The following is a 72,089-nucleotide window of genomic DNA, read 5'->3' on the forward strand; positions in this document are numbered from 1 at the left end:
TATACATTCTGCCGCCGGCATCATTAACTGTAATTTACAAGGCGGCAACTTTTGCGGCCTCCTACCCTAATGCTACACTTCTCTGTATGGGGGACCTAAATATGGTAATGGATGTAGTGCTTGATAGATTTCGAGCTTCCCAGATTTCCGGTTCCAGGTCGTCGATTAGTTTGTCTCTCAAAATATTGATGGCGGAGCTGGGCTGGATAGACTTATTTCGGTTTGCACACCCCTCCACAAAGATGTACTCATGCTCTTCGTTAGGCCATAGTTCCCTATCCCGCATTGATTATGTCTTTGGCAATTCCTTATTAATGTCCCTATCGCCACAGGTTGTATATAAGCACAGGGGTGTATCGGATCACTCCCCTGTCTTGACGTGCCTACTCCACCTAGACATAGGGGTTGGAAAATGCACCCTTTTTGGTTAAAGGCTATTGGCCTGCAAGATCGGATCCCTGATCAACTGTCGGTGTTCCGACAGGATCATAGTCTGTTTGAACATATTGGTATTAAGTGGGACACCCTTAAGGCGTATCTGAGAGGGTGCCTTAAATCTACCATTTCATACTTAAAACGTAATGCCACAAAAATGGAGGAAGATCTGGCTGCGCAATGTACAGAGCTTGAAAGAGTGTACGTAGCAGATCCATCTGACCTTAATACGCAGAACTGGCTTAAAGTCGGTCGACAATTTTTGATGTATTTACAGGATAGAGCGAACAGGATTTTTTTTTTCATGAAACAGACCCACTTTGAACTAGGAAATCAGTCTAGTAAATTGTTGGCGCATATTGTAAAACAGAATACTCAATCCCCCTCTATTCTTAAAATACTTTCTGTAGATGGGACTGATCTGATAGATACCTTTGATATTGCTGACAGATTTGCACAGTATTACAGAGATTTATATTCCTCAAGGGTTAACTATACTCCTCCCGACCTGCACTCCTTCTTGAATAATATTGTATTTCCCACTCTGTCTGACTCGGATAGAACGCTCATGGATGCTGATATTACTTTGGAGGAGATTTCGAGAGCCATCCATGACCTTGCAAAGGGTAAATCACCGTGACCCGATGGTATTCCTATAGAAGTATATTGTACATATGCAGAACATGTTGTCCCTGATATGCATGCAATGTTCACACATTCGCTGGAGACGGCATCGTTACCTGAATCCCTGAATAATGCGACTATTGTTATATTATTAAAACCGGATAAGGATCCGTTAGACTGTGCGTCATATAGACCTATATCGCTTTTAAACAGTGACTATAAGGTTCTCACCAAGATATTGGCAACTAGGCTGAACTCAGTCATACATACTATTATTCATCCGGACCAGACGGGCTTTATGCCCGGGAAATCCACATCAGATAACATTAGGAGAGTACAGGTGGTGACACAAGTGGGTATAGCTCTGAACAAGGATTGGGCGGTGGCCTCACTGGACGCTGCCAAAGCGTTCGATTCAATTGAATGGCCATATTTGTTAGAGGTATTACGCCGATTTGGTTTTGGGCCTCAGTTTATAAAGTGGGTTTCCATATTGTATAAATCCCCTAGGGCCCAAATTTTGATTAATGATGTCCTATCCCTGTATTTTCGACTTGCTGGAGGCACACGGCAGGGCTGCCCGTTATCCCCATTACTGTTCAATATGTCCATAGAACCATTGGCCTTACTTATACGTCAGGACAGCGGGAGCTCAGGGAGTTAAATGCATGGCTGAAGTCTTGGTGTAGAGGAGAAGGATTTGGGTTCCTAGAGCACTGGGCTGACTTTTCATTGGGGTACAAACTGTATTCTGCAGATGATTTGCACCTAAATGGAAGGGGGTCCGCTGTGCTGGGGGAGAGAATTCTAGCTGGGGTGGTGGAGTGTTTAAACTAGGGCTGAGGAGGGAGGTCAATGTAGAAAAAAAAGGGGTAGCCAGGTTAGAGAGGGGTCAGACTATATTGGTGGGGGGAGAAACAGAATGTGGGGAGAGGACTAGACAACAAGATAAGGAGATCCTTCCGTTACAAAACATCAGTGTAAATAAAAAGGCCCGATTAATGTCAAATCACATTTCTGATAATAAAAGTGAAAAACTGACGGGCAAGTTAAAGTGTATGTTCACAAATGCCAGAAGTCTAGCAAGCAAAATGGGGGAGCTGGAGGCATTGGTACTGGAAGAAAATATAGATATAGTTGGTGTTGCTGAAACATGGCTGGACTCTTCACATGACTGGACTGTAAATCTACAGGGTTTTACACTTTTTCGGAAAGACAGGACAAATAGGAAAGGCGGTGGTGTATGTCTGTATGTGAGAAGTGATATGAAGGTGGTGGTGTATGTCTGTATGTGAGAAGTGATATGAAGGCGGTGGTGTATGTCTGTATGTGAGAAATGATATGAAGGCGAGTGTGAAAGAGACAATAGTGGGTGAAGATTGTGAGGAGGTTGAAACCTTGTGGGTGGAACTAGAAAGGGAGGTAAACACTGAAAAATTACTTTTGGTGTAATCTATAGACCCCCCAATATAACTGAGGAGATGAAAGTTCAGTTATATAAACAGATGGAGCGGGCTGCACAGGCGGGTACTGTAGTGATAATGGGAGATTTTATTTTCCGGGATATTAATTGGTGTCATGGTTCGGCTTCAACTGCAAAGGGGAGACATTTCCTCAACCTGTTGCAGGAAAATTTTATGGGCCAGTTTGTGGAAGACCCGACTGGAGGTGAAGCTCTGTTGGATCTGGTCATTTCTAATAATGCAGATCTTGTTGGGAACGTCAATGTTCGTGAAAACCTCGGTAACAGTGATCATAATATAGTTACATTTTACCTATACTGTAAAAAACAAACGCAGGCTGGGAGGGCAAAAACATTTAATTTTAAGAAGGCCAATTTCCCCAGGATGAGGGCGGCAATTCAGGATATGGACTGGGAAGAACTAATGTTAAATAATGGGACAAATGATAAATGGGAGATTTTCAAATCTACTTTGAGTTATTATAGTGCAAAATGTATTCCTACAGGTAACAAGTATAAACTACTAAAATTAAACCCCACATGGCTTACACCTTCTGTAAAAGGGGCAATACACGACAAAAAAAGGGCATTTAAAAAATACAAATCTGAGGGTACATCTGCAGCCTTTGTAAAATATAAAGAGCTTAATAAAATCTGTAAAAATGTAATAAAATTTGCAAAAATACAAAATGAAAGGCAGGTGGCCAAGGATAGTAAAACAAATCCCAAAAAATTCTTCAAGTATATAAATGCTAAAAAACCAAGGTCTGAACATGTAGGACCCCTAGATAATGGTAATGGGGAGTTGGTCACAGGGGATCAAGAGAAGGCAGAGTTACTAAATGGGTTCTTTAGCTCTGTATATACAACTGAAGAAAGAGCAGCTGATGTAGCCGCTGCCGGTGCTGTTAATATATCAGTTGATATAATGAATTGGATGAATGTAGATATGGTCCAAGCTAAATTAAATAAAATAAATGTGCACAAGGCCCCGGGACCAGATGGGTTACACCCTAGAGTTCTTAAGGAGCTTAGTTCAGTTATTTATGTCCCCCTTTTCATAATATTCAGAGAATCTCTAGTGACAATAGTGCCAAGGGACTGGCGCAGGGCAAATGTGGTGCCTATTTTCAAAAAGGGCTCTAGGTCTTCCCCGGGTAATTATAGACCAGTAAGCTTAACATCCATCGTGGGGAAAATGTTTGAGGGGCTATTGAGGGACTATATACAGGATTATGTGACAATAAATAGCATTATAAGTGACAGCCAGCACGGTTTTACTAAGGACAGAAGTTGTCAAACTAACCTGATCTGTTTTTATGAAGAGGTGAGCAGAAGTCTAGACAGAGGGGCCGCTGTGGATTTTGTGTTTTTGGACTTTGCAAAGGCATTTGACACTGTCCCCCATAGACGCCTAATGGGTAAATTAAGGACTATAGGTTTAGAAAATATAGTTTGTAATTGGATTGAGAATTGGCTCAAGGACCGTATCCAGAGAGTTGTGGTCAATGATTCCTACTCTGAATGGTCCCCGGTTATAAGTGGTGACCCCAGGGTTCAGTGCTGGGACCACTATTATTCAACTTATTTATTAATGAAATAGAGGATGGGATTAATAGCACGATTTCTATTTTTGCAGATGACACCAAGCTATGTAATATAGTTCAGACTATGGAAGATGTTCATGAATTACAGGCAGATTTAAACAAACTAAGTGTTTGGGCGTCCACTTGGCAAATGAAGTTTAATGTAGATAAATGTAAAGTTATGCATCTGAGTCACTTGTAGAGAAGGATCTGGGTGTAATAATCTGCAGCATCATATGTCCTAGGGGGAGCTACACTGGCGGATTCACTTGTTGAGAAGGATCTGGGTGTACTTGTAAATCATAAACTCAATAACAGCACAATGTCAATCAGCTGCTTCAAAGGCCAGCAGGATATTGTCGTGTATTAAAAGAGGCATGGACTCGCGGGACAGTGATGTAATATTGCCACTTTACAAAGCATTAGTGAGGCCTCATCTAGAATATGCAGTTCAGTTCTGGGCTCCAGTTCATAGAAAGGATGCCCTGGAGTTGGAAAAAATACAAAGAAGAGCAACGAAGCTAATTAGGGGCATGGAGAATTTAAGTTATGAGGAAAGATTGAAAGAATTAAACCTATTTAGCCTTGAAAAAAGACGACTAAAGGGGGGACATGATTAACTTATATAAATATATTAATGGCACATACAAAAAATATGGTGAAATCCTGTTCCTTGTAAAACCCCCTCAAAAAACAAGGGGGCGCTCCCTCCGTCTGGAGAAATAAAGGTTCAACCTGCAGAGACGACAAGTCTTCTTTACCGTGAGAACTGTGAATCTATGGAATAGCCGAGCGCAGGAGCCGTCACAGCAGGGACAGTAGATGCTGCAAAAAAGGGTTAGATAATTTCTTAGAACAAAAAAACTATTAGCTCCTATGTGTAGAGATTTTTCCTTCCCTTTTCCCATCCCTTGGTTGAACTTGATGGACATGTGTCTTTTTTCAGCCGTACTAAATATGTAACTATGTAACTATGTAACTATGTAACTATGTAAGGACGCCTCGTACCAAGGGGTTCAATTTGGGGGTAAACTAGGGTTCAACGTCATTGTCCAGGAGCTTACTTCCCCTACATAGAGTGGCGGCGCAGGTGTGGTTGGCTGCCAAGAAATTGCTTAATTTTGTGGATATTATAACTGAAACTCCCTTGTGGCACAGTCCGTCTTTGCCTCATGTCTCAGATGCCCTGGATCCTCAGTTTTGGACGCTGCGGGGGGTTGAGCTGGTTGGGGATTTGTATGTGGATGGAAATATGAAGTCTTTTGCGCAACTGCAGTCCAATTTTGATATACCTAGAGAGTCCTTTTTTAAATTCCTTCTGCTTCGCCACGCTTTGCAGACTCAATACCCGCCTGGAACTAGGAATATCTCAGATTTTCCTCTCATTGGAATCTTTAGGTCCCAGGGACCTAGGGGCCTGATCTCGGTGATCTACTCCTTCCTCATTCAGGCTAGATTAAAAGCGGCACCCCTGGTTGTTGAGACGAGATGGAGGGAGTTAATTCCTGAGATATCCTCCGAAATATGGATGGACATGTTAAACTCACATACACTGGTTTCTCCAGCCGCCAATAATAAGATGACACAACTATTCATTACTCATCAGAGCTATCTGACTCCTGTCCGACCACACAAGAAGGGTAGATGTCCGACTGCTGAGTGTCATAGGTGTAGAGTCTCCAGAGCAGACTTTTGGCATATGACCTGGGCATGCCCTTGGATTTCTTCTTTCTGGGCAGACGTGATAGCTTTGATATCTGACGTACTGCAGTTGCCGGTACCCTTTACGCCCTTGGTATGTTTATTTGGAATTGTATCTGAAGAGCATTGGACACATCACACTAGAATATTCTTGAGGGAGGTATTATTCCTAGCACGTAAAGCAATAGCTCTTAGATGTATGGGCCCGAGACCACCTTCCATTTCACAATGGAAGGCTCTGGTAAACTCCATGTTACCATATGCCAAAATCGTGTACAAAAATAGAGGGTGTGAAAATAAGTTCTCTAAGGTTTGGGGTCCCTGGTGTGACTCACCACATACACTATATGATTCACAATGGTTTATAGACATTAGAAATATAATGTTAACGCATGATACTGTTTAAATTGTATTGGATTTAATTGACTGTTTGTATGGTCAGCATTGTATGCTGCATGGTGATATGTAATCCAAGTCTTTTGATACATTGGTATCTAAACTGTGCATGGTTTGGATATTGTTCAATAAAACGAGTTTAAAAAAACAAAACACAAAAAAGCAAAAAGAGGTTATGGCTAACCCATACCCCCAATAGTACCCGAAAAAGCAATATAAATACAGCACGGTGCCATTTCTGAAGACATTATAAACCAAAAAGAAAAGAAAAAGAAAAAAGATCCAGAAATATATGCAGGCACTCTCAGGTATAAACAATTCATATAAAAATCACATTTATTTAAACCTCCGAATAATTCCAGATATATCAATATATACATACAAATATTATATAAAAAAATCTCCTGACCATAAGAGATGGATAACAAGTGATCTAATACACCAAGACATGTAGATAAATTCACTCATATGCTATATTTGTTCTCACTAAGCATAGGGACAAAAAAAGAAGAAAAAATAATCTGAACAGTCACTGGGTTGTGTTCACACTTGCGTTTTTTGACAAAATAAATTTTATCATTTTAAGGTGGCCACCATTCCTATTTGCAATAGGTAGCATTCTTTTTTGAGTAGTAAACTCCTATGCGTAGGAGATTTAAACCTAGGAAATAAATGATCCTATGGAACATAATCTGTTTTAACGGCAGATTTGTATGATATTAAGCTCTTCCCTCCTATTTCATGCAGCCTTATATTTTAAGGATGATAGATAGTACATTGGTATCTAAACTGTGCATGGTTTGTATATTGTTCAATAAAACGAGTTTAAAAAAAAAAAAGCTGCCTTCTCTTCGGCTTCAGTCCTACATAGACCGGATTCCACCAAACCATTTGTTCTGGAGGTCGATGCTTCATCTGTGGGAGTCGGAGCTATTCTTTCACAAAAGACTTGTAGAGGGAGACGCCTTATCTCGCTGTTTTGACCCCACAGACCAAAAGCCCAGACCACAGTTTATTATAGATCCGAAACGTACTGTGATCGCTGCTCCTGCTGAAGTGGTACACATTCCTCGAGGAAAGACCTACGTACCCCCTAAACAAAGGGTTCTGCGTTGGGGCCATGCCTCCAGGGTTTCGGGGCACCCTGGCATCAAAAAGACTCTCAATTTGATTGGCCATCAGTACTGGGGGCCTTCCATGTCCCAAGACACTAAAGACTTTGTTTCTGCCTGCTCCACTTGCTCTCAAAATAAAGTCTCCCATTCAAGACCTGCTGACCTTTTGCACCCCCTGCCCGTGCCTGACTCTCCCTGGTCGCACCTTGCCATGGACTTCATCACCGATCTGCCTAGTTCTGCGGGGTGTACCATGATCTGGGTTGTAGTGGATCGCTTTTCCAAGATGGCGCACTTCGTATCTCTCTCAGGCCTTCCGTCATCTTCCCGACTGGCAACGCTGTTTATCAAGCACATCTTTCGCCTTCATGGTTTTCCTAAGCACATTGTTTCTGACAGAGGAGTTCAGTTCACATCCAAGTTCTGGAGAGCCTTGTGCAAACTGCTGGAGGTCAAACTAGACTACTCTTTCGTGTACCATCCCCAATCCAATGGTCAAGTAGAGCGGATAAACCAAATACTTGAAGGTTTCCTCAGGAATTTCGTGTCTCCGCGACAAGACAACTGGGCAAGTCTGCTTCCATGGGCCAAATTTGCCTACAACAACCATACGGGGGAATCTACCCGCTCTTCTCCCTTCTGCTTGGTGTATGGCCAGCACCCAGGAATTCCCCTACCAGTCTCTGTGCCTTCTGAGGTTCGTACGGATTTGTCAGACGGCCAAGGACTCCATCCACAAAGCCGTAGCAAGGTTTAAAAAATAGGGGGATAAAAGACGCAGGATACCGCCGCAGCTCCTTCCTGGGGATAAAGTCTGGCTGTCCACCCGGTACATACGTCTGAAGACCCCTTGTTACGAGCTAGCTCCTCTGTTTCTGGGTCCCTATGAAATAACTAAACAAATTAATCCAATAACTTTCAGACTTCGCCTTCCTCAGTCTCTGAAAATCTCTAACTCCTTCCATATTTCTCTGCTGAAACCCACTATACTCAACCGTTTTTCTATGAAAAATCCTGTCCATCCTGCGCCAGCGGCTGATGCCGAATTTGAAATTCAAGAGATCCTCAATGTCAAACAATCACGGGTCAGATTGCGGTACCTAGTGGACTGGAAAGATTATGGTCCTGAGGAGAGATCATGGGAGCCCGTGGAGAATATCAACGCCCCAGCTCTCATCAAGGATTTTGAGCGAAGGTTTCCAAGCAAGCCTAAAAAGAGGGGGCGTAAAGGGGGGGTACTGTAACGGCTGGCGCGCCATTCCCCGCCGTCCTCACGGCCTCTGCTCCGGTTCCGGCGCCCTCCATCACCAGCTGCTCATCCCGAGCTCCACTTAACCGCTCCGGACGCTCTGCTGGCCCTGGACGGCGTCAGGTGAGTGCATCTTTTACCTCATTTCGCGGCCGTCATCCTCGATGTGCGGCTGCAGTCACTAGAGGGCGCACGCGCTGACTCGTCCTTTTTTAAAGGGCCACCGCGTGCCTTAATTCCTAAGACTTCCTATTTAAGGTTCCTCCTCCTTTGCATCCCTGCTTGTTCAACCAAGTTCCCCGTGAGTTCACTGTGCCCTGGTTCCCTGTTTCCATCCCTTCTGCCTTTTGTCTGGATTTCCCGTTACTGACCTCTGCTTGAACTTGACTATCCTTGTCTGCCGCCTGCCTTGACCTATTGCTGCCATATACCCGTTACGACGTCTGCTGCCTGTCCTGACTGCTGCCTATCCATCCGACTGCCTCTACCCGCTGTGCCAAGCATTGCCTGGGTTCCAAGCACCATCTCCCCGATGACACCGAGGATCCACTAACAAACCGGTGAGAACCGTTATAGGCAGTATCTGCAGAGGGCACTGTGGCATTATCTACAGTTGGGTCTGTAGCATTATCTACAGAGGGCACTGTGGATTTATCTACAGGTGGGTGTGTGGCATTATCTACAGTGGGCACTGTGGCATAATCTATGGGTGGGTGTGTGGCATTATCTACAGCGGGCACTGTGGCATTATCTGTTATGGAATCACTGGTTGCGCATTTCCCAAAAGGCTGCTGGAGACTGTCGGGAGTAAGCGTGCAAATAAGACCGCAACCCCAAATCCGTCACAACTCTGATGGACAGAGTCTAAGGCTACTCCGAGTTATTTGCCAGAGCCCACCGCAAGGCGGGATGGTTTATGCTGCAGAGAACCCAAGTTGTTCTAACAGAGTTCAGTGTTGGATAAGGGGGGCAGTGCAGGCAATACCTGAACAGGTAATCAGACAGCCCGAGGGTAACAGAAAGTCCCAAATAGAGCGAGTGGACATCAGGCACAGCAGAAGCCAGAACTAGCCAGATTATGTCTCCTACTCTCTGTACCTTTACTCAAAATTAGCATAGTAGGCGCGGAGCTGGGGATGTAGCGGGGCAACGGGAGGGCCAGAAAAAAATATTACAGCGCTGGAATCAAGAGGACGCCAGGAACAAGGGGAGGAATGTGGTTTAAAAATGACAAAACATGACTGTTTCTCATTAGGGCGAGCACCCATACAAATCAGTAAGGGGTAACTAAACGTTCCACAAACTTCTGACACGTCATAGTGACATGTCAGAAGATTTAATTGTAGGGGGTCCAAGCACTGAGACCCCCACCAATCCTAAAACGAAGCGGCAGAAGAGCTCCTGTGAGTGCTGAGCAGCTTCGTTTCTGTTCATCATTTTCCGGATAGCCGATGTATCGGAGTACGGGTTCATAGACTTTCTATTGAGTCCGCACTCAGATACACTGATTTCCGGAAAAAGCCGAGCACTTCTGCCGCTTAGTTTTAGCGATTGGTGGGTCTCAGTGCTTGGACCCCCTCCAATCAAAACTTCTGAAATGTCACTATGACATGTCAGAAGCTTGTCGGAAGTTTAGTTACCCTTTAAGAATTGACATAACATAACACAGATTGACAATCCCACCAACAAAATGGATGACATCCGTTTAAATATTGGAAACTTTATTAATATTTAACAATGGCATCCTTTACACCAAAAGACATTACAAGACCACATGACACCTGAAAATTCCATGACATCAGGAGATCACATGACACCTGAACATTCCATGACATCACTAGGTCACATGACACCTGAACATTCCATGACATCAGGAGATCACATGACACCTGGGAATTCCATTACATCACAAGATCACATCACACCTGAACATTCCATGACATCACAATTATGTACTTGGTGTATGAAGACCATAGACTATTGGACGGCTCATTTTTACATGAAGAGACTGAAGACCTGAGGAGAGCTTTCCACGTGACCAGCACCAAGAAAGGAAAAGAAGTCCTCCAGGTATGTAGGGAAGTTATACACCCGACATTTATCAGCTGACATATGTCCCTAAGGAGATTCCAGGATCTGAACTTTCTCTATGACCATATGACCGGCGTTTCATCTACCAGTCCCGGAGTATTGGTTGATATCTACGTCTGCTATGAGAAGGAGTAGATTTGCTCCATATTTTGTGCCAATTTCTGCCATAAGTGATGCTAAATATTTTGGTCTATGAGGGGCTCCGCTCCCGCTCTCCCGCTCCCGCTGTGAAACCCCGCTTACTTTTCTTGTCACTTATAAAAGTGGTGAAATCTGTGAAAAGCTGCAACTATGGCGCAAATATGGCGTGCACCATAATGTGACTTTTTATACGGCATAAAAGTGGCGTAGAACATTTGATAAGATTCCCTCACTGGATTAGTCATGTCTATTATTGTGTATATCTGTAATTCATATTTGATCTGGATGATATGTATTCTGGGTGATATGTATACTGGATGATATGTATACTGGGTGATATGTATACTGGGTGATATATATACTGGGTAAAATGTATACTGGGGGATATGTATACTGGGTGATATGTATTCTGGGTGATATGTATACTGGATGATATGTATACTGGGTGATATGTATACTGGGTGATATGTATACTGGGTGATATATATACTGGGTGATATGTATACTGGGGGATATGTATACTGGGTGATATGTATTCTGGGTGATATGTATACTGGATGATATGTATAATGGGTGATATGTATACTGGGTGATATGTATACTGGGTGATATGTTCACTGGGTTATATGTATACAGGATGATATATATACTGGGTGATATGTATACTGGGTGATATGTATACTGGGTTATATGTATACTGGATGATATATATATACTGGGTTATATGTATACTGGGTGATATGTATACTGGGTGATATGTTAACTGGGTGAAATGTATACTGGGTAATATATATACTGAGTGATATGTATACTGGGTGATATGTATACTGGGTGCTATGTATACTGTGTGCTATATATACTGGTTGATATGTACACTAGATGATATGTATACTGGGTGATATGTATACTGGATGATATGTATAGTGGGTGATATGTATTCTGGATGATATGTACATTGGGTGATATCTATACTGGATGATATGTATACTGGTTTACAAGTATACTGGGTTAAATGTATACTGAATGATATGTATACTCTATTATATGTACACTGGGGGATATTTAAACTGGGGGATATGTACACTGGGTGATATGTATACTGGATGATATGTATACTGGGGGATATATATACTGGGTGATATGTATACTGGATGATATGTATACTGGGTGATATGTATACTGGGTGATATGTATATTGGATGATATGTATACTGGGTGATATGTATACTGGATGATATGTATACTGGGTGATATGTATACTGGGTGATATGTATACTGGGTGATATGTTCACTGGATGATATGAATACTGGGTGATATGTACACTGGATGATATGTATACTGGATGATATGTATACTGGGTGATATGTATACTGGGTGATATGTATACTGGATTATATGTATGCTGGATGATATGTATACTGGGTGGTATGTATACTGGGTGATATGTATACTGGCTGATATGTGCACTGGATGATATGAATACTGGGTGATAGGTACACTGTATTATATGTTTACTGGAGGATATGTACACTGGGTAACATATATACTGGATGATATGTATACTGTTTGGTATGTATACTGGGTGATATGTACACTGGGTAACATATATACTGGATGATATGTTACTGGATGATATGTACACTGGGTGATATGTAAACTGGGTGATATGTATACTAGGTGATATGTACACTGGATGATATGTACACTGTATGATATGTATACTGGAGGATATGTACACTGGGTAATATGTATACTGCCTGATATGTATACTGGGTGAAAGGTATACTGGGTGATATGTATACTGGATGATATGTATACTGGGTGATATGTATACTGGTTTATATGTATACTGGGTGATATATACACTGGGTAACATATATACTGGATGATATGTTACTGGATGATATGTATACTGGATGATATATTACTGGATGATATGTACACTGGGTGATATGTACACTGGGTGATATGTATACTGCCTGATATGTATACTGGATGAAAGGTATACTGGGTGATATGTATACTGGATGATATGTATACTGGGTGATATATATACTGGTTTATATGTATACTGGGTGATATATACTCTGGGTAACATGTATACTGGATGATATGTTACTGGATGATATGTATACTGGATGATATGTATACTGGATGATATGTATACTGGGTGATATGTAAACTGGTTGATATATATACTGGGTGATATGTATACTGGATGATATGTATACTGGGTGATATGTATACTGGTTTATATGTATACTGGGTGATATATACACTGGGTAACATGTATACTGGATGATATGTTACTGGGTGATATGTATACTGCGTGATATGTATACTGGATGATATGTATACTGGGTGATATGTATACTGGGTGATATGTATACTGGTTTATATGTATACTGGGTGATATGTATACTGGGGATTTGTATACTGGATGATATGTATACTGGGTGATATGTATACTGGTTTATATGTATACTGGGTGATATATACACTGGGTAACATATATACTGGATGATATGTTACTGGATGATATGTATACTGGATGATATATTACTGGATGATATGTACACTGGGTGATATGTACACTGGGTGATATGTATACTGCCTGATATGTATACTGGATGAAAGGTATACTGGGTGATATGTATACTGGATGATATGTATACTGGGTGATATGTATACTGGTTTATATGTATACTGGGTAATATATACACTGGGTAACATGTATACTGGATGATATGTTACTGGATGATATGTATACTGGATGATATGTATACTGGATGATATGTATACTGGGTGATATGTAAACTGGTTGATATATATACTGGGTGATATGTATACTGGATGATATGTATACTGGGTGATATGTATACTGGTTTATATGTATACTGGGTGATATATACACTGGGTAACATGTATACTGGATGATATGTTACTGGGTGATATGTATACTGCGTGATATGTATACTGGATGATATGTATACTGGGTGATATGTATACTGGGTGATATGTATACTGGTTTATATGTATACTGGGTGATATGTATACTGGGGATTGTAGTGAACATAAAACGGAATTGTGTTTTTTTTTTCTTCTAGAACAGAAAATCTCATCAAATCAAAAGATAAAAGACACAAAGACATTAACTCAAGATTAAGACACAATCTCAAGACTAAGACACAATCTCAAGACTAAAACACAATCTCAAGACTAAAACAATCTCAAGACTAAGACACAATCTCAAGACTAAGACACAATCTCAAGACTAAGACACAATCTCAAGACTACGACACAATCTCAAGAATAAGACACAATCTCAAAAATAAAACACAATCTCAAGACTAAGACACAATCTCAAGACTACGACACAATCTCAGGAATAATACTCAATCTCAAGAATAAGACACAATCTCAAGACTAAGACACAATCTCAAGACTAAAACACAATCTCAAGACTACGACACAATCTCAAGAATAAGACTCAATCTCAAAAATAAGACACAATCTCAAGACTAAGACACGATCTCAAGACTAAGACACAATCTCAAGACTAAGACACAATCTCAAGACTACGACACAATCAGTCTCAAGAATAAGACATAATCTCAAGACTAAAACACAATCTCAAAACTACGAAACAATCTCAAGAATAAGACACACTCTCAAGAAAAAGACACAATCTCAAGAATAAGACTCAATCTCAAGAATAAGACTCAATCTCAAGAATAAGACAGAATCTCAAGACTAAGACACAATCTCAAGAATAAAACGCAATCTCAGGAATAAGACTCAATCTCAAGAAAAAGACACAATCTAAAGACTAAGACACAATCTCAAGACTACGACACAATCTCAAGAATAAAACACAATCTCAAGAATAAGAAACAATCTCAAGAATAAGACACACTCTCAAGAAAAAGACACAGTCTCAAGAATAAGACTCAATCTCAAGAATAAGACTCAATCTCAAGAATAAGACTCAATCTCAAGAATAAGACAGAATCTCAAGACTAAGACACAATCTCAAGACTAAGACACAATCTCAAGACTACAACACAATCTCAAGAATAAGACACACTCTCAAGAAAAAGACACAGTCTCAAGAATAAGACTCAATCTCAAGACTAAGACACAATCTCAAGAATAAGACACACTCTCAAGAATAAGACACAGTCTCAAGAATAAGACACAATCTCAAGAATAAGACACAATCTCAAGACTAAGACACAATCTCAAGACTAAGACACAATCTCAAGACTACAACACAATCTCAAGAATAAGACACACTCTCAAGAAAAAGACACAGTCTCAAGAATAAGACTCAATCTCAAGACTAAGACACAATCTCAAGACTAAGACACAATCTCAAGACTACGACACAATCAGTCTCAAGAATAAGACATAATCTCAAGACTAAAACACAATCTCAAAACTACGAAACAATCTCAAGAATAAGACACACTCTCAAGAAAAAGACACAATCTCAAGAATAAGACTCAATCTCAAGAATAAGACTCAATCTCAAGAATAAGACAGAATCTCAAGACTAAGACACAATCTCAAGAATAAAAGGCAATCTCAGGAATAAGACTCAATCTCAAGAAAAAGACACAATCTAAAGACTAAGACACAATCTCAAGACTACGACACAATCTCAAGAATAAAACACAATCTCAAGAATAAGAAACAATCTCAAGAATAAGACACAATCTCAAGAAAAAGACACAGTCTCAAGAATAAGACTCAATCTCAAGAATAAGACACAATCTCAAGACTAAGACACAATCTCAAGACTAAGACACAATCTCAAGACTACAACACAATCTCAAGAATAAGACTCAATCTCAAAAATAAGACACAATCTCAAGACTAAGACACGATCTCAAGACTAAGACACAATCTCAAGACTAAGACACAATCTCAGACTACGACACAATCAGTCTCAAGAATAAGACATAATCTCAAGACTAAAACACAATCTCAAAACTACGAAACAATCTCAAGAATAAGACACACTCTCAAGAAAAAGACACAATCTCAAGAATAAGACTCAATCTCAAGAATAAGACTCAATCTCAAGAATAAGACAGAATCTCAAGACTAAGACACAATCTCAAGAATAAAACGCAATCTCAGGAATAAGACTCAATCTCAAGAAAAAGACACAATCTAAAGACTAAGACACAATCTCAAGACTACGACACAATCTCAAGAATAAAACACAATCTCAAGAATAAGAAACAATCTCAAGAATAAGACACACTCTCAAGAAAAAGACACAATCTCAAGAATAAGACTCAATCTCAAGAATAAGACTCAATCTCAAGAATAAGACAGAATCTCAAGACTAAGACACAATCTAAAGACTACGACACAATCTCAAGAATAAAACGCAATCTCAGGAATAAGACTCAATCTCAAGACTACGACACAATCTAAAGACTAAGACACAATCTCAAGACTACGACACAATCTCAAGAATAAAACACAATCTCAAGAATAAGAAACAATCTCAAGAATAAGACTCAATCTTAAGAATAAGACACTATCTCAAGAATAAGACACAATCTCAAGAATAAAACACAATCTCAAGAATAAGACACAATCTCAAGAATAAGACTTAATCTCAAGAATAAGACACAATCTCAAGACTAAGACACAATCTCAAGAATAAGTCACAATCTCAAGACTAAAACACAATCTCAAGACTACGACACAATCTCAAGACTACGACACAATCTCAAGAATAAAACACAATCTCAAGAATAAGACTCAATCTCAAGAATAAGACACAATCTGAAGACTAAGACACAATCTCAAAACTACGACACAATCTCAAGAATAACACACAATCTCAAGAATAAGACTCAATCTTAAGAATAAGACACAATCTCAAGAATAAGACACAATCTCAAGAATAAAACGCAATCTCAGGAATAAGACTCAATCTCAAGAAAAAGACACAATCTCAAGACTACGACACAATCTCAAGAATTAAACACAATCTCAAGAATAAGAAACAATCTCAAGAATAAGACACACTCTCAAGAAAAAGACACAATCTCAAGAATAGGACTCAATCTCAAGAATAAGACTCAATCTCAAGAATAAGACAGAATCTCAAGACTAAGACACAATCTAAAGACTACGACACAATCTCAAGAATAAAACGCAATCTCAGGAATAAGACTCAATCTCAAGACTACGACACAATCTAAAGACTAAGACACAATCTCAAGACTACGACACAATCTCAAGATTAAAACACAATCTCAAGAATAAGAAACAATCTCAAGAATAAGACTCAATCTTAAGAATAAGACACTATCTCAAGAATAAGACACAATCTCAAGAATAAAACACAATCTCAAGAATAAGACACAATCTCAAGAATAAGACTTAATCTCAAGAATAAGACACAATCTCAAGACTAAGACACAATCTCAAGAATAAGTCACAATCTCAAGAATAAGACACAATCTCAAGACTAAAACACAATCTCAAGACTACGACACAATCTCAAGACTACGACACAATCTCAAGAATAAAACACAATCTCAAGAATAAGACTCAATCTCAAGAATAAGACACAATCTGAAGACTAAGACACAATCTCAAAACTACGACACAATCTCAAGAATAACACACAATCTCAAGAATAAGACTCAATCTTAAGAATAAGACACAATCTCAAGAATAAGACACAATCTCAAGAATAAAACATAATCTTAAAAATAAAACACAATCTCAAGAATGAAACTCAATCTGAAGAATAAGACACAATCTCAAGACTACGACACAATCTCAAGACTAAGACACAATCTCAAGACTAAGACACAATCTCAAGACTACAACACAATCTCAAGAATAAGACTCAATCTCAAAAATAAGACACAATCTCAAGACTAAGACACGATCTCAAGACTAAGACACAATCTCAGGACTAAGACACAATCTCAAGACTACGACACAATCAGTCTCAAGAATAAGACATAATCTCAAGACTAAAACACAATCTCAAAACTACGAAACAATCTCAAGAACAAGACACACTCTCAAGAAAAAGACACAATCTCAAGAATAAGACTCAATCTCAAGAATAAGACAGAATCTCAAGACTAAGACACAATCTAAAGACTACGACACAATCTCAAGAATAAAACGCAATCTCAGGAATAAGACTCAATCTCAAGACTACGACACAATCTAAAGACTAAGACACAATCTCAAGACTACGACACAATCTCAAGAATAAAACACAATCTCAAGAATAAGAAACAATCTCAAGAATAAGACTCAATCTTAAGAATAAGACACTATCTCAAGAATAAGACACAATCTCAAGAATAAGACGCAATCTCAAGAATAAGACACAATCTCAAGAATAAGACTTAATCTCAAGAATAAGACACAATCTCATGACTAAGACACAATCTCAAGAATAAGTCACAATCTCAAGAATAAGACACAATCTCAAGACTAAAACACAATCTCAAGACTACGACACAATCTCAAGACTATGACACAATCTCAAGAATAAAACACAATCTCAAGAATAAGACTCAATCTCAAGAATAAGACACAATCTGAAGACTAAGACACAATCTCAAAACTACGACACAATCTCAAGAATAAGACACAATCTCAAGAATAAGACTCAATCTTAAGAATAAGACACAATCTCAAGAATAAGACACAATCTCAAGAATAAGACACAATCTCAAGAATAAAACATAATTTTAAGAATAAAACCCAATCTCAAGAATGAAACTCAATCTGAAGAATAAAACACAATCTCAAGACTACGACACAATCTCAAGACTAAGACACAATCTCAAAAATAAGACCCAATCTCAAGAATAAGACTAAATCTTAAGAATAAGACACAATCTCAAGACTAAGACACAATCTCAAGAATAAGACACAATCTCAAGAATAAAACATAATCTTAAAAATAAAACACAATCTTAAGAATGAAACTCAATCTGAAGAATAAGACACAATCTCAAGACTACGACACAATCTCAAGACTAAGACACAATCTCAAGACTAAGACACAATCTCAAGACTAAGACACAATCTCAAGACTACGACACAATCTCAAGAATAAGACACAATCTCAAAAATAAGACCCAATCTCAAGAATAAGACTCAATCTTCAGAATAAGACACAATCTCAAGAATGAAACACAATCTCAAGATTAAGACAAAATCTCAAGAATAAGACACAATCTCAAGAACTCATGGGAAGATTAAGACGTCATCACTAGACAGAGATCAGGTTAGAATAAATGTATTTTCCCATAATCAACATTCATCATTTATCCTACAGGACGGGTGATAGATATCTGATGGCTGGAAGTGCGAGCGCTGGGACCCCAGTGATCACTAGAACGTAGGTCTTTGTTTCCACTGTGTAAATGGAGTGTCAGTGCACATGCGTGACCACCGCCCCACTCACTGTCTACCGGACGGAGACCTCCGAGTTGCTCCATTGTCTGTCCTAACCTTAGTATAGCCGGGAAGGCGTACTCTGCAGTGAGAGGACAGGGAGCAGGGCTATGTCTCCATTTGGAATGTCCGTACTGGACTTGGGAGACAGTTTTAGCTTCGTCCATTTTCTGGGCAGTGAATGGAACATTGGTCCCTCCTGTGAACTATCGCTCCATTCACACAGGGGACTTGGGGACCTGCGTTTCTGTAAACGCTGGGGTCCTAGCGGTTGCACCTCCAGCCATCAGACATCACACAATTTTGTTTGTGGGAAAACACCTTTTAGATTTGGAGGGTTCATTCTTTTAGATTGTAAGCTCCTAGGAGCAGGGCTTAAGATTTGGTGGAACCCTTAGGAAATGGCGGGATCCTCTCTTTAGCGTTAGGCGTCCTGGTAATAATTGATTGTGAACTGTCGGAGAGGATTCCTTTAGTTACATTGTAATGTAGACGTGTCACATTGTATTGGATGTTATAACCAGACTCTGCTTTATGTCCAGATGCAGTAGGCAGACGATCGATCTGATCCAGGGTGATCTCCGATCGCCACATATGGGGTCAGGAAGGAATTATTTTTCCCCTTAGAGACAGATCTCCGGGGGTTTTCTTCGCCTTCCTCTGGATCACTGGGTTGTGGCTCTTACCTCAGGACCTTACAATGAGAATTGTCCTTTGTGACAATCGCTGGACGGTCAGATTGACTGTCACCAGGAGTTTACACTCCCCAGGTCCTGAATTAAGAGCCACAACTCTCATCATTTAATAAAATAGAGAAAGTCATTCTTTTTATGACACTTCTGCTTATTGCTAAAAACCACCGTCTCTCGTGTCGTTATTCTCCGGGATTCTTCCATAACACGGGTGTAATATAATAGAGGAGGGGGCAGATTTATGTAGACCAGCGTTCCATAGACCAGTCTGAAACAGAAGTGTCTCGGAGTAAAGCGCGGCCACATTTCTAAGAGGTCCAAGTCTCTGAATAAATTTGGCGCATTTTGGTCTGTTTTAGAGTCAGGAAAGAAAGCGAAGATTTACTCTACAATCTGCAGTATCTTCTGTGGTAAGAATTAGTAAATGTGTCAGACCTATGGCGGCCCCGGCCCTTTACAATTAATCCCGTCTAATGTTCAAAAGTAGTGAGAGACTAGAAAAGCTGCAGATTTTATCACAAATAGGGCGTGCGCCAACATTGCGTCATTTCTACACCAGAAAGCGGACGTCATTCCACTGATAAATTCCCCCAGGATCATTGGTAACCCCCATATTATCTGGAGCAGAACCGGCCAGTCCTCACTCCAACATCCACCATGTCCTGCAGTTTACAGTATTCAGCCAAGGATTTCCACCTTTTTACCATAAAAATACCGACCAGGGTAAATACGGGCGGTGGTTTTCAGGGGTGGCTTAACACAGAGTTTGATTTGAAGGCGGGAGCCCGAAGAAGAGCCGAAGGGGCCAGGTTTGAGCAAAACATTTTTCAGCAAAAAACGTCTAATATGTGTAACGTCCGCGGCCGATCGTTCCTACTTACCCCCCTAACGACCGCGACTGAAGACTACCTAGTGCTGACCAACATCTCCTTCCTAGGAGATGCCACTACTCTGTCATGTCCGTGCCTGCGGTCCATCAGCGCCACTCTCCCCATGACAGCCGCAGCCACGAGACGGCGAGCGCTGGCCTGTCTCCTTCCCACGAGACGCCAGCACTCGCTTCCACTTACCTCAGCCAGATCCCGTATGGTGCGCGCGCACGCTCCTGCCCGCTCTTAAAGGGGCGGCGCGCGCTTCAGACTTTGATGAAGCATCAGGCCGTGAGTATCCTGGACTATAAGAGGGGTCCAGCCCCCTGCTTCGATGCCTAAGCGTTGTTGTTGTTTCCCTAGTTTGTCTATGCAATGGTCTCCTAGTGTGTTCCTGTTCCTGTTCCTTGCATTCCATACCGTCCTTGTCGATTACGCTCATGACATGGACCCCGCTGGTCGATTCAAGACCATGACGACGTCTCAAGAGATGCGGGCGGATATGCTGGACCTCCGGTCTCGACAGGATCGACTCCTCCAGGCGTTGAACATTCTTGCATGTCTGCAGGAGGCACAAGCTGCCGTTCCTCCTACTACACCTCCTGGCAGTGTTGATCCTCAGACTTCACCTCTTGGCAGTGTTGACCCGCGTGTTTCTTTGCCACTTCCGGACCGCTGTGATGGAGACGCAAGTGCCTGTCATGGATTTTTGAATCAGTGCCAGATCCACTTCAGTCTGTATAGTAGGACATTTTCGTCTGATGGCGCAAGGGTCGCTTTCATCATCTCTCTCCTCACTAGCAAGGCTCTTGCATGGCCAGTGGCGGATTATCATTAGTGCGGTTCGGGCGGCCGCCCGGGGCCCGAGGCTCCCAGGGGGCCCATAGCCACCCTAACCCCCTCATGCCCAGTGGCGTTGCTAGCACCGGAGGGAGCCCAGGTGCCAGGACCGCACCTGTTATGAGACGAGGGGAGCTTCGCTCCTACTTAGCAGCCGGGGTCTGTGCTGCTTTAGAAGCTCCCCCTCCAGCCCCCCTTCCCTGCTCTAAACATCTCTCCTCCTGCTGCTAGCTGTCGGGACATGGGGGAGGGGAGACTGTCGGCGGGCTCTGTGTCGGGCTGTGAGCAGGAGAAGAGCTGCAGTGAAGACTCACAAATATCCTACATAAAAGGTAAGTGCATGTGTGTTTACAATGTGTACTTTATATGTGTACAATGTGCATACTTGTGTGTATTTTATATGTGTATAATGTGCATACTCGTGTGTACTTTATATGTGTACAATGTGCATACTCGTGTGTGTCTGTGATGTGTATAATGTGCATACTCGTGTGTCTGTGATGTGTATAATGTGCATACTCGTGTGTGTCTGTGATGTGTATAATGTGCATACTCGTGTGTCTGTGATGTGTATAATGTGCATACTCGTGTGTGTCTGTGATGTGTATAATGTGCATACTCGTGTGTGCGTGTATGTATATATATATATGCATTTTTGCTGCAGAAAATGGTGCATATTTTGCTGCGTTTTTCTCAATGTTGGGGGATGGTGACGTCTCCTCTGAAAAAACGCATCAATTCAGTCCACTTTCCGCAGCAGAAATTGACATGCTGCAGTACCAGAAATACGCACCGCAGGACAAAATGTCTGGTCGGAAATTTTACGCAGCGTCTGGATGAGATTTGGTAAATCTCACTCACTTTGCTGCTACCGTATTCTGCGTATTTTCCGGCCGGAAAATACGCAGCAATTCCGTTAAGTGTGGACAAGCCCTAATACAGTAGCAGCAGAGTAGATTAGATGTGAACAATTCTCATCACACGCTGCGTAAATGATAAGTGGGGAAAAAAAAGCTCAGAAATTGACATGCGGTGCGGTTTTTTATTCCGCAGCATGTCAATTATATTTGCGTAAACGCTGCTCATTTGTTTCGGGTTTTCCCCATTTAATTCAATGGGGAGGTAAAACCTGCAACAGATAGAAGATGTTATGTAAAAACACAATTTAGAAAAAATAAAAATCTTATACTTGCCCAGAACTCTGTTTCTTCGTCCGGGCCGGCCTCCTGGGATGAAGTTTCACCCCATGTGACCGCTGCAGCCAATCACAGGCCAATCACAGGCTGCAGCAGTCATATGGGATAAAATGTCATCCCAGGGCTGCAATGTAGCGACGCTGTGTAGCACTATATACAAGGGGGGGAACGCTGTGTGGCACCATATATAAGGGGGGGGGGGGAGCGCTGTGTGGCACTATATATAAGGGGGAGTGCTGTGTGATGCTATCTATAGGGGGCTGTGTGACGCTCTCTACAGGGGGTTGTGTGTGTGTGGCGCTATCTACAGGGGGGTGTGTGTGTGGCTCTATCTACAAGGGGTGTGTGTGTGTGTGGCTCTATCTACAGGGCGGTGTGTGTGGCTTTATCTACAGGGGGGTGTGTGTGTGGCTCTATCTACAGGGTGTGTGTGTGTGTGTGGCTCTATCTACAGGGCGGTGTGTGTGGCTTTATCTACAGGGGGGTGTGTGGCGCTGTCTACATGGGGGGTTGGCGCTGTGTCCCTGCACAGTGTGATACTGTCAGTATGTAGGGACACAGCCCTGTGAAAGGGGAATCGTAACACCTATTTGTTAATGCTTGTACAAAAAGGTAGCGTTAGCAATAGTTACGGTGCGGCAGGGTGGCGGTGGAGAAGGGGGGGCCCAAGTTTGGGTAACAGCCCAGGGCCCATGGTCTTCTTAATCCGCCACTGTTCATGGCCGAACCTAATCTGGGAGAGACAAGGACCAGAAACCCGTGACTTTCAGGGCTTCCTCCGGACTTTTCGGATGGTGTTTGAGGAGCCTGGACGGGTCTCATCTGCAGCGGCCTCTTTGATTAACCTACGCTAAGGAGACACCTCCGTGAGTGAGTACGCCATCCACTTCTGCACACTGGCGGGAGAGCTGTTATGGAACAATGAGGCTCTGGTGGCTGCATTCTGGCATGGACTGGCTCCTAAAATGAAGGACGAATTTACCGCTCGAGATCTGCCGCCTACCCTGGATGACCTCATCCTTCTATCCGCCCAGATTGATATACAAATCCGAGAACGCCTCCAAGAGGTTAGTCGGGAAAGAGGCCTTCCCATTCTGGCTCCTACTTTGCAGCAACCCCTGCTGTCCCAAAGCCTAGAGTTGCTAGGAGTGACAACCTTGGGTAAGAAAGGACTTCCGTCTAAATTGTCTATACCTGTGACCATAGTGTCCGGCGAGAGAACGCATCAGATCTCTGCGTATCTGGACTCTGGATCCGCTGATAATTTCATCCGTAGAGACCTGGTGAACCTTCTTCAATTACCCACCACCCCCCTGGAGAGGCCGTTGACAATTGCTTCAGTAAACGGACTACCTCTGCCAGACCCAGTTATAGCTGTGACCAAGCCGCTGAGGCTCCAAGTAGGGGCCCTACACTCCGAAATTCTGCCTTTCTATGTCCTGCCCAAAGCTGATAACCCTGTGTTGCTGGGCCTGCCCAGTGGGTCCACAAACCTTACGTGACATACTCACTGCCGCTCTGCTCTGCAGCGGCTTCTGGCATGCGCATGCGTGCTCTCGCCCGGCCTTAACGTGCCAGCGCGCCCACATGAATAGAGTTACTATTTAGCCCTAATCACTCTGGACAATAAGAGGGGTTCTACCCTTCCACTTATTGCTTGAGCATTGTTTGTATACCTATGTTAGTCTTGCAAATGGTACATTAGTGGTATCCTGTTCCCAGTGTTCCTGTGTCCTGCTACCTGTATCCTCTGTCCCGTGCTGTATTTGTTCCTGTGCTGTCTCTAGTGTTGGAGTCGTGTTGTGCCGTCTATAACCCCTGCATGACTGTATACGGCCTCTTAGGCTGTCATCTGCGGCCTGCAGGACACCGTAGCTCCCTCAGGAGAGGAGCGAGCAGGCTGAAGAATAAGCGGCAAGGTGCTAGAAGTGGCTCTACTACGGAACCCCGGCTCTGGGGAAGCCCCTGACATCACTGTCTATGTGGGTGTGTGGCAGTATCTACAGAGGGTACTGTGGCAATATCTACGGGTAGCTCTCTGGCAGTATCTACAGAGGGCACTGTGGCATTATCTACGGGTAGCTCTCTGGCAGTATCTACAGAGGGCACTGTGGCATTATCTACGGGTGGCTGTCTGGCAGTATCTAGAGAGGACACTGTGACATTATCTACAGGTGGGTGTGTGGCAGTATCTGCAGAGGGCACTGTGGCATTATCTAATGATGGGTGTGTGGCAGTGTAACGGCTTCTGCACCGTTCCCCGCCGTCCCCACGGCCTCTGCTCCGGTTCTGGCGCACTCCAACACCAGCTTACAATGCCTGCCGTCTGCCTTGACCTATTGCTGCCATACCCATTACGATGTCTGCTGCCTGCCATGACCTATTGCTGCCATACCCGTTACGACGTCTGCCGCCTGCCTTGACCTATTGCTGCCACACCTGTTACGACGTTTGCTGCCTGTCCTGACTTCTGCCTATCCATCCGACCGCCTCTACCCGCTGTGCCAAGCGTTGCCTGGATTCCAAGCACCATCTCCCAGACGACACCGAGGATCCACGAACAAACCGGTGAGAACAGTTATAGGTTGAACAAGCCATGGATCCCCTTGACACAGCCCTGCCTGACACGGCTGATATGGCTCAGCAGCTTTCTAGACAACGAGTCTGCCAAGATCAGCTGTTTCAGCTACTGCAGAATGTATCCACTCGTTTGAACGAACTAGCGCCTCCGGCGCCTCCAATACCACCACCACCACCACCGCAAGGTCCTGTCTACAGTCCTGGACTACACCTACCTACGCCTGCCTGCTATGAGGGAGACCCCAAGACCTGCAGGGGATTTGTTAACCAATGCACCATCCACTTTGTAGTCATGGCACATCATTTTTTCCTCAGACCGGGCTAAGGTGGTCTAGATCCTGTCCCTGCTGTCTGGTGAAGTGCTGGCTTGGGCATCGCCCTTGTGGGAGAGAAACGACCCCATCATGTACAACATTCAGAACTTTCTCTCCACGTTTAAAAGGGTGTTTGAAGAACCGGGTTGAGCCTCTTCTGCAGCTTCCTCTCTACTCAAGCTCCGGCAAGGAACCTCCACTGTAGGCCAATACGGCATTCAATTCCGCACCTTGGCTACTGAACTCCAGTGGAATAATGAGGCTTTGGTATCGACCTTCTGGGAGGGTCTGGCGGGCCGAATCAAGGATGAACTTGCTGGCCGAGACCTTCCACCGTCCTTGGATGACTTGATTACTCTAGCTAATCGTATAGATATACGTTTTCGTGAGCGACAACGAGAATCTGCTCGAGGCAATCGGACATCACGGTTGGCACAAACCTTCCAAAGACCTCTTCTGGCCTCATCTTCCTCCCGGTCGGACGAACCCACGCAGGTGGAGAGAACAAGACTCACGCCCGAGGAACGCCAGAATAGACGCAAGTTAAATTTATGTTTGTATTGTGGTGGAAAAACGCACTTCCTCAGAGACTGTCCAGTGAGGCCGGAAAACTCCAACGCCTAGGGCAAGTAGGAGAGGCTACCCTAGGTGGAATACCTTCCTCTCAGAAGATGACCATACCAGCGAAGCTGTCCTTTGCAGGAACCACTTTCGACATTTAAGCCTTCCTAGATTCCGTATCCGCTGGGAATTTTCTGTGCCAGTCCTTGGTAAATCGCTACCAAATCCCAGTGCAAAGACTAACCAAACCGTTATCCATTGCTTCTGTAGATGGGAGGCTTCTGCATGAAACTATTTATCTCGTCACTGAGCCCATTCTCCTGTTAACTGGGGCACTGCACCAGGAACGTATCTCCTTCTATGTGTTAAAGAACTCTCTGAACCCTTTGCTTCTGGGTCTACCGTGGTTGCAGAAGCACTCTCCCGTTATTGACTGGACTGGAGGTCAAATTACCCGTTGGAGTGACTTCTGTCACCAACATTGTCTACAATCTATTTGCCCACCCATGCCTCAGTCTACAGAACCCAACTCAGCAGGACTTCCTACTCCATACAAAAGCTTCTCTGATGTCTTCTGTAAACAACAAGCTGAATCGCTGCCTCCTCACAGGCCATACGACTGTGCCATAGACCTGGTCCCCAACGCCACGCCTCCCAGAGGTCGAGTCTATTCTTTGTCCTTGCCCGAGACTGAGGCCATGTCTCGGTATGGCCAAGAAAATCTGGAGAGAGGATCCGTAAGTCCTCCTCTCCTGCCTGTGCAGGGTTTTTCTTTGTGGGAAAAAAAGACGGCTCCCTGCGTCCTTGTATTGATTACCGAGGATTGAATAATATCACGTTAAAGAACAAGTTCCCGTTACCATTGATCTCAGAACTCTTTGACCATCTACAGGGGGTGAAAATCTACACCAAACTAGACCTTCGTGGAGCCTATAATCTCATCCGTATCTGCGAGGGAGACGAATGGAAAACCGCCTTCAATACTCGTGATGGGCATTTTGAATACCTTGTCATGCCCTTCGGACTTTGTAATGCTCCTGAGGTTTTTCAGGCCTTTGTTAATGACATTTTTCGGGATCTGTTGTACAGCTGTGTGGTGGTATACCTAGACGACATTTTAATCTTTTCTCCCAATATTTAAACTCATCGTGTGCATGTGCGCCAAGTGTTACAGCGTCTGAGGCAAGCTAGAGAAATGCCTCTTCGAGAAAACCAGCCTGCCTTTCCTGGGGTATGTAATTTCCGAAAAGGGGCTTCAAATGGATCCAGCCAAGCTGTCCTCAATTCTCAACTGGCCTCATCCGCTAGGACTCAAATAGGACCTACGCGTGGGCAATGGGCGGCTGAAAAGCTCCAGGAATATGCTAGGGGAGAGGGGCAAGATGGCGGCCGCTCCCCTCTGCCTCCGCGTGCTCGTAGATCTGATGGTGCGGCTAAATCTGCAGCTGCAGGCGCTTCAACAGCGGGAGAGACTGCACCCACCCTACAGGAAGTCTCTGAGATGTTGCTCCAAGCCATCTCGTCCTGCAAAACTTTGTTGACAGCTAAGCTGGAAGAGGTCAGAATTGATATAGGCCTGCTTAGGCAGGATATGCATAATCTGCGTGAGAGATTGACACATGCTGAGGAACGTATATCGGGTGTGGAAGATAGAGTGGCACCTGTACCGGAGGCGATTGCGGCATTAGAGACTGCGGCTGAACTCTGGAAGAAAAAATCCGACGATTTAGAAAACTGGCTGCGACGAAATATCCTCAGAGTCCTAGGTTTACCGAAGAAGGTGGAGGGTCAGAACCCGATAGAATTCATCTTAAAATGGCTGCGTGATTTATGCGTTTTTTTCTGCTGCGTTTGCTGTGGAGCGGTGAAACAGAGTTCCGGCGAGACCGTTACATTATCTACAGAGGGCACTGTGGCATTTTCTACGGATGGCTGTCTGGCAGTATCTACAGAGGGCACTGTGGCATTATCTGCAGGTGGGTGTGTGGCAGTATCTGCAGAGGGCACTGTGGCATTATCTATAAGTGGGTGTGTGGCAGTATCTACAGAGGGAACTGTGCAGGGGCGTAACTAGGAAAGACTGGGCCCCATAGCAAACTTTTGACTGGGCCCCCCCTCCCCTGGGTGTCACACAACCCCCCCCCCTTGTAGATAGTGCCTTTTTTACAGCCCCCCCTCTGTAGATAGCGCCATACAGCCCCCCCCCCTCTGTAGATAGCGCCATACAGCCCCCCTGTAGAGAACGCCATACAGCCACCCCCCCCCCCTGTAGGGAACGCCATACAGCATCCCCCCTCCCCAAAAAATGCGACCTACAGCGTGTCCTACAAAATACATGTATCCCCTCTCATCAGGATAGGGGATACATGAGTGATCGCTGGCAGCGATAGGGAGAACGGGGGACTGAAAGTCCCCTGAACTTCTCCATGACTAACCTCTGACGTCTGCCATGCGCACAAGCACGACCGGCGCTCCATTCATTTCTACGGCGCTGCCGACACAGACCCCGGAAGTCCGAGGTTTGTGATGGAGAACTTCAGGGGACTTTCAGTCCCCCGTTCTCCCTATCAATGCCAGCGATCACACATGTATCCCCTATCCTGTGGAGATCCTGTGGAGAGGGGATACATGTCCTGTGGAGAGGGGATACATGTCTTTTGCTCTATTTTGTGCCTTCACGACCAGACACCGTTTACCCATTTTTAGCACGTGTTAGTTAAATGGCTATAACTTTTTTATTTGTTGGGCTAACGACATGATTTTTGCGACGTTTTTTTCTGTAGATAATGCAGGTTTCTTTTTTTATCATTTTTATACACAAGTTTTTTGCTATTTTAGAATTTTTATTCATAAAGTTTGAAAATAATAGTAAAAAAATAAGCTTTTTTATGTTTCAGCTATTTTTTTGGTAATAACATAGTTTTACCCTAAAATAGACCTTTTATTTGTGATCGTCATTGTCTACCGTAAATTTCTATATATTACATGTCTATATTAGGGTAATTGGGTCAGCGCTAGCGTTACAACAATGATTGGCAGGGGGAACGTTTTTTTTTGGGGTGGGTATTTTATGTGCATTTATTATTTAATTTTTTTTTGCACTTTACTTTACTATTTTTTTATTACTATGGTCTGTCCCCCAAAGGTCAAAGAAGACCTTTGGGGAACTTTATATATATTTTTTCTTTCTTTTACACCATCTTTTCCACTGTAACTGGAGATGCACGGCAGCCCCAGTTACAGGGGAAATCAGCCCTCTCATAGTGACGATTGTCACTAATAGGGCTGTGCTGGGTCTAGTAAGACCCAGCAGCAGTCTGTCAGTAACGGCACCCGGCGATCATGTGACCAGTCACATGATCACCGGGAGGAATAGAGACAGCACCGCTCCTGCTGCTGTCTCTATTCCTGTACACAGCGCGCATTCAGCGCTGTGTACAAGTGATCAGAGAAGACAGAAGCAGCGAAAGCTGCTTCTATCCTCTCCTCAGGGTCCCCGGCAGTCACTGACAGCCGGAGACCCGACATTCAGCTGCCCGATCGCGCGGGCAGCAAGTTAAAACCCGAGCCGTAGAAAGTCTATGGCTCGGGTTTTAAGGACCCGTCCCTGACCGCTGGCCGTAAAAATACAGCCAGCGGTCGGGAACCAGTTAATGGCAGAGCGGGGAGATACCTCCCTGCTCTGCCGAAGTGTTCAGTGGCGTCCCGCTGTAGCAGCCATAGCGGCTGCTAACGGAGCCTCCGGCCATGGTGGGGGCCCGTGCCGGCAGGCGACACGGGCCCCCTCATGCCGCGGGCCCCGTAGCAGCCGCTACTGCTGCTACGGCGGTAGTTACGCCACTGGAACTGTGGCATTATCTACGGGTGGCTCTCTGGCAGTATCTACAGAGGGCACTGTGGCATTATCTATGGGTGGCTGTCTGGCAGTATCTGCAGAGGGCACTGTGGCATAATCTACGAGTGGCTGTCTGGCAGTATCTACAGAGGGCACTGTCACATTATCTACGGGTGGGTGTCTGGCAGTATCTACAGAGGGCAATGTGGCATTATCTACGGGTAGGTGTGTGGCAGTATCTGCAGAGGGCACTGTGGCATTATCTATAAGTTGGGTGTGTGGCAGTATCTACAGAGGGCACTGTGGCATTATTTACGGGTGGCTCTCTGGCAGTATCTGCAGAGGGCACTGTGGCATTATCTATGGATGGCTGTCTGGCAGTATCTACAGAGGGCACTGTGGCATTATCTATGGGTAGGTGTGTGGCATTATCTTCAGTGGGCACTGTGGCATTATCTGTTATGGAATCACTGGTTGCACATTTCCCAAAAGGCTGCTGGCTGAAAAATAAGCGTCAGGGTGCTAGAAGTGGCTCTGCTCCGGAAGCCCGGTTCTGGGGAAACCCCTGACATCCCCGTCTATATACAGTATGGACAGTGATGTCAGGGGCCTCCCCAGACCCGGAGTCGCAAAGCATAGCCTATACTAGCGTCATATATGGACAGTGATGTCAGGAGCATAGCTGGAATTCCAGGCAGAGTGCTAGAAGCGGCTCTGCTCCGGGACTCAAGGCCCTGGGCAAGCCTCTGACATCACTGTGACGTCAGGGGCTCGTCCTGCATAGGAATCCCCGGTCAAAGCATAGGCAACACTCTGGCTGGGGATTACACTCCTAGAGGGAGCCCCAATGGAGCTATCTACTGGTGCGGCATTATATCTACTGAGGGCACTGTGGCATTATCTACGTGTGGCTGTCTGGCAGTATCTACAGAGGGCACTGTGGCATTATCTACGGAAGGCTGTCTAGCAGTATCTACAGAGGGCACTGTGGCATTATCTACGGGTGGGTGTCTGGTAGTATCTACAGAGGGCACTGTAGCATTATCTACGTGTGGCTGTCTGGCAGTTTCTACTGAAGGCACTGTGGCATTAACTACGGGTGGCTGTGTGGCAGTATCTACAGAGGGCACTGTGGCATTATCTACGGGTGGCTTTCTGGCAGTATCTGCAGAGGGCACTGTGGCATGATCTACGGGTGGCTGTCTGGCAGTATCTACAGAGGGCACTGTGGCATTATCTACGGGTGGGTGTCTGGTAGTATCTACAGAGGGCACTGTAGCATTATCTACGGGTGGGTGTGTGGCAGTATCTTCAGAGGGAACTGTGGCATTGTCTATAAGTGGGTGTGTGGCAGTATCTACAGAGGGCACTGTGGCATTATCTACGGGTGGCTCTCTGGCAGTATCTGCAGAGGGCACTGTGGCATTATCTACGGATGGCTGTCTGGCAGTATCTACAGAGGGCACTGTGGCATTATCTATTGGTGGGTGTGTGGCATTATCTACAGAGGGCACTGTGGCATTATCTATGGGTGGGTGTGTGGCATTATCTACAGCGGGCACTGTGGCATTATCTGTTATGGAATCACTGGTTGCGCATTTCCCAAAAGGCTGCTGGAGACTGTCGGGAGTAAGCGTGCAAATAAGACCGCAACCCCTAATCCGTCACAACTCTGATGGACAGAGTCTAAGGCTACTCTGAGTTATTTGCCAGAGCCCACCGCAAGGCGGGATGGTTTATGCTGCAGAGAGCCCAGGTTGTTCTAACAGAGATCAGTGTTGGATAAGGGGGGCAGTGCAGGCAATACCTGAACAGGTAACTAGACAGCCCCAGTGTAACAGAAAGTCCCAAAGAGAGCGAGTGGACATCAGGAACAGCAGAAGCCAGAACCAGCCAGATAATGTCTCCTGCTCTCTGTACCTTTATTTAAAACTAGCATAGTAGGCGCGGAGCGGGGGATGTGGCGGGGCAATGGGAGGGCCAGAAAATAAAATATTACAGCGCTGGAATCAAGAGGACACCAGGAACAAGGGGAGGAATGTGGTTTAAAAATGACAAAACATGACGGTTTCTCATTAGGGCGAGCACCCATACAAATCAGTGAAGGGTAACTAAACGTTCCACAAACTTCTGACACGTCATAGTGACATGTCAGAAGATTTAATTGTAGGGGATCCAACACTGAGACCCCCACCAATCCTAAAACGAAGCGGCAGAAGAGCTCCTTTGAGAGCTGAGCAGCTTAATTTCTGTTCATCTTTTTCCGGAATGCCGATGTATCGGAGTACGGGTTCATAGACTTTCTATTGAGTCCGCACTCAGATATACTGATTTCCGGAAAAAGCCGAACACTTCTGCCGCTTAGTTTTAGCGATTGGTGGGGGTCTCAGTGCTAGGACCCCCTCCAATAAAAACTTCTGAAATGTCACTATGACACGTCAGAAGTTTGTCGGAAGTTTAGTTACCCTTTAAGAATTTACATAACATAAGACAGAATGGCAATCCCACCAACAAAATGGATGACATTCGTTTAAATATTGGAAACTTTATTAATATTTAACAATGGCATCCTTTACACCAAAAGACATTACAAGACCACATGACACGTGAACATTCCATGACATCACTAGGTCACATGACACCTGAACATTCCATGACATCACAAGATCACATCACACCTGAACATTCCATGACATCACAATTATGTACTTGGTGTATGAAGACCATAGACTATTGGACGGCTCATTTTTACATGAAGAGACTGAAGACCTGAGGAGAGCTCTCCGCGTGACCAGCACCAAGAAAGGAAGAGAAGTCCTCCAGGTATGTAGGGAAGTTATACACCCGACATTTATGAGCTGACATATGTCCGTGCTGAGGAGATTCCAGGATCTGAACTTTCTCTATGACCATATGACCGGCGTTTCATCTACCAGTACCGGAGTATTGATTGATATCTTCTACGTCTGCTATGAGCAGGGGAAGATTTGCTCCATATTTTGTGCCAATTTCTGCCATAAGTGATGCTAAATATTTTGGTCTATGAGGGGCCCCGCTCCCGCTCTCTCCCGCTCCCGCTGTGAAACCCCGCTTACTTTTCTTGTCACTTATAAAAGTGGTGAAATCTGTGAAAAGCTGCAACTATGGCACAAATATGGCGTGCACCATAATGTGACTTTTTAAACGCCATAAAAGTGGCGTAGAGCATTTGATAAGTTTCCCTCACTGGATTATTCATGTCTATTATTGTGTATATATGTAATTACATATTTATTCTGGGTGATATATATACTGGTTGATATGTATACTGGATGATATGTATACTGGGTGATATGTATACTGGGTGATATGTATACTGGGTGATATATATATACTGGGTGATATGTATACTGGGGTATATGAATAGTGGGTGATATGTATACTGGGTGATATGTTCACTGGGTTATATGTATACTGGATGATATGTATACTGTGTGATATGTATACTGGGTTATATGTATACTGGGTGATATATATACTGGGTGATATATATACTGGGTGATATGTATACTGGGTGATATGTATACTGGATGATATATATACTGGGTGATATGTATACTGGGTGATATGTATACTGGATGATATATATACTGGGTTATATGTATACTGGGTGATATGTATACTGGGTGATATGTATTCTGGGTGATATGTATACTGGGTTATATGTATACTGGGTGATATATATACTGGGTGATATGTATACTGGGTGATATGTATACTGGGTGATATGTTAACTGGGTGATATGTATACTGGGTAATATGTATACTGGGTGATATGTATACTGGGTGCTATATATTCTGGTTAATATGTTCACTGGATGATATGTATACTGGGTGATATGTATACCGGATGATATGTACATTTGGTGATATCTGTACTGGATGATATGTATACTGGGTTATATGTATACTGGGTTATATGTATACTGGATGATATATATACTGGATTATATGTACACTGGGGGATATGTAGACTGGGGGACATGTACACTGGGTGATATGTACACTGGGTGATATGTATAATGGGTGATATGTACACTGGGTAATATGTATACTGGATGATAGGTATAATGCGTGATATGTATACTGAATGATATGTATACTGGGTGATATGTATACTGGGTGATATGTATACTGGTTGATATGTATACTGGGTGATATGTATACTGGGTGATATGTATACTGGATGATATGTATACTGGGTGATATCTATACTGGATGATATGTATACTGGGTGATATGTATACTGGATGATATGTATACTGGGTGATATGTATACTGGGTGATATGTATACTGGGTGATATGTATACTGGATGATATGTATACTGGGTGATATCTATACTGGATGATATGTATACTGGGTTATTTGTATACTGGGTTATATGTATACTGGATGATATGTATACTGGATTATATGTACACTGGGGGATATGTAGACTGGGGGATATGTACACAGGGTGATATGTATACTGGATTATATGTATACTGGATGATATGTATACTGGATGATATGTATACTGGATGATATGTATACTGGGTGATATGTACACTGGATGATATTTACATTGGGTGATATCTATACTGGATGATATGTATACTGGGTTATATGTATACTGGATGATGTGTATACTGGATTATATTTACACTGGGGGATATGTACACTGGGGGATATGTACACTGGGTGATATGTATAATGGGTGATATGTACACTGGGTAATATGTATACTGGATGATATGTATACTGAATGATATGTATACTGGATGATATGTATACTTCGTGATATGTATTCTGGATGATATGTATTCTGGGTGATATGTATACTGGGTGATATGTATACTGGGGGTTTGTTGTGAACATAAAACTGAATTGTGTTTTTTTTTCTTCTAGAACAGAAAATCTCATCAAATCAAAAGATTAAAGACACAAAGACATCAACTCAAGACTAAGACACAATCTCAAGACTAAAACACAATCTCAAGACTACGACACAATCTCAAGAATAAGACACAATCTCAAGAATAAGACACAATCTCAAGACTACGACACAATCTCAAGAATAAGACACAATCTCAAGAATAAGACACAATCTCAAAAATAAGACACAATCTCAAGACTAACACACAATCTCAAGACTACGACACAATCTCAAGAATAAAACACAATCTCAAGATGAAGGCTCAATCTCAAGAATAAGACACAATCTCAATACTAAGACACAATCTCAAGACTACGACACAATCTCAAAACTAAGACACAATCTCAAAACTACGAAACAATCTCAAGAATAAAACACAATCTCAAGAATAAGACACAATCTCAAGAATAAGACTCAATCTCAAGAATAATACACAATCTCAAGAATATTACTCAATAACAAGAATAAGACACAATCTCAAGAATAAGACACAATCTCAAGAATAAGACACAATCTCAAGAATATTACTCAATAACAAGAATAAGACACAATCTCAAGAATAAGACACAATCTCAAGAATAAGACACAATCTAAAGAATAAGAGACAATCTCAAGAATAAGACACAATCCCAAGAATAAGACTCAATCTCAAGAATAGGACACAATCTCAAGACTACGACACAATCTCAAGAATAAGACAGAATCTCAAGAATAAGACTCAATCTCAAGAATAAGACACAATCTCAAGACTACGACACAATCTCAAGAATAAGACACAATCTCAAGAATAAGACACAATCTCAAGAATAAATCACAATCTCAAGAATAAGACAATCTCAAGACTACGACACAATCTCAAGAATAAGACACAATCTCAAGACTACGACACAATCTCAAGAATAAGACACAATCTCAAGAATAAGACTCAATCTCAAGAATAAGACACAATCTTAAGAATAAGACACAATCTCAAGACTACGACACAATCTCAAGAATAAGACACAATCTCAAGAATAAGACTCAATCTCAAGAATAAGACACAATCTCAAGAAAAAGACACAATCTCAAGACTACGACACAATCTCAAGACTACGACACAATCTCAGGAATAAGACACAATCTCAAGAATGAGACTCAATCTCAAGACTAAGACACAATCTCAAGACTAAAACACAATCTCAAGACTACGACACAATCTCAAGAATAAGACACAATCTCAAGAATAAGACACAATCTCAAGACTACGACACAATCTCAAGAATAAGACACAATCTCAAGAATAAGACACAATCTCAAAAATAAGACACAATCTCAAGACTAACACACAATCTCAAGACTACGACACAATCTCAAGAATAAAACACAATCTCAAGAAGAAGGCTCAATCTCAAGAATAAGACACAATCTCAATACTAAGACACAATCTCAAGACTACGACACAATCTCAAAACTAAGACACAATCTCAAAACTACGAAACAATCTCAAGAATAAAACACAATCTCAAGAATAAGACACAATCTCAAGAATAAGACTCAATCTCAAGAATAATACACAATCTCAAGAATATTACTCAATAACAAGAATAAGACACAATCTCAAGAATAAGACACAATCTCAAGAATAAGACACAATCTCAAGAATATTACTCAATAACAAGAATAAGACACAATCTCAAGAATAAGACACAATCTCAAGAATAAGACACAATCTAAAGAATAAGAGACAATCTCAAGAATAAGACACAATCCCAAGAATAAGACTCAATCTCAAGAATAGGACACAATCTCAAGACTACGACACAATCTCAAGAATAAGACAGAATCTCAAGAATAAGACTCAATCTCAAGAATAAGACACAATCTCAAGACTACGACACAATCTCAAGAATAAGACACAATCTCAAGAATAAGACACAATCTCAAGAATAAATCACAATCTCAAGAATAAGACAATCTCAAGACTACGACACAATCTCAAGAATAAGACACAATCTCAAGACTACGACACAATCTCAAGAATAAGACACAATCTCAAGAATAAGACTCAATCTCAAGAATAAGACACAATCTTAAGAATAAGACACAATCTCAAGACTACGACACAATCTCAAGAATAAGACACAATCTCAAGAATAAGACTCAATCTCAAGAATAAGACACAATCTCAAGAAAAAGACACAATCTCAAGACTACGACACAATCTCAAGACTACGACACAATCTCAGGAATAAGACACAATCTCAAGAATGAGACTCAATCTCAAGAATAAGACACAATCTCAAGAATAAGACACAATCTCAAGAATATTACTCAATAACAAGAATAAGACACAATCTCAAGATTAAGACACAATCTCAAGAATAAGACTTAATCTTAAGAATAAGACACAATCTAAAGAATAAGACACAATCTCAAGAATAAGACACAATTTCAAGAATAAGACTCAATCTCAAGAATAGGACACAATCTCAAGACTACGACACAATCTCAAGACTACGACACAATCTCAAGAATAAGACACAATCTCAAGAATAAGACACAATCTCCAGAATAAGACACAATCTCAAGACTAAGACACAATCTCAAGACTACGACACAATCTCAAGAATAAGACACAATCTCAAGAATAAGACTCAATCTCAAGAATAAAACACAATCTCAAGAATAAGACACAATCTCAAGACTAAGACACAATCTCAAGACTACGACACAATCTCAAGAATAATACACAATCTCAAGAATAAGACTCAATTATAAGAATAAGACACAATCTCAAGAATAAGACACAATCTCAAGACTACGACACAATCTCAAGACTACGACACAATCTCAGGAATAAGACACAATCTCAAGAATAAGACACAATCTCAAGAATAAGACACAATCTCAAGAATAAGACACAATCTCAAGAATAAGACTCAATCTCAAGAATAAGACACAATCTCAAGAATAAAACACAATCTCAAGACTAAAACACAATCTCAAGACTACGACACAATCTCAAGAATAAGACACAATCTCAAGAATAAGACACAATCTCAAGAATAAGACACAATCTCAAGACTACGACACAATCTCAAGAATAAGACACAATCTCAAGAATAAGACACAATCTCAAAAATAAGACACAATCTCAAGACTAAGACACAATCTCAAGACTACGACACAATCTCAAGAATAAAACACAATCTCAAGAAGAAGACTCAATCTCAAGAATAAGACACAATCTCAATACTAAAACACAATCTCAAGACTACGACACAATCTCAAAACTAAGACACAATCTCAAAACTACGAAACAATCTTAAGAATAAAACACAATCTCAAGAATAAGAAACAATCTCAAGAATAAGACTCAATCTCAAGAATAAGACACAATCTCAAGAATATTACTCAATAACAAGAATAAGACACAATCCCAAGAATAAGAAACAATCTCAAGAATATTACTCAATAACAAGAATAAGACACAATCTCAAGACTAAGACACAATCTCAAAACTACAAAACAATCTCAAGAATAAGACACAATCTCAAGAATAAGACACAATCTCAAGAATATTACTCAATACCAAGAATAAGACACAATCTCAAGAATAAAACACAATCTCAAGAATAAGAGACAATCTCAAGAATAAGACTCAATCTCAAGATTAAGACACAATCTCAAGAATAAGACACAATCTCAAGACTACGACACAATCTCAAGACTACGACACAATCTCAAGAATAAGACTCAATCTCAAGAATAAGACACAATCTCAAGAATAAAACACAATCTCAAGACTAAGACACAATCTCAAGACTACGACACAATCTCAAGAATAAGACACAATCTCAAGAATAAGACTCAATCTCAAGAATAAGGCACAATCTCAAGAATAAGACACAATCTCAAGAATAAGACACAATCTCAAGACTACGACACAATCTCAAGAATAAGACACAATCTCAAGAATAAGACTCAATCTCAAGAATAAGACACAATCTCAAGACTACGACTCAATCTCAAGAATAAAACACAATCTCAGGAATAAGACAATCTCAAGAATAAGACACAATCTCAAGAATAAGACACAATCTCAAGACTACGACACAATCTCAAGACTACGACAATCTCAGGAATAAGACACAATCTCAAGAATAAGACTCAATCTCAAGAATAAGACACAATCTCAAGACTACGACTCAATCTCAAGTATAAAACACAATCTCAAGAATAGACACAATCTCAAGACTAAGACACAATCTTAAGAATAAAACACAATCTCAAGAATAAGACTAAATCTCAAGAATAAGACACAATCTCAAGACTACGACACAATCTCAAGAATAAGAGACAGTCAGGAAATCATGGGAAGATTAAGACGTCATCACTAGACAGAGATCAGGTTAGAATAAAGGTGTTCTCCCATAATCAACATTCATCCCTTATCCTACAGGACGGGTGATAGATATCTGATGGCTGGAAGTGCGAGCGCTGGGACCCCAGTGATCCCTAGAACGTAGGTCTATGTTTCCCCTGTGTACATGGAGTGTCAGTGCACATGCGTGACCACCGCCCCACTCACTGTCTACCGGACGGAGACCTCCGAGTTGCTCCATTGTCTGTCTGAACCTTAGTATAGCCGGGAAGGCGTACTCTGCAGTGAGAGGACAGGGAGCAGGGCTATGTCTCCATTTGGAATGTCCGTATTGGACTTGGGAGACAGTTTTAGCTTCGTCCATTTTCTGGGCAGTGAATGGAGCAGTGGTCACTCCTGTGAACTATCGCTCCATTCACACAGGGGACTCGGGGACCTGCGTTCCTGTAAACGCTGGGGTCCTAGCGCTCGCACCTCCAGCCATCTGACATCACACAATTTTGTTTGTGGGAAAACACCTTTTAGATTTGGAGGGTTCCTTCTTTTAGATTGTAAGCTCCTAGGAGCAGGGCTTAAGATTTGGTGGAACCCTTAGGAAATGGTGGGATCCTCTCTTTAGCGTTAGGCGTCCTGGTAATAATTAATTGTGAACTGTCGGAGAGGATTCCTTTCGTTACATTGTAATGAAGACGTGTCACATTGTATTGGATGTTATAACCAGACTCTGCTTTATGTCCAGATGCAGTAGGCAGACGATCGATCTGATCCAGGGTGATCTCCGATCGCCACATATGGGGTCAGGAAGGAATTATTTTTCCCCTTAGAGACAGATCTCTGGGGGTTTTCTTCGCCTTCCTCTGGATCACTGGGTTGTGGCTCTTACCTCAGGACCTTACAATGAGAATTGTGCTTTGTGACAATCGCTGGACGGTCAAATTGACTGTCACCAGGAGTTTACACTCCCCAGGTCCTGAATTAAGAGCCACAACTCTCATCATTTAATAAAATAGAGAAAGTCATTCTTTTTATGACACTTCTGCTTATTGCTAAAAACCACCGTCTCTCGTGTCGTTATTCTCCGGGATTCTTCCATAACACGGGTGTAATATAATAGAGGAGGGGGCAGATTTATGTAGACCAGCGTTCCATAGACCAGTCTGAAACAGAAGTGTCTCGGAGTGAAGCGCGGCCACATTTCTAGAAGGTCCAGGTCTTGGAATAAATTTGGCGCATTTTGGTCTGTCTTAGGCCTCGTTTACACGAGCGTGATATGTGATATGCGTGCTTTTCACGCGTGTCGTACGGACCTATGTAAGTCTATGGGGCAGTGCAGACAGTCCGTGAGTGAGTCCGCTGAAAAAAACTCACCACATGTCCTATATTTGTGCACTGTTCGCGCCTCACGCACCCATTGAAGTCAATGGGTGCGTGAAAATCACGCCGGTCACACGGAAGCACTTCTGTGGGACGAGCGTGATTCGCGCAACAGCTGTCAAACTCTGAATGTAAACAGAGAAGCACCATGTGCTTTTCTGTTTACAAACATCCAAACGGAGTGTCATAATGATGGCGGCTGCGAGAAAATCTCGCAGCCGCACATCATACGCTGATGACACACGGAGCTGTTATGTGCCTTTTGCGCACGCAAAACGCCGCGTTTTTTCCAAAGTGTCTCGGAGTAAAGCGCGGCCGCATTTCTAAGAGGTCCAGGTCTCTGAATAAATTTGGCACATTTTGGTCTGTTTTAGAGTCAGGAAAGAAAGCGAAGATTTACTCTACAATCTGCAGCGTTTTCTGTAGTAAGAATTAGTAAATCTGTCAGACCTATGGCGGCCCCGGCCCTTTACAATTAACCCCGTCTAATGTTCAAAAGTAGTGAGAGACCAGAAAAGCTGCAGATTTTATCACAAATAGGGCGCGCGCCAACATTGCGTAATTTCTACACCAGAAAGCGGACGTCATTCCACTGATAAATTCCCTAGGATCATTGGTAACCCCCATATTATCTGGAGCAGAACCGGCCAATCCTCACTCCAACATCCACCACGTCCTGCAGTTTACAATATTCAGCCAAGGATTGCCACCTTTTTACCATAAAATACTGGACAGGGTAAATACGGGCGGTGGTTTTCAGGGGTGGCTTAACACAGAGTTTGGTTTGAGCCCGAATAAGAGCCACAGGGGCCAGGTTTGAGCAAAACATTTTTCAGCAAAAAACTTCTAATATGTGTAACGTCCGCGGCTGCGGCTCATCGTTCCTACTTACCCCCCCCCCCCCCCCCGACGGCCGCGACCGCAGACTACCTAGTGCTGAGCAACATCTCCTTCCTAGGAGACGCCAGTACTCTGTCATGTCCATGGCTGCGGGCCATCAGCGCCACTCTCCCCATGACAGCCGCAGCCACGAATCGGCGAGCGCTGGACCCAGTCTCCTTCCCAGGAGACGCCAGCAATCGCTTCCACTCACCTCAGCCGGATCCCATAGGGTGCGCGAGCACGCTCGTGCCCACTCTTAAAGGAACAGTGTGCACACCGGACTTGATGAAGCATTAGGCCGTGAGTACACTGGACTATAAGAGGGGTCCGGCCCCCTGCATTCCGTACTATCATGGTCGAGTACTGTGTTGAGCCAAAGTCGTGCCGGGCCGTATACCACGCCTGACCTGCTTCACCTCGCCTGACTTCTACCTGCTGCCTAGTCCCAGCCGAGCCTGCCTTGCTACTGTCCGAGCTACCATAAGTACCCTATACGAATTATAGACATTGACCTGCGCCCTGTTGGCCAGCTGCCATAACGCCAAGGCGGTACGGCCCAGTGGGTCCACAAACCCTACGTGACAGTACGCTCAGGCCATGTACCCGGCTGGTCGATTCAAGACCATGACGACGTCTCAAGAGATGCGTGCGGATATTCTGGACCTCCAGTCTCGACAGGACCAACTCCTCCAGGCGTTGTTCATTCTTGCACGTCGGCAGGAGGCACAAGCTGCCGTTCCTCCTACTACACCTCCTGGCAGTGTTGATCCTCAGACTACACCTCTTAGCAGTGTTGATCCTCAGAGCTGTAATGGAACAATGAGGCCCTGGTGGCTGCATTCTGGCATGGACTGGCTCCTAAAATTAAGGACGAACTTGCCACTCGAGATCTGCCACCTACCCTTGATGACCTCATCCTTCTGTCCGCCTGGATTAATATACGGTTCCGAGAACGCCTGCAAGAGGTTTGACGGGAGGGAGTCCTTCCCAGCCTGGATCCTTCTTTGCAGCAACCCCTGCTGTCCTCGGATGTCGATCCTCCTAAGGAGTCTGTGATAATGGACCAGTGTAAGCTATCTACCCAGGAGAGACAACGCAGACGCACGTCTGGACTCTGTCTTAATTGCGGCCGAATTGGCCATCTTGCCCACCAGTGTCTCCAAAGATCCCAAAGCCTAGAGTTGCTAGGAGTGACAACCTTGGGTAAGAAAGGACTTCCCTCTAGATTGTCCATGCCTGTGACTATAGTGTCCGGCAAGAGAACGCATCAGGTCTCTGCGTTTTTGGACTCTGGATCAGCTGCTAATTTAATCCGTAGAGACCTGGTGGACCTTCTTCAATTACCCACCACCCCTCTGGAGAGCCCGTTGACAGTTGTTTCAGTAAATGGACTACCCCTGCCAGACCCAGTTATAGCTGAGACCAAGCCGCTGAGGCTCCAAGTGGGAGCCCTTCACTCCGAACTTCAGCCGTTCTATGTCATATCCAAAGCTGTTAACCCTGTGTTGCTGGGCCTGCCTTGGCTCCGACTGCATGCCCCAGTCCTGGACTTGAATTCTGGAGAGGTTCTCTAGTGGGGCCCTGAGTGTTAAAGCCGTTGCCTGGTGCAGATTAGTTCGGTTCAGCCTTCTCTGCCTCGGACATTGGCAGGATTGCCGGGACATTATGCTGTATTTTCGGACGTCTTCAGCAAGAGGGAGGCAGAGACTTTGTCTCCATATCAGGCGTATGACTGCCCTGTCGAGCTGACTCCTGATGCATCCCTTCCCCGTGGTAGGGTATTTCCTCTCTCCTTGCCAGAGACTCTGTCCATGTCCGCCTATGTAAAAGAGAAAATGGAGAGGGGCGTCATACGAAAATCTTCCTCTCCGGAAGGAGCCGGGTTCTTCTTTGTCAAAAAAAAGGTTGGCTCCCTGCATCCTTGTATTGACTACCGAGGTCTCAACCAGATCACGGTGAATAATAAATATCCATTGCCACTGATCTCTAAACTGTTTGATCGTATACGTGGTGCCAAGATGTTTTCTAAACTAGACCTGCGTGGGGCTTACAACCTAATCCGGATTAGCCAGGGTGACGAATGGAAGACTCCATTTAACACCCGTGATGGACACTATGAGTATCTAGTAATGCCCTTCGGCCTGTGTAATGCTTCCGCGGACTTCCAGGTGTTTGTTAATGACATTTTCTGTGACGTCCTCTATGTTTGTGTTGTAGTCTACCTTGATGATATCGTGATTTTCTCCCCAGATCCGGTGATGCATCAGAGACATGTCCGTCAGGTTCTGCTGCGGTTAAGGGAGAATCGTCTGTACGCCAAGTTGGAGAAGTGCCTGTTTGACAGAGATGCTCTACCCTTCCTGGGCTACATCGTCTCGGCATCTGATTGCTCGTCATTCCTGGTTGCCCACGCTGCCCAAGGACATTATGGACTTTGTTTCTTCCTGTTCAGTATGTGCAGCCAACTAGGTCACTCACTCCAGACCTGCTGGTCTGCTCCAGCCATTGCCTGTGCCCAATGCCCCCTGGCAGCATATATCTATGGTCTTTAATCCCTTCCCGCTTTGGCCACTTTTGACCTTCCTGACAGAGCCTCATTTTTCAAATCTGACATGTTTCACTTTATGTGGTAATAACGTCGTAATGCTTTTACCTATCCAAGCGATTCTGAGACGGTTTTCTCGTGACACATTGGACTTTATGTTACTGGCAAAATTTGCTCGATATGTTCAGTATTTATTGTGAAAAACACCAAAATGTAGCGAAAAATTGGCATTAGCATTTTTCTCAACTTAAATGTATCTGCTCGTAAGACAGGCAGTTATAACACACAAAATTGTTGCTAACTAACATCCCCCATATGTCTACTTTAGATTGGCATCGTTTTTGAACATCCTTTTATTTTTCTAGGACGCTTTGAACTTTAGCAGCAATTTCTCACATTTTCAAGAAAATTTCAAAAGGCTATTTTTACAGGGGCCAGTTCAGTTGTGAAGTGGCTTTGAGGGCCTTATATATTAGAAACCCCCAAAAAGTCACCCCATTTTAAAAACTTCACCCACAAAGTATTTAAAACAGCATTTAGAAAATGTCAACCCTTTAAACTTTTCACAGGAATTAAAGCAAAGTAGAGGTGAAATTTACAAATGTCATATTTTACAAATTTCATGTTTTTTTGCAGAAATTTATTTTTAATCCAATTTTCTTTATAACACAGAATGTTTTACCAGAGAAACGCAACTCAATATTTATTGCCCAGGTTCTGCAGTTTTAGGAAATATCCCACATGTGGCCCTAGAGCGCTATTGGACTGAAGCGCCGGCCTGATAAGCAAAGGAGCACCTAGTGTATTTTGGGGCCTTATTTTTATTACAATATATTTTAGGCTCCATGTCAGGTTTGAAGGGCTCTTGCGGTGCCAAAACTGTGGAAATCCCCCAAAAGTGACCCCATTTGGGAAACTACACACCTCAAGGAAATTATCTAGGGGTATAGTGAGCATTTTGACCACACAGGTTTTTTACAGAAATTATTGGAATTAGGCCGTGAAAATTAAAATCTACATTTTTTCAAAGAAAATGTATGTTTAGCGATTTTTTTTCACTAGGACTAAAGGAGAAAAAGCTCCACAAAATTTGTAAAGCGATTTCTCCCGAGTAAAACAATATCCCACATGTGGTAATAAACCGCTGTTTGGACACACGGCAGGGCTTAGAAGGGATGGAGCCCCATTTGGCTTTTAGAGTTCACATTTAGCAGGAATGGTTTACGGAGGCCATGTCACATTTACTAAACCCCTGAGGGGACAAAACAGTGGAACCTCCCACAAGTGACCCCATTTTGGAAACTACACCCATTGAGGGGTGTAGTGAGCATTTTGACCCCACAGCTGTTTCATAGAATTTATTAGAATTGGGCAGTGAAAATAAAAACAATCCTCTTTCTTCATTAAGACGTAGCTTTAGTGCAAAATTTTTTGTTTTCTCAACAAATAAAGGAAAAAAAGAACCCAATATTTGTAAAGCAATTTCTCCCGAGTACGGCAATACCCCATATGTGGTCATAAACTGCTGTTTGGGCACACGGCAGGGCTCAGAAGGGAAGGAGCGCCATTTGGAGTGCAGATTTTGCTGAATTGGTTTCTGGGCACCAAAACAGTGGAAACCCCCCAGAAGTTACCACATTTTGGAAACTACACCCCTCAATGCATTCACCTAGGGGTGTAGTAAGCATGTTAACCCCACAGGTGTTTTGTAGAAATCAGCGTGCACTCGATGTTGCAGAGTCAAAATTTTATTTTTTCCATAGATATGCCAATATGTGGTGCCCGGCTTGTGCCACCATAACAAGACAGCTCTCTAATTATTATGCGGTGTTTCCCGGTTTTAGAAACACCCTACATGTGGCCCTAATCTTTTACCTGGACATTCGAGGAGTGAAAAAGCGTACCATGCGACATTGAGGCCTAATTTGGCGATTTACAAAGTATTGGTTCACAACTGCAGAGGTTCAGATGTGAAATAATAAAAAGAAACCCCTGAGAAGTGACCCCATTTGGAAACTGCACCCCTCAAGGCATTTATTAAGGAGTGTAGTGATCATTTTCACCCCACAGGTCTTTTCCATAAATGAATGCGCTGCGGATGGTGCAAATTAAAATTTTATATTTTTCCCTAGATATGCCATTTCAGTGGCAAATATGTCATGCACAGCTTATGCCACTGGAGACACACACCCCAAAAATTGTTAAAAGGGTTCTTCTGGGTATGACGATGCCGTATATGTGGAAGTATACAGCTGTTTGGGCACACTGTAGGGCTCAGAGGGGAGGGAGCACCATTTGGCTTTTGGAGCGTTACTGGTGTTTCCATTTATAATGTGGGGGCACATGTAAGCTGGGCAGAGTACATCAGGGGCATAGTCAGGTGGTATAATAATGTGGGGCACATGTAAGCCGGGCAGAGTACATCAGGGGCATAGTCAGGTGGTATAATAATGGGGTAAAAAAAACAATAAGATAATCCTTAGATGTGTGTTATGCTGTGAAGCAATCCTTTCTTATCCCTTTTTTGGTCCACACTCCGCACCTTTGCAGTTTGGGGAATTTTGCTGGGAAAGTGTTGTCCTGGTATAATACGGGCACAGTCGCTTCCAGCGGATATGTTTGGGCCCTCCCCTTCCTGGTTCCCTAATTTTAGGTCCTTGATAAATGTTCCCCTTTGGCCGGCACAACTACATATTTTTTATTTCCTGACTTATTGGAGCCATAACTAATTTTATTAGTAGTGGTATGGGGGCTGTTTTTTTTGCGGGACGAGCTGTAGTTATTATTGGTACCATTTTGGGGTACATGTGACTTTTTGATCACCTTTTATCCTATTTTTTGGGAGGCCAGGTAAACAAAAAACCGCAATTCTGGCATAGATTTTTTTGTTTTTTTTATACAGCGTTCACCATGCCTTATAAATTACATGTTAACTTTATTCTGCGGGTCAGTACGATTCCGGCGATACCTAATTTATAGAACTTTTTTATGTTTTACAACTTTTTGCACAATAAAACTACTTTTGTAAAAAGAATCAATTTTTTCTGTCGCCAAGTTGTGAGAACCATAACTTTTTAACTTTTTTGTCGACGGAGCTGTATGAGGGCTTGTTTTTTGCAAGACGAGCTATAGTTTTTATATGTACCATTTTTGGATACGTGCGACTTTTTGATCACTTTTTATTCCAATATTTGTAGGGCAAAGTGTCAAAAAAACAGAAACTCTGGTATCGTTTTTTAAGTTTTTTATTTACGCTGTTCAACGCGTGCAATAAATAATACAATATTTTGATACCTCAGGTTGTTATGGTCGCGGTAATACCAAATACGTATGGTTTATTTTTTTTATTTGATTGTTTTATTTTATTACTTGAAACTTTTATTGTTTTCAAACTTTTATTTTTTTCCCTTTTTTTTTACACTTTTTTATACTTTTTTTGACACTTTTTTATACTTTTTTTTTACACTTTTTCTCAAGTCCCACTAGGGGACTTGAAGTTCCAACTGTCTGATGTTTTTTTTTCTAATACATCGCACTACCTACGTAGTGCAATGTATTAGATCTGTCAGTTATTCACTGACAGCAAGCCGATTAGGCTTCGCCTCCCGGCGGTGCCTAATCGTCTTCCGTAATGGCAGAGCAGGAGGCCATTGTGTCTCCTGTTGCTATAGCAGCAGTCGCCAGTCCTAATTGCCTGTCAGGGCTGGCGATCTGCTAGTAACCGCTAAGATGCAGCGATCGCTTTCGATTGCTGCATCGAAGGGGTTAATGGCAGGGATTGGAGCTAGCCATAACATACAGCTGACTTCCACCGCTGATGATGCCGGATCAGCTCCTGAGCCAGCGCCATCTTGCCGGCGGCTATGGAAGCCGATCAGGCTCCACCGCCGGGCGGATCTTGACCGGCTTCCGTGCTAGGCAGACCGGGAGGCCAGTATTAGGCCATTGCAGCCACCGGAACCCCGGCAATTTCATTGTTGGGGTTCCGATGAGCTGCAAAACACTTAAATGCAGCACTCGTGTTTGAGGGCTTCACTTAAGGGGTTAATTACAGCCGGATGTCAGCTGTAAGATACCGCTGAGATCCGGCGATCATGGCACCGGCTCAGCTTCTGAGCCGGTATCAAACATTTGGCGTATGAATATGGCAATTTGCGGGAAGTCATAGCTTTCCATGGCGTACCCATACGGCAAATGTCGGGAAGGGGTTAATACGGACCTGCCTCTCTCTGCCGGATGCAGTACTGTCTGAGTGGTGGTGGATCGATTTTCGTTCCTCTGACCGGTCTTCCTTCTGCTCCTCAGCTGGCCAAGCTGTTCATCCAACACATCTTCCGCCTGCACGGCTTGCCGCAGCATATTGTGTCTGATCGGGGGGTTCAGTTCACCTCGAAGTTCTGGAGAGCCCTCTGCGGACTCCTCTGTGTGAATTTGGACTTTTCCTCAGCCTACCATCTTCAGTCCAATGGTCAGGTCGAGAGGATCAATCAGGTCTTGGAGAACTACCTACGCCACTTCATCTCCAAGCAGCATAATGACTGGGTGCAGCTGCTTCCGTGGGCTGAGTTCTCATATAATAATCACAGCAGCGAGTCCACAAGGAATACACCGTTACACATTGTCTACGGCCAACACCCACAAATTCCTCTCCCGGTGCCTGATACGTCCGAGGTACCTGCAGCTGACTCCACTTTTAGAGACTTCCTGCAGATCTGGCAGCAGACTCGATCCTCCATCCTAATGGCAGTCAAACGCATGAAACGGAAGGCTGACACAAGGAGAAGAAAACCTCATTTTCTCCCTGGCATGAAGGTCTGGCTGTCTTCTAGGAATATTCGACTAAGCGTGCCGTCATGCAAATTTGCTCCAAGGTTCCTCGGACCCTTCGAAATCCTACAGCAGATCAACTCTGTCGCCTACAAGCTTCGGCTCCCTCCTTCCCTCAAGATCCCCAACTTCTTCCATGTCTCCCTCCTGAATCTGGTGGTACTGAACCGCTATACCAAAACTCCTAGCCCTGCGGTTGCCTCCAGCGGTCCTTCAGACACATTTGGGGTTAAGGAGATCTTGGACACCAAAAGAGTGAGAGGAAAAACCTTTTATTTGGTGTATTGGAGGTGGTTTGGTCCTGAAGAGAGGTCCTGGGAGCAAGAGGAGAACCTTAATGCTCCTACTATTCTGAAAATGTTTTTCTCTCTCTCTGGTCCCAAGAAGAGGGGGCGTAAGAGGGGGGATACTGTCATGTCCGTGGGCCATCAGCGTCACTTTGCCCATGACAGCTGCAGCCACGAGTCAGCGAGCGCTGGCCCCAGTTTCCTTCCCAGGAGCCGCCAGCACTCGCTTCCACTCACCTCAGCCGGTTCCCGTAGGGTGCGCGCGCACGTTAATGCTAGCTCTTAAAGGGGCAGCGTGCGCACTGGACTTTGATGAAGCATCAGGCCGTAAGTACCCTGGACTATAAGAGGGGTCCAGCCCCCTGCTTCGATGTCTGAGCTTTGTTGTTGTTTCCCTGTCTATGCAATTGTCTCATAGTGTGAGCCAAAGTCGTGCCATGCTGCATACCATGCCTGACCTGCTTCACCTCGCCTGACGTCTACCTGCTGCCTAGTCCCAGCCAAGCCTGCCTTGCTGTGGTCCGAGCTGCCACAGGTACCCTCTATGAACTATAGACTTTGACCTGCGCCCTGTTGGCCAGCTGCCTTACCGCCAAGACGGTACGGCCCAGTGGGTCCACAAACCCTACGTGACATACTCACAATGATGCCATCGCTTTCTGGCATGAGCACGCGCGCTCGCGCCCGGCCTTAAAGTGCTAGCGCGCGCACATGAATAGAGTTACTAATTAGCCCTAATCAATCTGGACTATAAGAGGGGTTCTACCCTTCCACTTATTGACTGAGCGTTGTTTGTATACATATGTTAGTCTTGCAAATGGTACATTAGTGGTATCCTGTTCCCAGTGTTCCTGTGCTGTATTTGTTCCTGTGCCATCTCTAGTGTTGGAGTCGTGTTGTGCCGTCTGTTACCCCTGCATGACTCTATACAGCCTCTTAGGCTGTCATCTGTGGCCTGCAGGAAACCATAGCTCCCTCAGGAGAGGAGAGAGCAGGCTTAAAAATTAGTGTCAGGGTGCTAGAAGTGGCTCTGCTCCGGAAGCCTGGCTCTGGGGAAGCCCCTGACATCCCCGTCTATATACAGTATGGACAGTGATGTCAGGGGCCTCCCCAGACCCGGAGTCGCAAAGCATAGCCTATACTAGCGTCATATATGGACAGTGATGTCAGGAGCAGAGCTGGAATCCCAGGCAGGGTTCTAGAAGCGGCTCTGCTCCGGGACTCAAGACTCTGGGCAAGCCTCTGACATCACTGTCCATATACGGACAGTGACGTCAGGGGCTCCTCCTGCATAGGAATCCCCGGTCAAAGCATAGGCAGGCAACACTCTGGCTGGGGATTACACTCCTAGAGGGAGCCCCAATGGAGCTATCTCCTGGTGCGGCATTATATCTACGGAGGGCACTGTGGCATTATCTACGGGTGGCTGTCTGGCCTTTTTCTACTGAAGGCACTGTGGCATTAACTACGGGTGGCTATCTGGCATTATCTACAGAGGGCACTGTGGCATTTTCTACGGATGGCTGTCTGGCAGTATCTACAGAGGGCACTGTGGCATTATCTGCAGGTGGGTGTGTGGCAGTATCTGCAGAGGGCACTGTGGCATTATCTACGTGTGGCTGTCTGGCAGTATCTACAGAGGGAACTGTGGCATTATCTACGGGTGGCTTTGTGGCAGTATCTACAGAGGGCACTGTGGCATTATCTATGGGTGGCTGTCTGGCAGTATCTGCAGAGGGCACTGTGGCATGATCTACGAGTGGCTGTCTGGCAGTATCTACAGAGGGCACTGTCACATTATCTACGGGTGGGTGTCTGGTAGTATCTACAGAGGGCACTGTAGCATTATCTACGGGTGGGTGTGTGGCAGTATCTTCAGAGGGAACTGTGGCATTGTCTATAAGTGGGTGTGTGGCAGTATCTACAGAGGGCACTGTGGCATTATCTACGGGTGGCTCTCTGGCAGTATCTGCAGAGGGCACTGTGGCATTATCTACGGATGGCTGTCTGGCAGTATCTACAGAGGGCACTGTGGCATTATCTATTGGTGGGTGTGTGGCATTATCTACAGAGGGCACTGTGGCATTATCTATGGGTGGGTGTGTGGCATTATCTACAGCGGGCACTGTGGCATTATCTGTTATGGAATCACTGGTTGCGCATTTCCCAAAAGGCTGCTGGAGACTGTCGGGAGTAAGCGTGCAAATAAGACCGCAACCCCTAATCCGTCACAACTCTGATGGACAGAGTCTAAGGCTACTCTGAGTTATTTGCCAGAGCCCACCGCAAGGCGGGATGGTTTATGCTGCAGAGAGCCCAGGTTGTTCTAACAGAGATCAGTGTTGGATAAGGGGGGCAGTGCAGGCAATACCTGAACAGGTAACTAGACAGCCCGAGGGTAACAGAAAGTCCCAAAGAGAGCGAGTGGACATCAGGAACAGCAGAAGCCAGAACCAGCCAGATAATGTCTCCTGCTCTCTGTACCTTTATTTAAAACTAGCATAGTAGGCGCGGAGCGGGGGATGTGGCGGGGCAATGGGAGGGCCAGAAAATAAAATATTACAGCGCTGGAATCAAGAGGACACCAGGAACAAGGGGAGGAATGTGGTTTAAAAATGACAAAACATGACGGTTTCTCATTAGGGCGAGCACCCATACAAATCAGTGAAGGGTAACTAAACGTTCCACAAACTTCTGACACGTCATAGTGACATGTCAGAAGATTTAATTGTAGGGGATCCAACACTGAGACCCCCACCAATCCTAAAACGAAGCGGCAGAAGAGCTCCTTTGAGAGCTGAGCAGCTTAATTTCTGTTCATCTTTTTCCGGAATGCCGATGTATCGGAGTACGGGTTCATAGACTTTCTATTGAGTCCGCACTCAGATATACTGATTTCCGGAAAAAGCCGAACACTTCTGCCGCTTAGTTTTAGCGATTGGTGGGGGTCTCAGTGCTAGGACCCCCTCCAATAAAAACTTCTGAAATGTCACTATGACACGTCAGAAGTTTGTCGGAAGTTTAGTTACCCTTTAAGAATTTACATAACATAAGACAGAATGGCAATCCCACCAACAAAATGGATGACATTCGTTTAAATATTGGAAACTTTATTAATATTTAACAATGGCATCCTTTACACCAAAAGACATTACAAGACCACATGACACCTGAACATTCCATGACATCACTAGGTCACATGACACCTGAACATTCCATGACATCACAAGATCACATCACACCTGAACATTCCATGACATCACAATTATGTACTTGGTGTATGAAGACCATAGACTATTGGACGGCTCATTTTTACATGAAGAGACTGAAGACCTGAGGAGAGCTCTCCACGTGACCAGCACCAAGAAAGGAAGAGAAGTCCTCCAGGTATGTAGGGAAGTTATACACCCGACATTTATGAGCTGACATATGTCCGTGCTGAGGAGATTCCAGGATCTGAACTTTCTCTATGACCATATGACCGGCGTTTCATCTACCAGTACCGGAGTATTGATTGATATCTACGTCTGCTATGAGCAGGGGAAGATTTGCTCCATATTTTGTGCCAATTTCTGCCATAAGTGATGCTAAATATTTTGGTCTATGAGGGGCCCCGCTCCCGCTCTCTCCCGCTCCCGCTGTGAAACCCCGCTTACTTTTCTTGTCACTTATAAAAGTGGTGAAATCTGTGAAAAGCTGCAACTATGGCACAAATATGGCGTGCACCATAATGTGACTTTTTAAACGCCATAAAAGTGGCGTAGAGCATTTGATAAGTTTCCCTCACTGGATTATTCATGTCTATTATTGTGTATATATGTAATTACATATTTATTCTGGGTGATATGTATTCTGGGTGATATGTATACTGAATGATATGTATACTGGGTGATATGTATACTGGGTGATATATATACTGGGTGATATGTATACTGGGGGATATGAATAGTGGGTCATATGTATACTGGGTGATATGTTCACTGGGTTATATGTATACTGGATGATATGTATACTGTGTGATATGTATACTGGGTTATATGTATACTGGGTGATATATATACTGGGTGATATATATACTGGGTGATATGTATACTGGGTGATATGTATACTGGATGATATATATACTGGGTGATATGTATACTGGGTGATATGTATACTGGATGATATATATACTGGGTTATATGTATACTGGGTGATATTTATACTGGGTGATATGTATTCTGGGTGATATGTATACTGGGTTATATGTATACTGGGTGATATATATACTGGGTGATATGTATACTGGGTGATATGTATACTGGATGATATATATACTGGGTTATATGTATACTGGGTGATATGTATACTGGGTGATATGTTAACTGGGTGATATGTATACTGGGTAATATGTATACTGGGTGATATGTATACTGGGTGCTATATATTCTGGTTAATATGTTCACTGGATGATATGTATACTGGGTGATATGTATACTGGATGATATGTACATTTGGTGATATCTGTACTGGATGATATGTATACTGGGTGATATGTATACTGGGTTATATGTATACTGGGTTATATGTATACTGGATGATATATATACTGGATTATATGTACACTGGGGGATATGTAGACTGGGGGACATGTACACTGGGTGATATGTACACTGGGTGATATGTATAATGGGTGATATGTACACTGGGTAATATGTATACTGGATGATAGGTATAATGCGTGATATGTATACTGAATGATATGTATACTGGGTGATATGTATACTGGGTGATATGTATACTGGTTGATATGTATACTGGGTGATATGTATACTGGGTGATATGTATACTGGGTGATATGTATACTGGATGATATGTATACTGGGTGATATCTATACTGGATGATATGTATACTGGGTGATATGTATACTGGATGATATGTATACTGGGTGATATGTATACTGGGTGATATGTATACTGGGTGATATGTATACTGGATGATATGTATACTGGGTGATATCTATACTGGATGATATGTATACTGGGTTATTTGTATACTGGGTTATATGTATACTGGATTATATGTATACTGGATGATATGTATACTGGATGATATGTATACTGGGTGATATGTACACTGGATGATATTTACATTGGGTGATATCTATACTGGATGATATGTATACTGGGTTATATGTATACTGGGTTATATGTATACTGGATGATGTGTATACTGGATTATATGTACACTGGGGGATATGTACACTGGGGGATATGTACACTGGGTGATATGTATAATGGGTGATATGTACACTGGGTAATATGTATACTGGATGATATGTATACTGAATGATATGTATACTGGATGATATGTATACTTCGTGATATGTATTCTGGATGATATGTATACTGGGTGATATGTATACTGGGTGATATGTATACTGGTTTATATGTATACTGGGTGATATGTATACTGGGGGTTTGTTGTGAATATAAAACTGAATTGTGTTTTTTTTTCTTCTAGAACAGAAAATCTCATCAAATCAAAAGATTAAAGACACAAAGACATCAACTCAAGACTAAGACACAATCTCAAGACTAAAACACAATCTCAAGACTACGACACAATCTCAAGAATAAGACACAATCTCAAGAATAAGACACAATCTCAAGACTACGACACAATCTCAAGAATAAGACACAATCTCAAGAATAAGACACAATCTCAAAAATAAGACACAATCTCAAGACTAACACACAATCTCAAGACTACGACACAATCTCAAGAATAAAACACAATCTCAAGAAGAAGGCTCAATCTCAAGAATAAGACACAATCTCAATACTAAGACACAATCTCAAGACTACGACACAATCTCAAAACTAAGACACAATCTCAAAACTACGAAACAATCTCAAGAATAAAACACAATCTCAAGAATAAGACACAATCTCAAGAATAAGACTCAATCTCAAGAATAATACACAATCTCAAGAATATTACTCAATAACAAGAATAAGACACAATCTCAAGAATAAGACACAATCTCAAGAATAAGACACAATCTCAAGAATATTACTCAATAACAAGAATAAGACACAATCTCAAGAATAAGACACAATCTCAAGAATAAGACACAATCTAAAGAATAAGAGACAATCTCAAGAATAAGACACAATCCCAAGAATAAGACACAATCTCAAGAATAAGACTCAATCTCAAGAATAAGACACAATCTCAAGAAAAAGACACAATCTCAAGACTACGACACAATCTCAAGACTACGACACAATCTCAGGAATAAGACACAATCTCAAGAATGAGACTCAATCTCAAGAATAAGACACAATCTCAAGATTAAGACACAATCTCAAGAATAAGACTTAATCTTAAGAATAAGACACAATCTAAAGAATAAGACACAATCTCAAGAATAAGACACAATTTCAAGAATAAGACTCAATCTCAAGAATAGGACACAATCTCAACACTACGACACAATCTCAAGACTACGACACAATCTCAAGAATAAGACACAATCTCAAGAATAAGACACAATCTCCAGAATAAGACACAATCTCAAGACTAAGACACAATCTCAAGACTACGACACAATCTCAAGAATAAGACACAATCTCAAGAATAAGACTCAATCTCAAGAATAAGACACAATCTCAAGAATAAGACACAATCTCAAGACTAAGACACAATCTCAAGACTACGACACAATCTCAAGAATAATACACAATCTCAAGAATAAGACTCAATTATAAGAATAAGACACAATCTCAAGAATAAGACACAATCTCAAGACTACGACACAATCTCAAGACTACGACACAATCTCAGGAATAAGACACAATCTCAAGAATAAGACACAATCTCAAGAATAAGACACAATCTCAAGAATAAGACACAATCTCAAGAATAAGACTCAATCTCAAGAATAAGACACAATCTCAAGACTACGACACAATCTCAAGAATAAGACACAATCTCAAGAATAAGACACAATCTCAAGAATAAAACACAATCGCAAGACTAAAACACAATCTCAAGACTACGACACAATCTCAAGAATAAGACACAATCTCAGGAATAAGACACAATCTCAAGAATGAGACTCAATCTCAAGAATAAGACACAATCTCAAGAATAAGACTTAATCTTAAGAATAAGACACAATCTAAAGAATAAGACACAATCTCAAGAATAAGACACAATTTCAAGAATAAGACTCAATCTCAAGAATAGGACACAATCTCAACACTACGACACAATCTCAAGACTACGACACAATCTCAAGAATAAGACACAATCTCAAGAATAAGACACAATCTCCAGAATAAGACACAATCTCAAGACTAAGACACAATCTCAAGACTACGACACAATCTCAAGAATAAGACACAATCTCAAGAATAAGACTCAATCTCAAGAATAAGACACAATCTCAAGAATAAGACACAATCTCAAGACTAAGACACAATCTCAAGACTACGACACAATCTCAAGAATAATACACAATCTCAAGAATAAGACTCAATTATAAGAATAAGACACAATCTCAAGAATAAGACACAATCTCAAGACTACGACACAATCTCAAGACTACGACACAATCTCAGGAATAAGACACAATCTCAAGAATAAGACACAATCTCAAGAATAAGACACAATCTCAAGAATAAGACACAATCTCAAGAATAAGACTCAATCTCAAGAATAAGACACAATCTCAAGACTACGACACAATCTCAAGAATAAGACACAATCTCAAGAATAAGACACAATCTCAAGAATAAAACACAATCGCAAGACTAAAACACAATCTCAAGACTACGACACAATCTCAAGAATAAGACACAATCTCAGGAATAAGACACAATCTCAAGAATGAGACTCAATCTCAAGAATAAGACACAATCTCAAGATTAAGACACAATCTCAAGAATAAGACTTAATCTTAAGAATAAGACACAATCTAAAGAATAAGACACAATCTCAAGAATAAGACACAATTTCAAGAATAAGACTCAATCTCAAGAATAGGACACAATCTCAACACTACGACACAATCTCAAGACTACGACACAATCTCAAGAATAAGACACAATCTCAAGAATAAGACACAATCTCCAGAATAAGACACAATCTCAAGACTAAGACACAATCTCAAGACTACGACACAATCTCAAGAATAAGACACAATCTCAAGAATAAGACTCAATCTCAAGAATAAGACACAATCTCAAGAATAAGACACAATCTCAAGACTAAGACACAATCTCAAGACTACGACACAATCTCAAGAATAATACACAATCTCAAGAATAAGACTCAATTATAAGAATAAGACACAATCTCAAGAATAAGACACAATCTCAAGACTACGACACAATCTCAAGACTACGACACAATCTCAGGAATAAGACACAATCTCAAGAATAAGACACAATCTCAAGAATAAGACACAATCTCAAGAATAAGACACAATCTCAAGAATAAGACTCAATCTCAAGAATAAGACACAATCTCAAGACTACGACACAATCTCAAGAATAAGACACAATCTCAAGAATAAGACACAATCTCAAGAATAAAACACAATCGCAAGACTAAAACACAATCTCAAGACTACGACACAATCTCAAGAATAAGACACAATCTCAGGAATAAGACACAATCTCAAGAATGAGACTCAATCTCAAGAATAAGACACAATCTCAAGAATAAGACTTAATCTTAAGAATAAGACACAATCTAAAGAATAAGACACAATCTCAAGAATAAGACACAATTTCAAGAATAAGACTCAATCTCAAGAATAGGACACAATCTCAACACTACGACACAATCTCAAGACTACGACACAATCTCAAGAATAAGACACAATCTCAAGAATAAGACACAATCTCCAGAATAAGACACAATCTCAAGACTAAGACACAATCTCAAGACTACGACACAATCTCAAGAATAAGACACAATCTCAAGAATAAGACTCAATCTCAAGAATAAGACACAATCTCAAGAATAAGACACAATCTCAAGACTAAGACACAATCTCAAGACTACGACACAATCTCAAGAATAATACACAATCTCAAGAATAAGACTCAATTATAAGAATAAGACACAATCTCAAGAATAAGACACAATCTCAAGACTACGACACAATCTCAAGACTACGACACAATCTCAGGAATAAGACACAATCTCAAGAATAAGACACAATCTCAAGAATAAGACACAATCTCAAGAATAAGACACAATCTCAAGAATAAGACTCAATCTCAAGAATAAGACACAATCTCAAGACTACGACACAATCTCAAGAATAAGACACAATCTCAAGAATAAGACACAATCTCAAGAATAAAACACAATCGCAAGACTAAAACACAATCTCAAGACTACGACACAATCTCAAGAATAAGACACAATCTCAGGAATAAGACACAATCTCAAGAATGAGACTCAATCTCAAGAATAAGACACAATCTCAAGATTAAGACACAATCTCAAGAATAAGACTTAATCTTAAGAATAAGACACAATCTAAAGAATAAGACACAATCTCAAGAATAAGACACAATTTCAAGAATAAGACTCAATCTCAAGAATAGGACACAATCTCAACACTACGACACAATCTCAAGACTACGACACAATCTCAAGAATAAGACACAATCTCAAGAATAAGACACAATCTCCAGAATAAGACACAATCTCAAGACTAAGACACAATCTCAAGACTACGACACAATCTCAAGAATAAGACACAATCTCAAGAATAAGACTCAATCTCAAGAATAAGACACAATCTCAAGAATAAGACACAATCTCAAGACTAAGACACAATCTCAAGACTACGACACAATCTCAAGAATAATACACAATCTCAAGAATAAGACTCAATTATAAGAATAAGACACAATCTCAAGAATAAGACACAATCTCAAGACTACGACACAATCTCAAGACTACGACACAATCTCAGGAATAAGACACAATCTCAAGAATAAGACACAATCTCAAGAATAAGACACAATCTCAAGAATAAGACACAATCTCAAGAATAAGACTCAATCTCAAGAATAAGACACAATCTCAAGACTACGACACAATCTCAAGAATAAGACACAATCTCAAGAATAAGACACAATCTCAAGAATAAAACACAATCTCAAGACTAAAACACAATCTCAAGACTACGACACAATCTCAAGAATAAGACACAATCTCAAGAATAAGACACAATCTCAAGAATAAGACACAATCTCAAGAATAAGACTCAATCTCAAGAATAAGACACAATCTCAAGAATATTACTCAATAACAAGAATAAGACACAATCTCAAGAATAAGACACAATCTCAAGAATATTACTCAATAACAAGAATAAGACACAATCTCAAGACTAAGACACAATCTCAAAACTACAAAACAATCTCAAGAATAAGACACAATCTCAAGAATAAGACACAATCTCAAGAATATTACTCAATACCAAGAATAAGACACAATCTCAAGAATAAAACACAATCTCAAGAATAAGAGACAATCTCAAGAATAAGACTCAATCTCAAGAATAAGACACAATCTCAAGAATAAGACAATCTCAAGAATAAAACACAATCTCAAGACTACGACACAATCTCAAGACTACGACACAATCTCAAGAATAAAACACAATCTCAAGAATAAGACACAATCTCAAGAATAAGACAGAATCTCAAGAATAAGACTCAAACTCAAGAATAAGACACAATCTCAAAACGACGACCCAATCTGAAGAATAAGACAGAATCTCAAGAATAAGACACAATCTCAAGAATAAAACACAATCTCAAGACTACGACACAATCTCAAGAATAAGACACAATCTCAAGAATAAGACACAATCTCAAGACTACGACACAATCTCAAGAATAAGACACAATCTCAAGAATAAGACTCAATCTCAAGAATAAGACACAATCTCAAGACTACGACTCAATCTCAAGAATAAAACACAATCTCAGGAATAAGACAATCTCAAGAATAAGACACAATCTCAAGACTACGACTCAATCTCAAGAATAAAACACAATCTCAGGAATAAGACAATCTCAAGAATAAGACACAATCTCAAGACTACGACACAATCTCAAGACTACGACAATCTCAGGAATAAGACACAATCTCAAGAATAAGACTCAATCTCAAGAATAAGACACAATCTCAAGACTACGACTCAATCTCAAGTATAAAACACAATCTCAAGAATAAGACACAATCTCAAGACTAAGACACAATCTTAAGAATAAAACACAATCTCAAGAATAAGACTAAATCTCAAGAATAAGACACAATCTCAAGACTACGACACAATCTCAAGAATAAGAGACAGTCAGGAAATCATGGGAAGATTAAGACGTCATCACTAGACAGAGATCAGGTTAGAATAAAGGTGTTCTGCCATAATCAACATTCATCCCTTATCCTACAGGACGGGTGATAGATATCTGATGGCTGGAAGTGCGAGCGCTGGGACCCCAGTGATCCCTAGAACGTAGGTCTATGTTTCCCCTGTGTACATGGAGCGTCAGTGCACATGCGTGACCACCGCCCCACTAACTGTCTACCGGACAGAGACCTCCGAGTTGCTCCATTGTCTGTCTGAACCTTAGTATAGCCGGGAAGGCGTACTCTGCAGTGAGAGGACAGGGAGCAGGGCTATGTCTCCATTTGGAGTGTCCGTATTGGACTTGGGAGACAGTTTTAGCTTCGTCCATTTTCTGGGCAGTGAATGGAGCAGTGGTCACTCCTGTGAACTATCGCTCCATTCACACAGGGGACTCGGGGACCTGCGTTCCTGTAAACGCTGGGGTCCTAGCGCTCGCACCTCCAGCCATCTGACATCACACAATTTTGTTTGTGGGAAAACACCTTTTAGATTTGGAGGGTTCCTTCTTTTAGATTGTAAGCTCCTAGGAGCAGGGCTTAAGATTTGGTGGAACCCTTAGGAAATGGTGGGATCCTCTCTTTAGCGTTAGGCGTCCTGGTAATAATTGATTGTGAACTGTCGGAGAGGATTCCTTTCGTTACATTGTAATGTAGACGTGTCACATTGTATTGGATGTTATAACCAGACTCTGCTTTATGTCCAGATGCAGTAGGCAGACGATCGATCTGATCCAGGGTGATCTCCGATCGCCACATATGGGGTCAGGAAGGAATTATTTTTCCCCTTAGAGACAGATCTCCGGGGGTTTTCTTCGCCTTCCTCTGGATCACTGGGTTGTGGCTCTTACCTCAGGACCTTACAATGAGAATTGTCCTTTGTGACAATCGCTGGGCGGTCAGATTGACTGTCACCAGGAGTTTACACCCCCCAGGTCCTGAATTAAGAGCCACAACTCTCATCATTTAATAAAATAGAGAAAGTCATTCTTTTTATGACACTTCTGCTTATTGCTAAAAACCACCGTCTCTCGTGTCGTTATTCTCCGGGATTCTTCCATAACACGGGTGTAATATAATAGAGAAGAGGGGGCAGATTTATGTAGACCAGCGTTCCATAGACCAGTCAGAAACAGAAGTGTCTCGGAGTAAAGCGCGGCCACATTTCTAAGAGGTCCAGGTCTCTGAATAAATTTGGCGCATTTTGGTCTGTTTTAGAGTCAGGAAAGAAAGCGAAGATTTACTCTACAATCTGCAGCGTTTTCTGTGGTAAGAATTAGTAAATGTGTCAGACCTATGGCGGCCCCGGCCCTTTACAATTAACCCCGTCTAATGTTCACAAGTATTGGGAGACTAGAAAAGCTGCAAATTTTATCACAAATAGGGCGTGCGCCAACATTGCGTAATTTCTACCTCAGAAAGCTGACGTCATTCCATTGATAAATTCCCCCAGGATCATTGGTAACCCCCATATTATCTGGAGCAGAACCGGCCAGTCCTCACTCCAACATCCACCACGTCCTGCAGTTTACAATATTCAGCCAAGGATTGCCACCTTTTTACCATAAAATATCGACCAGGGTAAATACGGGCGGTGGTTTTCAGGGGTGACTTAACACAGAGTTTGTTTTGAAGGCGGGAGCCCGAAGAAGAGCCACAGGGGCCAGGTTTGAGGAAAACATTTTTCAGCAAAAAACTTCTAATATGTGTAACGTCCGCGGCTGCGGCTCATCGTTCCTACTTACCCCCCCCCCCCGACGGCCGCGACCGCAGACTACCTAGTGCTGACCGACATCTCCTTCCTAGGAGACGCCAGTACTCTGTTATGTCCGTGGCTGCGGGCCATCAGCGCCACTCTCCCCATGACAGCCGAAGCCACGAGTCGGCGAGCGCTGGACCCAGTCTCCTTCCCAGGAGACGCCAGCAATCGCTTCCACTCACCTCAGCCGGATCCAGTAAGAGCAGCGCGCACACCGGACTTTGATGAAGCATTAGGCCGTGAGTACACTGGACTATAAAAGGGGTCCGGCCCCCTACATTCCGTACTATCCTGGTCGAGTACTGTGTTGAGCCAAAGTCATGCCGTGCTGTATACTACGCCTGACCTGCTTCACCTCGCCTGACGTCTACCTGCTGCCTAGTCCCAGCCGAGCCTGCCCTGCTGCTGCCCGAGCTGCCACACGTACCTATACGAACTATAGACGTTGACCTGTGCCCTGTTGGCCAGCTGCCATAATGCCAAGGCGGTACGTCCCAGTGGGTCCACAAACCCTACGTGACAGTACGCTCAGGCCATGGACCCCGCTAGTCGATTCAAGACCATGACGACGTCTCAAGAGATGCGGGGGCGGATATGCTAGACCTCCAGTCTAGACAGGACCAACTCCTCCAGGCGTTGATCATTCTTGCACGTCGGCAGGAGGCACAAGCTGCCGTTCCTCCTACTACACCTACTGGCAGTGTTGATCCTCAGACTACACCTCTTGGCAGTGTGGACCCGCGTGTTTCTTTGCCACTTCCTGACCGCTATGATAGAGACGCAAGTACCTGTCGTGGATTTCTGAATCAGTGCCAGATCCACTTCAGCCTGCATAGTAGGACATTTTCGTCTGATGGTGCAAGGGTTGCTTTCATCATCTTTCTCCTCATTGATTATCCTATGCCAAGGAGACACCTCCGTGAGTGAGTGCACCATCCACATCCGCACCCTGGTGGGAGAGCTGTTATGGAACAATGAGGCCCTGGTGGCTGCATTCTGGCATGGACTGGCTCCTGGCATTCTTCTGTCCACCCGGATTGATATACGGATCCGAGAACACCTCCAAGAGGTTCAACGAGAGGGAGTCCTTCCCAGTCTGGCTCCTACTTTTCAACAACCCCTGCTGTCCTCAGATGTCGATCCTCCTAAGGAGTCTGTGATAATGGACCAGTGTAAGCTATCCTCCCAGGACAGACAACGCAGACACACTTCTGGACTCTGTCTTTATTGCGGCCGCATTGGCCATCTTGTGTACCTGTGCCCCCAAAAAGCCCAACGCCTATTGTTGCTAGGAGTGACAACCTTGGGTAAGAAAGGACTTCCCTCTAGATTGTCCATGCCTGTGACCATAGTGTCCGGCGAGAGAACGCATCAGGTCTCTGCGTATCTGGACTCTGGATCCGCTGCTAATTTAATCCGTAGAGACCTGGTGGACCTTCTTCAATTACCCACCACACCTCTGGAGAGCCCGTTGACAGTTGCTTCAGTAGATGGACTACCTCTCTCAGACCCAGTTATAGCTGTGACCAAGCCGCTGAGGCTCCAAGTACGAGCCCTTTACTCCAAATTTCTGCAGGTATATGTCCTATCCAAAGCTGTTAACCCTGTGTTGCTGGGCCTGCCTTGGCTCCGAATGCATGCCCCAGTCCTGGACTGGAATTCTGGAGAGGTTCTCTAGTGGGGACCTGAGTGTCAAAGCCGTTGCCTGGTGCAGATTTGTTAGATTCAGCCTTCTCTGCCTCGGTCATTGGCTGGATTGCCGGGTCATTATTCTGTATTTTCGGACGTCTTCAGCAAGAGGGAGGTGGAGACATTGCCCCCACATCGGGCGTATGACTGCCCTATCGAGCTGATTCCTGGTGCATCCCTTCCCCGTGTTAGGGTATATCCTCTCTCCTTGCCAGAGACTCTGTCCATGTCCGCCTATGTGAAAGAGAACATGGAAAGGTGCTTCATACGAAAATCTTCCTCCCGGCAGGAGCCGGGTACTTCTTTGTCAAAAAGAGAGATGGCTCTCTCCGTCCTTGTATCGACTACCGAGGTCTCAACCAGATCACGGTGAAGAATAAATATCCATTGCCACTGATCTCTGAACTGTTTGATCGTATAAGTGGTGCCAAGATTTTTTCTAAACTAGACCTGCGTGGGGCTTACAACCTAATGCGGATTCGCCATAGAGCGCTTTTTGGGAATTGCCAATATTTACAGACAGTTTATTTTAAACTTCTCCTCACTGACTTCTCCTATATGTAACCTCACTAAGAAGGGCATGAACGCCAAGGTGTGGACACCCGAGGCAGAGTCCGCATTCAATAGCCTGAAAAGAGCCTTCACGTCAGCCTCTATCCTCCATCATCCGGATGTCTCTCTGCAGTTCTCGTTGGAGGTGGATGCATCCTCTGTCGGTACTGGTGCACTCCTGTTCCAGAGAGGTCCCAAGGGCAAGTCAATGGTATGTAGATATTTCTCTAAGCTCTTCTTTTCCGCAGAACGCAACTACTCGATTGGGGATCTGGAGTTACTAGCCATCAAATTGGCTCTGGAAGAGTGGAGACATCTACTAGATGGTGAAGCTCATCCGATCCTAATTTTTACAGACCACAAGAATCTGACCTACCTCCAGACGGCTCAATGGTTGAACCCTCGTCAGGCCAGGTGGTCACTGTTCTTTACCAGGTTCCAGTTTGAGCTCCATTATCGCCCGGCCGACAAGAATGTGAGGGCCGATGCCTTGTCCGGGTCTTTTGAGACGGAAGACACCATTGAGATTCCACAGAACATTGTTGATACGTCTTGCATTGTCTCTGTCAATCCTCTGCAAGTTGGGGACATTCCTCCAGAGAGGACTTTTGTGCGCCTGGCTGATCGTGCAAGAATCCTCTGCTGGGGACACTCCTCTAGACTGGCAGGTCACGCGGGGATCCGTCAGACCCGGGATCTGATTGCTCATCATTTCTGGTGTCCCACGCTGCCCAACGACATTATGGACTTTGTTTATTCCTGTTCAGTATGTGCAGCCAAATAGGTCGCTCACATTTCAGATCTGCTGGTCTGCTCCAGTCATTGCCTGTGCCCAATGCCCCCCGGCAGCATATAGCTATGGACTTTAATATGGACCTGCCTCTGTCTGCCGGATGCAGTACTATCTGAGTGGTGGTGGATCGATTTTTGAAGATCGCCCACTTCGTTGCTCTGACCGGTCTTCCTTCTGCTCCTCAGCTGGCCAAGCTGTTCATCTAACACATCTTCCGCCTGCACGGCTTGCCGCAGCATATTGTGTCTGATCGAGGGGGGGGGGGGAAGTTCAACCCGAAGTTCTGGAGAGCCCTCTGCGGACTCCTCGGTTTGAAGTTGGACTTTTCCTCAAACTACCATCTTCAGTCCAATGGTCAGTTCGAGAGGATCAATCAGATCTTGGAGAACTACCTACGCCACTTCATCTCCAAGCAGCATGATGACTGGCTGCAGCTGCTTCCGTGGGCTGAGTTCTCATATAATAATCACACCAGCGAGTCCACAAGGAATACACCGTTCCAAATTATCTACGGCCAACACCCACGATACCTCCGAGGTACCAGCCGCTGACTCCGCTTTTAGAGACTTCCCTGCAGATCTGGCAGCAGACTCGATCCTCCAACCTAATGGCAGTCGACCGCATGAAACGGAAGGCTGACACAAGGAAAAGAGAACCTCCTCATTTTCTCCCTGGCATGAAGGTCTGGCTATCTTCTAGGAATATTCGACTAAGCGTGCCATCATGCAAATTTGCTCCCAGGTTCCTCGGACCCTTCGAAATTCTACAGCAGATCAACCCTGTCGCCTACAAGCTTCGGCTGCCTCCTTCCCTCAAGATCCCCAACTCCTTCCATGTCTCCCTCCTGAAGCCGGCGGTTCTAAACCGCTAAACTCCTAGCCCTGCCGTTGCCTCCAGCGGCGGTCCTTCAGACACCTTTGAGGTTAAGGAGATCTTGAACACCAAAAAAGTGAGAGGAAAGACTTTTTATTTGGTGGATTGGAGGGGGTTTGGTCCTGAAGAGAGATCCTGGGAGCCAGAAGAGAACCTCAATGCTCCTACTCTTCTGAAAAAGTTTCTCTTTCGCTCTGGTCCCAAGAAGAGGGGGGATATTGTCATGTCCGTGGCTGCGGGCCACCAGCGCCACTCTCCCCATGACAGCCGCAGCCAGGAGTTGGCGAGCGCTGGCCACAGTTTCCTTCCCAGGAGACGCCAGCACTCGCTTCCACTCACCTCAGTTGGTTACCATAGGGTGAGCGTGCACGCTCGTGCCCGTTCTTAAAGGGGCAGCGCGCGCACCGTACTTTGATGAAGCATCAGGCCGTGAGTACCCTGGACTATAAGAGGGCTCCGGCCCCCTGCTTCGATGCCTGAGCATTGTTGTTGTTTCCCTAGTTTGTCTATGCAATGGTCTCCTAGTGTGTTCCTGTTTCCTGCATTCTATACTATCCTGGTCGAGTGCTGTGTTGAGCCAAAGTCGTGCCATGCTGTATACCATGCCTGACCTACTTCACCTCGCCTGACGTCTACCTGCTGCCTAGTCCCTGCCGAGCGTGCCTTGCTACTGTCCGAGCTGCCACAGGTACCCTCTATGAACTATAGACTTTGACCTGCGCCCTGTTGGCCAGCTGCCATTCTGCCAAGGCGGTACGGCCCAGTGGGTTGACAAACCTTACGTGACATACTCACTGCCGCTCTGCAGCGGCTTCTGGCATGCGCATGCTTGAGCATTGTTTGTATACCTATGTTAGTCTTGCAAATGGTACATTAGTGGTATCCTGTTCCCAGTGTTCCTGTGTCCTGCTACTTGCATCCTCTGTCCCGTGCTGTATTTGTTCCTGTGCTGTCTCTAGTGTTGGAGTCGTGTTGTGACGTCTGTTACCACTGCATGACTGTATACGGCCTCTTAGGCTGTCATCTGCGGCCTGCAGGACACCGTAGCTCCCTCAGGAAAGGAGCGAGCAGGCTGAAGAATAAGCGGCAAGGTGCTAGAAGTGGCTCTGCTCCGGAACCCCGGCTTTGGGGAAGCCCCTGACATCACTGTCTACGTGGGTGTGTGGCAGTATCTACTGAGGGCACTGTGGCATTATCTACGGGTGGCTGTCTGGCAGTATCTAGAGAGGACACTGTGGCATTATCTACGGGTGGCTGTCTGGCAGTATCTATAGAGGACACCGTGGCATTATCTACGGGTGCGTGTGTGGCAGTATATGCAGATGGCACTGTGGCATTATCTACGGATGGGTGTGTGGCAGTGTAACGGCTGCTGCGCCGTTCCCCGCCGTCCCCACGGCCTCTGCTCCGGTTCCGGCGCACTCCATCACCAACTGCTCATCCCGAGCTCGACTTTATCCGATCCGGACGCTCTGCTGGCCATGGACGGCGTCAGGTGAGTGCATCCTTTACCTCATTTCGCGGCCGTCCCTGCTTGCTCAACCAAGTTCCCCGTGAATTCCCTGTGCCCTGGTTCCCTGTTTCCATCCCTTCTGCCTTTTGTCTGGATTTCCCGTTACTGACCTCTGTTTGAACTTGACTATCCTTGTCTGCCGCCTGCCTTGACCCATTGCTGCCATACCCGTTACAACGCCTGCCGCCTGCCTTGACCTATTGCTGCCATTGCCGTTACGATGTCTGCTGCCTGCCTTGACCTATTGCTGCCATACCCGTTACGACGTCTGCCGCCTGCTTTGACCTATTGCTGCCACACCTGTTACGACATCTGCTGCCTGTCCTGACTCCTGCCTATCCATCCGACCGCCTCTACCCGCTGTGCCAAGCGTTGCCTGGATTCCAAGCACCATCTCCCAGACGACATTGAGGATCCACGAACAAACCGGTGAGAACAGTTATAGGTTGAACAAGCCATGGATCCCCTTGACACAGCCCTGCCGGACACGGCTGATATGGCTCAGGAGCTTTCTAGACAAAGAAGTCTGCCAAGATCAGCTGTTTCAGCTACTGCAGAATGTATCCACTCGTTTGAACGAACTAGCGCCTCCGGCGCCTCCAATACCACCACCACCGCAAGCTCCTGTCTACAGTCCTGGACTACACCTACCTACACCTGCCCGCTATGAGGGAGACCCCAAGACCTGCAGGGGATTTTTTAGCCTATGCACCATCCACTTTGAAGTCATGGCACATCATTTTTCCTCAGACCGGGCTATATCCTGTCCCTGCTGTCTGGTGAAGTGCTGGCTTGGGCATCGCCCTTGTGGGAGAGAAACGACCCCATCATGTACAACATTCAGAACTTTCTCTCCACGTTTAAAAGGGTGTTTGAAGAACCGGGTCGAGCCTCTTCTGCAGCTTCCTCTCTACTCAAGCTCCGGCAAGGAACCTCCACTGTAGGCCAATACACCATTCAATTCCGCACCTTGGCTACTGAACTCCAGTGGAATAATGAGGCTTTGGTATCGACCTTCTGGGAGGGTCTGGCGGGCCGAATCAAGGATGAACTTGCTGGCCGAGACCTTCCACCGTCCTTGGATGACTTGATTACTCTAGCTAATCGTATAGATATACGTTTTTGTGAGAGACAACGAGAATCTGCTCGAGGCAATCGTACATCACGGTTGGCACCAACCTTCCAAAGACCTCTTCTGGCCTCATCTTCCTCCCGGTCGGACGAACCCACGCAGGTGGAGAGTACAAGACTCACGCCTGAGGAACGCCAGAATAGACGCAAGTTGAATTTATGTTTGTATTGTGGTGGAAAAACGCACTTCCTCAGAGACTGTCCAGTGAGGCCGGAAAACTCCAACGCCTAGGGCAAGTAGGAGAGGCTACCCTAGGTGGAATACCTTCCTCTCAGAAGATGACCATACCAGCGAAGCTGTCCTTTGCAGGAACCACTTTCGACGTTCAAGCCTTCCTAGATTCCGGATCCGCTGGGAATTTTCTGTGCCAGTCCTTGGTAAATCGCTACCAAATCCCAGTGCAAAGACTAACCAAACCATTATCCATTGCTTCTGTAGATGGGAGGCTTCTACATGAAACTATTTATCTCGTCACTGAGCCCATTCTCCTGTTAACTGGGGCGCTATGTAGCGCCAATGGCCGCGGGCCGTCGAGTTTACTCACCTCCCGACGCCCGCAGCCATGGATCTGTGAGCGCTGGCCTCCGTCTCCCTCCTAGGAGATGCCAGCGCTCACTTCCGCTCCGTTTGGCTGGATCCCGTAGGGTGCGCGCGCACGCTCGCGCCCGGCCTTAAAGGGCCAGCACGCGCAATTAGGAAATCGTCATTACCATCAACTGCCACGATTTCCTGGTCTATAAGAAGGTCCCTGGCCTTCTAATCCTTGCCTGAGCGTTGTTAGTCTTTCCCAGTCTGTCTCGCAAATGGTTCCTTAGTGTCTCCCGTTCCAGCTGTTACCCGTGCCCTGTTACCGTTCCTGTATTCTGTATTGTTCCTGTGCCTACCCGCGTTCAAGTGTCTTCTCCCACGTCAAGTGCCATCTGCAACGTCAAGTGCCATCGGATACTGCCCGCCACGTCTTGCGCCACTTGCCGCACCTGCCTCCATCCGTGCTGAAGCCACAACCACCGCCCGGACTATTTCAGGTACCCAAGCATACTGTCTACCATTTACTTCTGCATAGACTGTGACCTGGTCAGCTGCCTCCCCGCTACGGCGGAGCGGCCTAGTGGGTCCACATACCCTGTGCCCGTGACACGCTGCACCAGGAACGTATCTCCTTCTATGTGTTAAAGAACTCTCTGAACCCTTTTCTTCTGGGTCTACCGTGGTTGCAGAAGCACTCTCCCGTTATTGACTGGACTGGAGGTCAAATTACCCGCTGGAGTGACTTCTGTCACCAACATTGTCTACAATCCATTCGCCCACCCATGCCTCAGTCTACAGAACCTAACTCGGAAGGACTTCCTACTCCATACAAAAGCTTCTCTGATGTCTTCTGTAAACAACAAGCTGAATCGCTGCCTCCTCACAGGCCATACGACTGTGCCATAGACCTGGTCCCCAACGCCACGCCTCCCAGAGGTCGAGTCTACCCTTCTGTTCTTGCCCGAGACTGAGGCCATGTCTCGGTATGTCCAAGAAAATCTGGAGAGAGGATTCATCCTTAAGTCCTCCTCTCCTGCCGGTGCAGGTTTTTCTTTGTGGGAAAAAAAGACGGCTCCCTGCGTCCTTGTATTGATTACCGAGGATTGAATAATATCACGTTAAAGAACAAGTTCCCGTTACCATTGATCTCAGAACTCTTTGACCATCTACGGGGGGCGAAAATCTTCACCAAACTAGACCTTCGTGGAGCTTATAACCTCATCCGTATCCGCGAGGGAGACGAATGGAAAACCGCCTTCAATACTCGTGATGGGCATTTTGAATACCTTGTCATGCCCTTCGGACTTTGTAATGCTCCTGAGGTTTTCCAGGCCTTTGTTAATTACATTTTTCGAGATCTGTTGTACAGCTGTGTGGTGGTATACCTAGACGACATTTTAATCTTTTCTCCCAATATTTAAACTCATCGTGTGCATGTGCGCCAAGTGTTACAGCGTCTGCGAGAGAACTCTCTGTTTGCCAAGCTAGAGAAATGCCTCTTCGAGAAAACCAGCCTGCCTTTCCTGGGGTATGTCATTTCCGACCAGGGTCTTCAAATGGATCCAGCCAAGCTGTCCTCAATTCTCAACTGGCCTCGTCCGCAAGGACTCAAAGCTGTCCAATGCCTGCTGAGATTCGCAAATTATTACTGCCAGTTTATTCCTCATTTCTCCTCTATGACAGCTCCTATTTCTGCTCTGACCAAAAAGGGGGTTAATGCCAAAGACTGGACCACGGAGGCCGAAGCCACATTCCAAGCTCTTAAAGCTGCCTTCTCGGGGCGTGGCTAGGCGCGCAGCGGGAGCAGTCGCATGGTTCGATAGCTCTGCACTGAACCCATGTCCTCATCATCCTGCAGATATTATACCTGGGCTAAACTTACCTCATAGTGGCACTGAAGTACCTGGCGATACGAGGAGGACGGTATGGGACCTACGCATGGGCAATCGGTGACTAAATAGCTCCAGGAATATGCTAGGGGAGAGGGGCAAGATGGCGGCCGCTCCCCTCTGCCTCCGCGTGCTCGTGGATCTGATGGTGCGGCTAAATCTGCAGCTGCAGGCGATTCAACAGCGGGAGAGACTGCACCCACCCTACAGGAAGTCTCTGAGATGTTGCCCCAAGCCATCTCGTCCTGCAAAACTTTGTTGACAGGTAAGCTGGAAGAGGTCAGAATTGATATAGGCCTGCTTAGGCAGGATATGCATAATCTGCGTGAGAGATTGACACATGCTGAGGAACGTATATCGGGTGTGGAAGATAGAGTGGCACCTGTACCGGAGGCGATTGCGGCATTAGAGACTGCGGCTAAACTCTGGAAGAAAAAATCCGACGATTTAGAAAGCTGGCTGCGCTGGAATAACCTCAGAGTCCTAGACTTACCTGAGAAGGTGGAGGGTCAGAACCCGATAGAATTCATCTTAAAATGGCTGCGTGATTT

The sequence above is a fragment of the Rhinoderma darwinii genome, unplaced genomic scaffold (assembly GCF_050947455.1).
Source record: "Rhinoderma darwinii isolate aRhiDar2 unplaced genomic scaffold, aRhiDar2.hap1 Scaffold_564, whole genome shotgun sequence".
Classification (NCBI taxonomy): domain Eukaryota; kingdom Metazoa; phylum Chordata; class Amphibia; order Anura; family Rhinodermatidae; genus Rhinoderma; species Rhinoderma darwinii.